Genomic DNA, 72,089 nt, shown 5'->3' with positions numbered 1-72,089 from the left:
TATCTAAAGCCAGGTGTGCTAGCCTCCACAGGGACTTCCTCACAAGACTCTTAAGGCAGTTACTAAAAATAATAGGTCACCCTTTACATTTTCCTTCCCTCATCTCCCATGTCCAGCTGGCTGCCACCCATCATTCTCACAAGTCCATCCCTTCTGCTCAACCTCACTGCTGCTTCTTGGGTCCTAGTCCTTCCCTGGGGCTTCCCTGGGAGCCTCCTAATGATCCTACTGCCTCCAGCCTTTCCTTCCTACCACTCATCTTCCATGTGGAGCATAAAGCATCTTTCCATTGGCAAATCCAGCCTTTTCTTTCACTGTACTGAAGATAAAAGAGGATGGTTTTTCTGAAACTTTCACTGGTGATATGGCCCCCTAATACTGATGGCAGTGGTTTTCAAACTTTAGTATAAATCAGAATCAGCTGGAGGGCTTGTTAAACTACAGATTGATAGGTTCCACCCCCTAGATTTCGGAGTTAGTCGGCCTGTGATGGGGTCCAACAATGTGCACTTCCAGCAGATTCCCAGGTGATGCTGGTGATGCCGGTTCAGATAACCACTGGCCGACAAGGTAATATCCAAGCTGCGTAACAAGAAACCCAAGGCCCTTTCACAGTTACATCCTTGGACTTACCTCCCACCTTACCCTTTCCTTAAACACGCCATTCCTTTTCACATCTTTGCATGGCCCCTGAAGATCCGAATCCCCCTGCCTGGTCTGCCCATGCTTCCTTGTCTTCCATAATTCTCCACATTTTGCCACAACTATCCTGGCTTCCCTTTCTGCAGTTGTCCTTATTCCTCCAGCCTCAGAAGGACTGTCTCTCTTCTGCAGTCTGATGATACTTGATAATATTTACTGTGAGAATTACAACTTAGTGTTGGATTTGGTTGTTTACTCATTTTTTTTTTTTTTTTTTTTTTGCGGTACGCGGGCCTCTCACTGTTGTGGCCTCTCCCGTTGCGGAGCACAGGCTCCAGACGGGCAGGCTCAGCGGCCATGGCTCATGGGCCCAGCCACTGCATGGCATGTGGGATCTTCCTGGACCGGGGCACGAACCCGCGTCCCCTGCATCGGCAAGCGGACTCTCACACTGCGCCACCAGGGAAGCCCTGTTTACTCATTTGATTCTCCCAGTAGTTTATGAGTTCTCTAAAGGCAGGACAGTGCCAAAGTCAGCTCTTACTCTCTAGCACTCAGCTCTCACAGCATTAGCATAGACTAGGCATTGAATAAATGTTGTTGAATGAAACACAACCTTTTCAAGGATGGTATTATGCTGTTTACAATAAAGAAGGTGATAAAGAGTTTATAAGAACACTTCAAGATTTATTACTGCTACATTACAGGTGAAAAGGGTATTGTAAATAAGAGAGTACCCTAAGATACAGAATTAGCTAAATGACTTAGGCTCTGATCAGTTCTTTACAACAGGTAATGAGAATCAGTCTAGGCTGGGCTACATGGCACGGAGTGAAACAGAGATTTGGCAGTTCTTCTGTGATCAGGACGGGTAATTTAGCCTTCATATCTGACCAGGCTGTTAATTAGCTAAGAAATTGCCAATCCCGCTTTGCGTCCTGTTTTTGCTTAGTCCTCTTAACTGCAGCATAACCCATCTACTTAACTATAGAAACAGAGTTCTTAACCAACCTTTGGTGGTCGTTAAATAGATTTGGTGGTCTAAAAACATGGATGGAAAACAATCACGTATTAATTTTCACTAAGTTCTAGCTGAAATTAAGCATTTCCCTCAGTTGTTAATGTAGGCAACAAACACAGTTGTGTTTGCACTACCTGAGGCTTTATCATTGATAGAAATCACCCATATTTTTATATTACATGATAGCAGTTATTTCTATTCATCAGTGCTTTAATATTACATTAGTTTTTAGATGAATCACCAGATTTTGCTATTAGATGTCCTAATAAAGAAGCACATGTACTACATCCTATTTAAAATGACTTTGTTATCTGTATTTCAGTGTAGTTGATTTCCTTTGTAATCCTACATATCCAAATAGTATTTACATATTTAAAACAAAAACCTTATGTATTTTATTTTATATATTTAAAATGTTATTCTGAGAAGGAATCCATAGCTTTCAAGAGACTGTGAAAGGTGTCCATGACACCAGAAAGGTTAATGCCCCCGTTGTAGAAGGTAAGGTTAGGATTGAATTCTGTTGACATTTACTTTGCAGCATCAATTTGGTAGGAGAATTTTTAAAAAGCAGCAAAAATATATTCAAGTACACTCTGGATGCTCACGTTTCCATTCAAGGACTTCATAAAAGAATAGAACGGTTAATGAGTTGTAGCGGAACGTTTTCTTCTATTAGTGTGTACAAACTGCAAGTGAAACATTCTTTGATTTCTTGGGCCACATGCTCACAGTGCAGTAACAGATTAATTTCTAATATGTCTCATCTCATTATAGACCTGTGTAATCGTCTCTTTCAATTTAAATTGAGCTTCAGGGAACATTAAATGCTTAGGTATTTATTCCAGTTTGTATAAATTTTCTGGACCCATACAAATTAAACTTCCTCTGTCTAAATGACCCTAATCATTCTAATTTAACTAGATAGAGCTTATTTCCTTTTGACAGAGCTTGTCATGTTGAATCTTATCCATGGAGATGAACGGCATGTCAAATAGGTAATAAGTATTCCAGATGTTGCCTTGTCACTTTCCAGCATTATTAACAAGAGTCAGTTGCTTCCTGCCTTTCTTTATCCTCTAATATTGCTGAGAATATAAACTTCCTTTCTCCCCATTAAGATATGGTAATTTAAAAGTATAGTAACTGGGCTGCTGCAGAGGAAGTTGATTTTTATAAAATTACCTATCTGTTGTGCATGGTACATCAGGGACTCTTAGGGCAATTTGAGGCTTGGTGGAACTGTGGGTGGGAGAGAGTAAAGGGGGTTATGAAGAAAATCGTGACAGAGCTCTGAGTTTGACTGTGTGTGTGTGTGTGTGTGTGTGTGTGTGTGTGTATGCGTATTGGAGGGGACTGAGCATCAAGAAATCCATTTCATTTACTTTTGGCTGAGAATAAGCCAATAAAATAGGAATAGCTACCATAACATCCAGTGGATTAGAATGGACCTGTCCTAGTTAAAGTGAGGCAGGATGCCTGAAGGACTCTTACTCCACCTTGTACCTAATACCTCTGCCCTGTCCCTGTGGCAGCCCTGACAGACATCTAAGTAATGACCACCAAAGAAGTCCTTCCGTAGGATTTCATGTATCTGCCCTCAAGGCACTGAAAGGAAGGTGTGGTTAGAGTGTGGAGAGAAGAACACTGGAGGCTGGAAGGGGATAGGAGCCTGGAAAGAGAGTCAGAGGCCAAAAGATAGAAGGCCTGATTCCCAGCCACAATGCTAGATAGAGATAGGCCTTCTAAGGCTCACTAGAAAGGTCTGACTTTCTTAGGTATAAGCAAATTAGACATTCAGAGCTAAGAAAAGCCTAGTAATACAAATGATAATTATAATAATTTTTTCGTGTCATGGCTTCATCAGTCTCTTTTGGGTTTGATGAATTTTAAGTGAATTTTCCTTCAATTAAAAAAAATACAATACTTCTGGCTCCCTTTTCCCTTGCCCTCTCTCCTTTTAAGTTAAATCACGGAAGGACCTTTGTATTTCTTAAAGTATAAGAGTATGGCTTAATATTACTCTCAAGAAAGAAGAGTGATCCAGGTAACTAGTGAAGTGAAATAAAGTCTGATCTTCAGAGTCTCAACCGGCATCATAACCCACATTTATATAATCTTAAATATACAGGCTTGCACTCTCTTCATGTCTCACGATTTTGGCTCTGGTTAACAATAACTTAATATCCAATTTAAACTGCTTTGAACTTTGAAGTGCAAGAAATTTACCATTAAGGCCATGTTGGTTTTAAAGTTAATACTTGCAGCATTTCCAAGATGCCTGAAATACTGTGTAGATTTTTTGACGTAGACACCATTTCCTCAAATGTCAAGGAAAAATTCTGGCTGCAAGTATTTTCTCCCACCCATCATCTCCATTAATTTTTTAAGTTCATTAACAGTTGAAATTATTAAACTGAGCTCTACTGACATCTGCTGGACAAAATCTTGTTTCTCATTATATTATCAACTCATTAATACTCAGGTTTTACTAACTAGACTGTTACTATTAAATCAGTCTAGCAAAGCTGTACTAAACAAAACAGAAAATGGAACTAAGTTAAACATAAGATCATTAATCAGAATGTAATAAATCTAAGAAAAGGCTTCTAAGTCCATTTCTTTCGCTGGTCGAGCCATATTCAGTTTGGTAAACACGTACTTTCTGAGTGCCCTCTATGTGTCACCCTCTTTATATGCACAGTGGGTTCAGTACTTGGACAGGGCCCTTTGCAAGGAGTGGAGGGTCTGGTGGGGGAAGACATGTATCTAAACAGGTTATTTCAGAAAGTGTTCTATCCAGAGTGCTTCCTCTTTCAGCAGCAAGACAATCATGGGGTTTGTTTGTTCCAAGAACATCTTTGTGGAGGGGATCAACCAGAGCAGTATCATTTTGCCCATTAGGTAATAACACAGTACCTTGGGCCTAGGTATTTTTCATGGGCCTACAGATAGGTGTGTGTGTTCTAAAATACAAGAAAACAGAAAACTGAAACCACTAAATTTTAAATTAAATGTCTACAGTATAATGTTAACCTCATTATTTTTAAATTTAATTTTTCTCAAACTTGACTGTGATCAGAATCACCTGGGGTTGTTAAAGCAGATTGCTTTCTATATCAGCATATCTGACTTAAGTTGGTCTTTGTTGGGTCCTAGAATTTGCATTTCTAACAAGTTCCAGGTTATGCTAATTAACATTGCTGGGCCAGAGACTGCACTTTGGAAACCAACAGTCTGAGAATGTTAATTCACACTTTTTGACTTGAGCACCCTGGTAGTTAGTAACATCATTAGCTGAATTAGGAAACTCAGCAGAAGGTCAACTTGAAGAAATGACAGGTAGAAAGATGATAAATTTGGCTTTTTCAAGGAAACGGAAGAAAAGACCATCAAAGCCAGAACTACAGAGGTTCTTTTAACATATTTCAATAATGTGTGAATGAAACTAATTTTTAACTGGGCAGGTGAGAACTGGTGAAAGGTAAAACATGCTGTCCATTCACTGAAATAAGTGGTAGAAAATGCACTGGTTATGGGAGTCATCTAATCTTGGATCAATTCCTGGTATAGAACATGCAGGGAATACGATTATGTGAACAAGAGTATCTGACCAGACTCACCTGTATAAGCCTTTCAGTTTAGGAGTTGAGAACTAATGGGTTTTTCCTGTTTCTAATGATGTTTCTAAGCTTCCTGGTTGAGCCCTGTTCTTATGCACGGGAGTATCCCTGTATAGATGACCTCTGTGGCACTACAGACCCACATCACTTCATGAAATTCTCATTTAGGAAACATGGCAAATGACAGATGATGGCAAGTAAGGGTAGATGACGCCTCTGGTGTACACTTACTACTCAGAACACGCTAAGAAAAAAAAATGGAGAAAGGAGTGTGATTGATCTGCTTTTCTATTCAAACACCTTTAACAGTTGGCTGGCTAATCATGGCTCCTTCTAAATTCTAAACAAGGGCAGAAGGGTCTAATTTTCCTCATACAAGCATTGATTCCAGATGACTCAAATTAATTATTTAGTCTAGATTATCTTCCACATGATTCTCATATTACCAGAAGGTTATGACTCTTTGGATTGAAAGATTCCAAATCCTTGGCAATTTTTCCATTAAAATTATAAACACATATTTGTTCCAAGTCCATTTCCTTCACTTGCTACAGTCACTATCACAGAAAACTGATCACCTCAAGACTGTACTCCTTGCCTTGACATTATTTGGAATCGTGTCACATCAGAAATCAGACTCCAATCATTCCAGCTCTTTCATGCTCTTGCTATTAGTGCATGTGCTCTTTGATCACAAATGTCAATTCTCTCAACTCGTCAGCCAACTCCTGAATTTCCTTCCTTCTTCTGTACTGAGTCGGGATTCCATGGTGCATTGTCTAGTCCCGTGGTACTCAGAGGCTCTGTGGCCAGCAGCATGGGCATCGTCTGGGAGCTTGTTAGAAATGCAGACTCCTAGGTCCCATCACACTGGCATTTTAGAATCATTTTAACAAGATTCCCAATGATCTGTATGCATAGATGGTGGTGAAGCCCTGACCGCAATGTTTCTTTATACAAGTTTACGTGACTCTCACACACTATCTTCCCCCTTTGATTACTCACTAAAAGCCAGTCCTGATGAGGTTCCGAATCGCATTGCAATCACTTGTTTATATCTATCGCCTGATTTCAACAGTCTTTTGTTTGAGTCTTTGGCTGAAAGCATGCATCACCTTATCTTCCTAATCCTAGCTAAATGAGGTACCTATCATACTCTAGCAGTACAATTAACATTGTTTGGATTAAAGTTCTTCAAGTTAATTGCTACGTCATGAACGATTTACGAAGATGCGATATATCACAGATGGATGAACTATCTCTTCAAAAATATTTGCATTTTTACAGGATTCCTAAAGGAAATGGATTTAACCTAAATCATTAACTAACCTAATGCTGGGAGTTTTAGAGAAGTCGTTCAACTAAGCGCAAGCAATTTTGGGGGCAAGTGACTTTTCGTTCTCAGATTTCCCTCCGCCTTGCTCGTCACCAAGGTGGTCCACATGAAAGAACTCTTGAGTGCTTCTGCACTGCCTGAGTGGCTTTTAAGTGCCTTCTCTCTGAAGGAGTACTGAACTCCAGTATCTACAAATACAGCCAGAAAACATGGGTCACAGGAGAGACTTGGATGTACTTGAAATTTGTGGAACAAGGGAAAGACTAGCTGGAGAGTTAACTGGGGAGTTAACAGGAATATTAGAAAACATTTCCTTGTAATTGCTTGTCTCTTTACCTGTCTCCTTCACCAGACTCTGAGCTGTCAGAGTGGGGATGTATATCTTATGCACACAGAATCCCCTGCCAGGCGTCTCGCATGCAACATACACATTCATTGAATTTGGGGGATAAAATGGTTCTAAAGCATTGCTCATGGCATTATTAAATAAAATGACATGTCTGCAGCATATAAACAGTGCCAGCACTTCGGATTATAATACCAGCAAGGGGGTGATGTTAATTCCTGAATGCCATATCCTCAGAGAACAATCAATATTAACCATCAACTTTCACCGTGAGCCATATCAGGGTTTTTCCGGTTACAAATACCTTTCTCAATATCCCAGCTCCATTAGAGAAGAGAAATTAGGTAACTGTGACACTACTTTATAAACTGATTTATCAAGAGTCCTGCCTTTCCCTGCACAATGACTAAGTGCCTTACAGAACGTTAGCTGCAGATGTAACGTCACCATGGTTGTAATTTGCATGTGGATGAAGAGTTAACATAATGTAGAAATGTGAAATTAAACTGGTTGGCTATCAGCGGCAGTCCTGCTACCATCCATTCATCTGTCCTCGTTATTTCACCTCTTGGCTGACTGTGTTTGCCGCTTGCTTTCATTACTCACAGAACTGTCAAGTCAGTCCCAGAGGATGCGCTAGCACACGGCTTCTAGAAAATAGTGTTTGGAAAGCTTACATAATAGGACCAATGAAGCCAACATGCTCTCCACTGTAAAAAAAAAGCCCAGTGTTCTCTTGCCTTGTTAATTGACCCTCAGCTTCAGAAGTAAGAGGGCGAATTTGAATGGGAAACACAATGCGAAAGCAAATTATCAGGGGACTGACTTGTAGATTTTTCTCACTTTAAATGATGCTTATAAGAGTAGAGAATACATGAGGCTTTATAATGACACTGAATCCACAGTGGGAACTGTCTTGGGAAAGAAGAAATGACACAACAATTATTATTCTATTCAGAGAGTATGAGAAGCAGGGAGGCAAAGGCCTTTTCTAATGCAAAGTTTAGGAAAAAATAAACTACTATAGGTAAGTCGCAGGAGATGAACTACTTCTTCAAGTTTTGTTTGCTCATGAGGTTACAACTGTGGTGCAACTTAAAGTGCTTGTCATTATTTTTCTTCTGGTAGAAGATGAGCCGGGGAATGGTAAACCTGAGAACAGAGCTAGCTGTCCTTACCAATTGAAATGTCATCTTGTGGAGAGTTAGGGAGAATGCTCCAAGCATCACTTTGGAGTTTCTGGGTGGCCTCTACAAAGCACTGTCCTCTCCACACCCCCTTGCCCACATCTAAAGATGTGATGCCATCATCTATACCTTTACTCAAAGGCGCAAAATAAAATTAACTGTGCATTTATCCTTAGTGTTGTGAGTCATTCAAACCATTGACAAGGGGAATGAAAAGGATTTTAATCATATGTACCAGGGGACAAAATGTAATATGGGGATGGAAACAAGTATTTTATAATTTGGCAAATTTTGGTGTGCTAAGTGACACTGAATAGCTGTGTCATGAAAAGAAGTAGTACAGTCATGCCAGGGGATTCAGCAGAACTCCTTTCCAACATCTGCACATACACTTTATAATTATGCCCCATTTAATCTCCCCCTTTAGTCAAAGTTCTTTCAGAACTGGTCAGCAGGGAAATCGATTTCTAGAATGAGACCTTTAGTTACTAACCTCAGAGTGGATTCTCATATGTATGAGCTGGTTGATATACTGCTTTGCTTGAAGCCTAGTAGATTTTTCCTAATTCTATAATGATCAGATTTTTAAATATTTTCCTCTAATAAATTTTTACCTTCATGAAGTACTTCAAATCTTGTTTGACCCAACAAAGAAGAAAAAGTCAGGGACAAACCCTAGGGAATGAGCGCATAAAGAAAAAGCCATTGAAGAAATATATTTCTTAAGTTTAAACCAAAGCAAACAAGAAGCACATGACAATATATGGTCCTAATAAAATTTTATTGAGAAGCAGTTAAGTCAAATCCTTTACGGAACACAGAAATACATACAATTCCAGCCCTTTCCAATAAATGGCAATATAACATTGGCGTAGGATCCCTGAATATCCTACTTTGTTTTGTACCTGTAGGAGAGAAACAGTTCTTCTACAGCTTAACAATACAGAAGTGGGGTGCTCTGACCTATTTAGGGGGAGCAGCAGTGAAGTCAGAATTGAGTATGGATAACAAAGGATTATAGATGAGTTCAAGTAGCCAAAGGAGTAGATGAATTAATGTTTACTCTTCACGTTTTGTATTTCAAACTCAGCCAAGAGAAGGCAGGGCATTATAAGATTAGACACCAATTAACCTGAGGACTTATGAGCAAAGTATACCTCTCAAGTTATGCGGGGAAGTTGTAATAAGAGAGAAAACGGCCGCTTTTACCTAAAACTCTACCTACCGTGAAGGCTTTTGATGCCAAATAATTGGAAGTGACATCAAAGATGAAAGAGGGTCAAACGACTCTAAGGATTAAAGACTGACTTCTTGATGGGACCAATAGGATTGATGTAAATAACTGATCGTGACGTTCATAGAAACACACGACAGGATAAATGAATACTGCTTGACAAGGTTTTAAGGTTTCACTACCTAGTCTTTACATGGAGATAAAAGATATTTCTGAGTTTTCTGGGAAGCAATTTTGCACAGTTTTTCATCTTGTTCTGTTTTCTAACAAAAAGAAAAATATCTGAGGGAAAAATGATGTAACAGAAATAGAACTGAAATGATGCCTCTTCCTTTCAAAACTAAGAAACTAGTGTAAAAATTTCAGTTTCTACCATGGTGTTAGGGTATTAGTCTGAGTTTTATAGCCTTTGCCTGAGTTTAAAATCCTATCAAACGTTCTGAGCTCTTAAACATAAATAAAACAAACAATGGCACAAATATAAAATCCTGCCAGTTTAATAACTTACAAAGCTAAAGTAAACAATGAAAACTGAATTGTGTTTGCATTGATAAATTTGTTAAGGGATGGCAGTAGCTAAACAGCGATCCAAATAGGAATAAGAATCTTATTCAAAATGTTCTTCTCCCTGCCTTGATGTCTTCCTGGGGTTAAATTAAGATGTTTGCTGAAGCACTGTGATCAGTCTCCTCTGGTTAAGAGAAAGTGTTTTGTTCTTTTTCCCTTGGTTAGTAACTATAGTAGCTAAAAGTGCAGGTACAGTACAGTAAGACATTTAAACCAAACGGGGTCTATTCTTTCAAGCTGGACACCCATCCAAAGGCAGGTTAGCTTTCCTGTGGATGCTGACACTGTTCATGTGACACGTTCACGAGAAAGGCACAGCTTGCACACAGCTTGCCAGCAACACTTCAAAATCTGAGAGGCACAAGGTTGTCCCTGACTAGCATGAGTCACAGAGGAATAAGCTAATCCTGGGAACTGAGCAGTGGGCTGTGTTTTAGATCCTACTGTCAGTAGCCTTTAAAGGGTCAGGCAATTGCCAATAATATTAGCTATTTTGGTGCTAAATGGAAAAGAATAGGGGATTGCTATCCACAGGAACCAACATATACTCAGTGGGGATTTGGTTCAAAGTTCCAATAAAAAGAGCATGTTTTTGTGACCGAGAAAGCTGTGAAATAGGCACATTAAAAATTCTTAGAGCCTGTTTTCTTAAAAGCGGCAAAATGTTTCAAAATCAGTCAAAATACATAGAAAAGACAAAACAAGCCTGGGAAAGTCAGCAATGGAAGGAGGAGGAATGGGAGCTGATGAGTCAAAACACTTGTACAGAATTTGAAGCACCAGGGATTCCTCACCTACCTTAATCAGTACCCGATCCTGAGGGCTCAGAAATGGATGAGTGTTAAAGCCTAGGCTATGCAAAGGGACAAAGCCATTTGTTCTAAGAATAATCACTGGATAATACCTTCTCAGGAACCAGCATTTCTATGGAAAGCTTAGCGATTTTGCAATATAGCAGCCCTCCCCCCCCTTTTTAAACAAGTAGAATGCTCTACTATTTAGTGAAAAGATCAACATCTAGATAGATAGGAAGGAAAACATCTTATGGCTTGTACCAAGCAGCCAACGCTTTATAAAGCATAGTCATTGCAAAGTAAGTAAAACACAAATCAGAATTTAGAAGGTCAGTCAGAAAGGGTGGACTCAAATCCTAGGTCATAATATATTTACACACAGAAATCTCATTTCCCGATCTTACACTAATCCCAAAGAAGAAACAAATATACATAAGTAGTTCCAAAACATACTAGCTTATTTGGAGAAAACAAACTTTTTGTTAGCTTATCTTGAAATAACTTTCAAATCAGAATTTTCATACAATGACCATCACATTTCAGAAGTTTTCGATAAAGATGTTGGATTATAGAGCCTGGATGCTCTACTAACAAAAAGAGGCAAATTTGAAAGTATGTTTATCTCTAGTTTAAATAAGCATTGTGAATTTGCAAAAGGGTGTTTAGGTCCCTAGCCCAGTTGGCAACTCTTGCAATTTTTGCCCTGGAAGCATATAGTTATATTTTTGTCCCCTTTCATTATCAACCACTTAGAGAAAAGCAAAGTCATAAAACTGTCATAAAAAAAAATACTAAAGGGAAGAGGTGGAGGTCAATATCCAGCGATAAGCATGTATTTATCTACATTTAGTTGTTTTAAACATTTTTAGAACTGTAACAGACGGTTATATTCATAAGCTTTAGTAAGAATACGACTGCCTCCAAGTTCTGAAATATATGCGTATATGCCCTCAAAATACTGTACATATATCACCTGTCCTCCCTTTAGGATAAACTGAAGTTAATTTAGATTTCCCTGGATATTTTAAAATAAAAGTAAATAATAAAAAAGGAACTGAATTAAAGACATATTCTGAAAAAAAAAAATCAACTAAATCAAGTACACAGTTTGACTCTATTGTTGCTTTAGCCCAGGTATGATATACAGAAAGGCTCATGCAGTGAGTTGCACTGGGGGGACTTTCCTCTTACAGTTCAAATGCAGGAAACCTGGCTTTCTTGGGCACTAGGAGGTCAGCCAAGAAATAAATTGTTCCAGCCATTCCTGAAGGAAAAGAAAGAGGCACAAGTTATTACACCAAATGATGAATGTATTATAGACTGGCTTCATTTTGCAGCATAAATGACATTATGATATTAACTTAAATGATTTAAATGAAGTGGGCACCTGTTTATATATGTTGCAGCTTGTTAGACAAGATCACGAGTGAGAGGCTCAGCCTCTTTACCCAGGTGGAAGACAGGAGGGAAAGCGGAGCCAGACAAGTTCAAGGCATGGCCCTGCCAGTTACCATATGTGAGCTCCTTCACCGTGGCCCCATTTACCTGTCTGAGCCTCAGGAACCTCATCTGTGACATGAGGAATAATGTATATTTTTGCTGCGATGATTTATGATAAAACATCTGCAAAATGCCCAGCATGTGCCTGGCTCCATAAACAGTAGTCACCATAATAACTACTACTATTGGGTCCATGGTGGTCCATAAAAAAACTGATTTTTAATACTGAGTTATTGTATTAGGAAATAAAGAAGCAGTTTAAGAAATAACTATGAAATTAATTTGTTGACAAAACTCAAATTAAGATACATTAATTACTAAGCAGAGAAGCAGATGCTGATATTATAAGGCAAGTAAGTAACGTGTGAAAAATACCTTCAAAGAGGGAGAAGGGGGTGTCTGGTGTTCTGCATCCGTGTTCTCCATAATCTAAGCACCATTCAGCGAACTGAAAATGAGACCAAGTTAAATTACTGAAGTGATTTCTTCTAGAGACCCCTAAAAGTTGACAGAGATTGTCTCTAACATTTACTCTGAAAAGTCAAAAACTATCTTCAAGGCAGAGAAAGGGGCTGATGCAGAGAAATGGACGGTCTAAAAGAGTACGAATGAAGCATGGGAGGAATTTAATGAGCTGTCTGAGCCATCTCCAAGGTTATCAGAGAAGAAAGAGAGGAACAAAACCACCTTACATCTCCCAGCACTCTTCCAACCCCACCACAAATGCTGCTGAGTAGATTTATGTCCTTAAAAAAAAAAAAAAAAAAAGCTAATTCAACTGAATAGCTTTTTAAATTTTTATTTTTTGATTAAAAATTTTTTTCTTCCACAGCAAAACATTTAATGACACATGGGTAGTCCAAAGTTCTAAATAACTAACTAAGGCAGTCCTGTTCATAGAACTGCCCCACCAATGCCCTCTTCTCTCATTTTCTTTTCTTTTCCTTTTTAAAAAATTTTTATTGGAGTATGGTTGCTTTACAATGTCGTGTTAGCCTCCACTGCACAACAAAATGAATCAGCCACACACATACAGATATCCCCTCCCTTTTGGACTTCCCTCCCATTTAGGTTACCACAGTGCATTAGGTAGAGTTCCCTGTGCTACACAGCATGTTCCCATCAGTTGTCTATTTTATACATAGTATCAATAATGTATATGTGTCAATTCCAGTCTCCCAATTCCTCCCACCCCCCCCTTCCCCCCTTGGTACCCATACATTTGTTCTCTACGTCTGTGTCTCTATTTCTGCCTTGCAAATACAATCGTCTGTACCATTTTTCTAGATTCCACATATATGCGTTATTATATGATATTTGCTTTTCTCTTTCTGACTTACTTCACTCTGTATGACACTCTCTAGGTCCATCCACATCTCTACAAATGACCAACTGAATAGCTTTTGAAGGTTTTTCTTAAACTGTGTTTGTTCTATAGACTTATGGTGTAAAAAAATAAATGAATTAAATCAGATTAACTAGAGACACTTCTACAGCCTCCTGTGCAAAGGTGCGTTCTGTTCAGCGGTTCTGACTCCTACCTTACAGGCCCTGTACAGGTACTTCGCGTCCTGCGTGAGGTTGTACAGCGACAGGAAGGCGTAGGCATTCCCTGCAGCGCCGTGGCACAGCCCGTACCCCTTCTTCAGCAAGCCATACTGCCAGATCACATCAGCACACTGATAGGCATCACTGAGATACCGTTCCTCTTTGAACACCTGCAGAGTCAAGGGACATAGTTTTATTACAAGGGATAGAAAAGAAACCTCCACTGACCTTCCTTCCTGATAGGAGAGAAAGGGAGACAGGGTAAGGGAGGAGACAGGGAGGTGCCTCGGCAAGGAAGGGTAGGAATACAGAGACAGAGAGATGTGTTTTATCAGTGGGGACAAATTACAAGAATTCACTAGGTTTTTTTTTTGTTTTTAAATACATAACTGGGCATGACCTTGTCTGCATGGTGTAAGTTTTATATGTATGTATGTTTGCGTATGCGGGTGTTATTGGTGAAGTAGCCTTATTTACTTGCAACTTGCTGTTATCGTTAGTCAATTTCCAAAGAATAAACACTGTCTTTTCTCTAACAATGATACCCTTCACTACTAGAAAGTTTCTTTATACACTGGAGAAGAAACTGTTTATCAAATTGATTACAAAAACTGATTTGATTATAAAACACTATACTTTTCAGAAAAATAGATACGTCTTAACAATCTATTGTGGCCTCCTATATCTTGATCAAAGGTTTAAAAATATTATTATTTTTGGCCACACTGCATGGCTTGTGGCATCTTAGTTCCCTGACCAGGGATGGAACCTGTGCCCCCTAGAGTGGAAGGATGGAGTCCCAACCACTGGACCGCTTGGGAATTCCTGACATTTTTAATATCTCATTGCAGTAGAGAAGTAGAATAAGACAGTTTAAAAGTTTGTGCATTATATTTAGCTTCCTGAAGGCAAAATCTGATATACTAAACGCTTACTTAGGCCATGAGATGCCAGTCCCTACTTAGAGTCTACAGGTTTGTAATTTGTAGAACGGGCACCAATGAACATAGATATCTTGGTTTACTTCCATTTTTCCCCCTCAAAGAAAAACCTTTTCTTCTTCGATTATGGCTCTGTCATAGCATGCTTTTTAGAAGTGATATTTGAATTTTTAAAATTATGGTAAAATACAGATATAAAAGTTACCATCTTAATCATTTAACGTGGACCATTCAGTGGTATTAATTACATTCCCAATGTTGTATAACCATCACCATTATCTATTGCCAACATTTTTTCAACATTCCAAACAGAAACTTCGTACCCATTAAGCAATAATTCTCACCCTCCCAGCCCCTAGTAACTTTTATTCTACTCTCTATGAATTTGCCTGTTCTAGATACCTCATGTTAACCATCACATCATATAAGTGGAATCCTACAGTATTTGTCCTTTTGGATATGGCTTACTTCGCTTGGCATAATGTTTACAAGGTTCATGCATGTTGTAGTATGGATCAGAAGTTAATTCTTTTTTATGGCTAAATAATAGTCCATTGTATGTATCCACCATATTTTGTCCATCCATTCATCTGTTGATGGACACTTGGATTGTTTCTACTTTCTGGCTACTGTGAATAATGCTGCTGTGGAACACTGCTGTACAAGTATCTGTTTGAAACCTTGTTTCTACTTCTTTTGGGTATATATACCTAGGAGTGGAATTGCTGGATCATATGTTAATTGTGTTTCATTTTTTGAGGAACCGCCAAACTGCTTTCTACAGTAGCTTTACCATTTACATCCCACCAGCAATGCCCAAGGAGATTCTTTCTATTTTTAATTGAGCTCCTGGGATATTTATCTTGGCTCTGCCACTGATGCTAATCTTGGCTCCTCTACCTGTCCGTGAAGCAGTCCCCTGTTCTATGAAATAATGTGTGCTGTGGTACAGATGGATACTGTGAAAATGAATTCTAATGCATACAGCAAAGTGATTTTAGGTCCAACAAATGGTTTGTCTATATATTGTTCAAGAATTATACAGAAAACTAATTTAAATTATAGAATTTTATATTATGTTTTCCAATTTATTTCTAAAAATGAGAAAATTCACGGTACCTTATAGGCCTGAATGAGCATGTAGATTACCCCAGGAGAACCGTGGCACCAGTGGACTAGCAGATCCCGAGTATCGTCCACACAAGGAGGGTAATTGCCGGAAGGGAATTTCAGCTGGCAGACATAGTCTACACTGGGCTTGACCAAACTATGTAACTTCCCATGGCTCACTTGAAGGCTGGGCTAAAAACAAGAAAGGGAATTATCAGTTCTGCGGAAACAAACAGACCTTCCTAAGGCTCAGGGATGAGTTTTAAATAAGAAGGAAAATATGACCAAAATGAACTGAAAGTCATTAAGAGGTTCTGGATTCCATCCAATTTTTTTACCTATTGGTCCAAACTAAAATTAGGCTATCCGTTAATACTTGGAGCCTTATGTACGTATTATTTTTCGATATTTATTGTTATCTATATACATATGAATAATTTTCCAAAGCCAATGCTTAAGAATGTGAGTGTATGAGAAGTTTCCTAAGGTTCTGATACCTTAAATACACTTTAAAGACCACAAAGAGATGCATTAGACAAACCAGGCACAACTTGCATTTAGAGAAGTGATAGGTGATATTTCCAATAGGAGAGGATGCTAACAAGTTGGGAGACCTGGGATCTAGATCCCGGCATTGGTGTGACTCTAGATTAAGCCTTTCTGCAAAAGATCTGGGACTGATACTTATGAAGGATTATTTTGATACAACAATGTATGGATTTATAGGACTCGTTGCCATATGGCATATGAGCCTTCATTTTTGATACAATTTTTAGTTTCTCCTTTTGGTCCTGGTCTTAATTCAATGCACCTCACACTTCTTTAAACAACAAACTCAGTCTTGTCTTTGCCAGGCAGGGGGCGAGCACCTGGGATGAGAGGGAGGCAGTGCTGTGAAGCACAGGCAGAGGCGGCAGGGAACGAGGAGATACCGACCATAAGGCGCTCACAGATACCGAACACGCAACGAAGTTCTTTAGGGCACATTTAGATTTCACTTTACCCAAAGAATATTGTTCAAGCTCAGTTTAAAACTCTAGAGGTGAATGACTGGATTCTCCTCAAACTTGCAGAAGTTATCCAAAATGGCCTAAAAATAATGTTTTATGTTGATACATAGGCACCTACCAGAATGTACTTTTAGGATTAAAAATTAAATCATTTCAAATGGATAATTATGTGCAAATGGAAAATTCAATACTTGGGTTTCCAGGTTTCTTACTACAACCGACACATGGAGGCAGAGGGTAAGACACCTGATGATCTGCTTCAAAGAAAGGTCATGAGGCCATCCAGTCATTAACATGTATGATTCTAATTCACCTTGAAACTTCAAGGTTTTTCTTCTTTCCTGAAAACTTTCAAGAATCTATATTTACTTCTGGAAATAGAGAGCCAACAAGGGAGTGTGCCAGCAAGGTAAAGGAATTTAAGTCTGAATTGTCAAAACCCCTAATTATAAAACTCTGAATTGAGAAGTGCAGAATAAATACAAGAGCTGGTCTCCTACTGCCACTAACATTCAGTGACTCTGCATTGAAAAGCAATAATAACCCTGTTTTTCAGCTTTGTTGTCCTTGTTTAGTTATAGGGAGAGGATAGGTCTGATGTTGATTTTGCATTATTATAGCCAGCTACTCAACCAGCTATTGGTATTTATATCCAACCACTCTTGTAGAACATATCAATGAAACACTTTTCTTTATGCCACATTGTACTCTGGGAAGTTGAGGGGGGCACCTTTACCATCATTAAAAATTCAATATTCTTTTACCATGAATTCTTATTCTTACACAAAGTGCCGATTTCTCCTTAAGGAGAGTTAAACAAGCCCCTGGAAATGATGCTCTCATGAGAAGCCCTCTTCTGACCTCCCCTTCCGGGTTATGCCTGATGCAGTAAACTCTATTTGCCCTTAGTCTATTTGGCTTTGGCTGATGTCCCCCAATAGTTTTAGATCCGAAGAACCGTTGAGCATGGCATATTCAGCTATTTTTCAGGTAAGTTACACAAAATCCACCAAAAAGGCTCCTTAGTTTTGCTCTCTAACTGAGCTTTAGGCAGCATATTCTCCTTTGTTTTCTACTGATTTTGTTCTTACTCCTGAAATTTGTCTCAATGGGTTGTGCCTTATCGTGTGGAATAATACTAATTCAAGGCATCTGCTGAGAGAGAGCAGAGCAGAAGGCACTTCATCTAAAAGAATAGGTCAAAACACTTTAGTCTGCACAAGCGGCGTGAGGTGGGCAAGTGTGCTCACCTACAAATCAATCATCTCAAAGCACACTGGCTTTTATTTTTACACACTTTAAATGCACTTTCACAAGCACTGTCCCTGTTTACCTAGGCCAGGTGATTACCAGGAGAGTGATGCAGTGGTTGGCAAAATGAAAAAATAGGGCTGGAGCACCTGTCTTCTCACCCTAGAGAGTACAGTCAGGAATCACATTCTAGCTGCATCATCATCCCCTCTTACCTGCATCAGGTAGTAATAAATTCCTGCCAGGCCATGAGCGGCCCCCACGTAATATTCTTGGTACCATTCATACAACAGTGGAGTCCTTCCTGTGAAGTTTCTCTTTCTAGCTAGGTCTTCTCCAGAGGTTAAGACTGTTTCACAAATCTGCAGGGAGAAATTGACCGAAATAAGGAAAGAATGAGAATGGCGCCAAGGAACTTTTTGAGGTACTGGAGAACATGGCAAATTCGACACCACCTGATGGCCATGGACGGGCACAGTTTGCTTCTGTACTCAGAGAAGCACATGGGATTATTCTGCCTAAAAGAGGGAGAGTCTGGAAGATTTTGAACTCTTTCTACTACAGCTCACAAGAATTCACCTGTCAAAGGAAAGCAAAGCTCCTTCAGATACAAGAGGAACACCTGCACCTCGGAGGTGAAATCTGGCCCGTATTTTCCTCTGAATGGCCTCTAAACTCTCAAATGGAGCAGCTGGACTTCTTAGTCCAAGTCACTCTCTATACAGTTTCCAACAGCACTCCAAGTGAAGCTGCTGGTTCTCTGATCATGCCTGACCTTCAGAGGTTAAGATACACCTTACCTTCCAGCTACCTGGGATGTGCCAACCAGGGAAACAAAACCAATAGTTTAGGCAGATAGTAGGTGGGATCCTAAAAAGACTCCAAAAAGCACAAAAACGCAGTACCTGCTGAATATGGCTTTGAGGAATCTTTTCCACTCCGAAGTTCTTATTCACAAAGAGAAGAGCACAGATGTAGCCCATTCGTCCATAGAGCATTTCATTTGGAGCATGGGGATCAATCTTATTTAGGTGAATTAGCCTGGGAATAAAAATACATGCTTAAGGTAATGTAAAAGGGACCAGGCAGAGATATATACTTAAAAAATGATATGTTTAAAACAACACACACAAATATATATATAGTTATATATATACACATATATGGAATTATTATATTATTTTAAATATATAATAATAAAATATATAAAATATAAATATTTAAATATACTTACATATTATGACCTATATATTGTTATACTTTAAATACTAAGAGGGCTGGGCCAGACCACAAAGGGTAATAATCAGGGTTCAAAGATGAACCATCAACTACATTTCTTTTCTTCAGCCCACAATGGAACTGACAAATAAGAAGTCCAAAGAATGAAGGAATACATGAGTGTGGCTGGGACCACCTGCAGCCTCCCTAGCCCCTCATGGAGGCATGCTCTGAGACCAGCAGTTGGGGTCAGAGAAGCCAAGACCTACTGGCTATTATAACATTCAGTCTGAGGAAAGGACTAAGGCAACACTCAAAGGGCCTATTTCCATAAAATGAAATGCGTGCTGCACCCCAGTTATCTCCTTGCTTGATTTATTTCTTAAATACGTCAACTGGCCTAGCTGAAGTGTTTGTATAGCAGCCTGAGTTACCACAAACGGTAGCACATACCGACAGCACAAAGGGATCAGTCGGTCTCCCAGCTATTACTCCTTCTCTTTGGAAAGAACCATGATTACCAGTATCTTGTATATTCCTAGAACTATTGTATGCACATATACGAATACATATACTTATTTATAAACATATTTCCCCAAGTGTTTTGTGGCTTTGTTATTTAACAATACATCTCGACAACCCTTCCTTAGCATTACATACAGAGTGATCTCATTCTTTATCACAGTTGTACAGTATTCCACTGAATGAATGTATTATAATTTATTAGCTCCCTATTGATAGACTCAGTTAAACTTCTCAAAAAAAAAAAGTTGTTTTCGGTTCTGGTTCCAGGTCAGGTGGAGTAACTAAGCACATGCCAACCTGCCTCTCCCAGTCAGTATGTGTAGCTCCAAAACCTAGAGAGAATGTGTGAAGCTGCTACTGAGAACCCTGAAAACTAACCAGTAGCTGGCAGAATGGGGATGACCAGAATCCGAAGTACTGCCAAATCAGTGGAGAGTTTACCACATTTTCCCCTCTGGTATTTCCCTGGCCTGAACTCAGTGCCGCCTGAAACCTGGAAGTGGGCATCAAAGTGCTGACAGAGACAGTCCCGGCAAGAGCCCTTTAGGTTTTTTTTTTTTGCGGTACACGGGCCTCTCACTGCTGTGGCCTCTCCTGTTGCGGAGCACAGGCTCCGGGCGCGCAGGCTCAGTGGCCATGGCTCACGGGCCCAGCCGCTCCGTGGCATGTGGGATCTTCCCGGACCGGGGCACGAACCCGTGTCCCCTGCATCGGCAGGCGGACTCTCAACCACTGCGCCACCAGGGAAGCCCCAGCCCTTTAGTTTTATCTCAAGAAAGACCAGGAAGGGGAACTCTTAGTATCAGAGAGAGTGGGTAAAACACCTCATTTTTCTTTATTTGCATTTTTCTGTTCTTTCACTCCTTAGGCCACAAGCAATCTCATGGTGGCAGCAGAAGCCACGGCAACAGGAGCCAAAACTCTGAGGGAGGGACCTGTCCTCATTGACTGGAGGGGCTGTGGTCCCAGGGGTGAGGGGGTGAGGGAAGGCCCATTGCCTCACTTCTCCTTCTAGCCTCCCCATCACTTGACTCCCAAGATGCAGGCACATTCGTGGGAAGTGTGTGCCTGAGTAGGATAACCAAAGCCTCAGATTTCTATCCAGAGAACCAACAAGGGAAGTACCAGGGAACCAGAAAGTAGGTGGAGCTCACAGAGGGATAAGAGCTCAGGGACGCAACTGTACTTGCAGTCTGAACTCTGAGAATGAACCTTTTTTTTTTTTTTGGTCGGGGGGGGGCAGGAAATATGATAGGTAGGGAAAATGTCCTTGCTATTCTACATTTTTCATCACATTTTTCATCACATACATTTTTCATGAAATTTTGAAAGCACATCCCAATTATCCTTCAATTATTCTATAAATTCAATGTGAGACCATTTAAATTATTAAAACAATTTAATTTTTTGTGAAACTGGACAAAATGATATTGGTATACTATAAAAGTATGGGGGGTAGAGTCAGGGAATTTCTGGAAAAGAGTAGTAATGAGAAGACATTAGCCTTACCAAAAAAATGACCTTGTCACCAGGTAGTTTATGACACTAAACATGCTATTTAATCTCTATACTTTAAATTTCTCATCTATAAAATGAATGGTCCCTTCTGATTTAAAAATGTATTTTTAAAGTAGTTACGTATAAACGATGCCTGTGTATGTATATTATTTAACTTTATATACTAAGAATGGTTAATAAGCATTTGAAGTATCAAAAATCATATCCCTGGAGTGATTGGTTATATCTGAAGTATTCTAGTAAGGAATCAACGTTCAGAGAGACTTGGCACTTCAAATAACTTTATCAAAATTTACACCAGAGGATTTGATAATAAGTGTAGTAAGGAATGTTAGAAAATGGATTTCATTGGTGGAATGAGTGGTGAAGATGGGTGGGACATCTGGGAGATGGTACGGGCTCTAGCACCGTTTGATGAGTAAGATCTAAGAAGGGTCAAAGGATGATGTGGCTTTCTCTGAGCCACAAGAACAGGGCAGAGGACCAATCGTGTGTGTGTGTGTGTGTGTGTGTGTGTGTGTGTGTGTGTGTGTGTGTGTGTGTGTGTGTGTGTGTGTGTGTGTCTTCTTCCTAATGTTTGTACATTTGGTAGAGTTTGGTTAACTGCTTGTGCCTTCATTTACTCAGTGGTAAGGTGATAGCTGAGAGGGTATATAGCCCCTACCTCTAATCTCTGGAGGCAACCAATATCTACAAACAAGAAAACAAAAACCTAACAATTGCTACCACCAGGCTATACATCAGTAGGTAGAGAGTCCTAACTCTGAAAGGAAGGTACTTGTGAAAGAGAAAACAATCCTCCTCTCCCAACCCCTCCCTCCCCACTTCCACAAGCCTGTGGTGGGAGGGGAACACTTAGGCTTAAAAATGAAGACGACATATTTAAATAAGCAGAATGAGATGATTTTAGTGAGTAAAAAGGGCTTACAGTTATGAAACAATGACTGAGAAAAAGTTATGAAAGCATCCTTAAGGGAACTTACTCCCCAACAGGAAAGAGGGGTTTGAAAAAGCTTGGCTGGTTGCAGTTACTGACAAAGTTAAATTTGTCTATATTATATCTCAACAAATGGAGGCATCTCAATCAAATTGGTTAAATATGCAAATGTTGGCTCATGCATTTTTCTCTATTACAAACGCAGGCATTTAACTCACAGTGGAACAGTGGTTATGTTAGGAATAGGGCCACAGTGGTCAGAGGTTGCTTTCAATTTGCTTGTAATACCTTGATTGACTTTTTTCCCCCCAGTGCCAACAGAGTTATCTGGGTGGTTATGGACCAGTTTTTTCTACTTCAATACTACACACACACATACACACACACACACACAAACAATACCCCTAATATTTTTAAATAACTTAATAACATTTATTAAGAAAAATTCTATTTTTTTCTCACACCAGAACTGGCAGCTCAGTAATGTTGAGAACTTAATAAAATCTGTTACTAGATACAAACTTAACTGTTGTAGTAAACAGAATGAACATCTCAGAGTTTTCATAGGAATTTATTATCGAGTTTTAATATAAATGTATCAAACCGTATAGAATTTAGAGATAGAAAAGCACTCTTGATTTTTGTAAAGGGTATTGAAAGAACTATTCAAAGAGGGAAATGACTATCAATTTTTTAAACAAACACTGCTCTGTGGGAGTTACTAAAAACAATTATTGCATATTGCATTAACTCCAATGATGTTCTCACCTAAATAAAATGTGTTTGAACCACTGAATTAGAAAACACCATTCCTTTATTTGCCAATGCTATGACCTGCATTACCACTAGGTGGCGATATATAACTAGCATACCAATTATTTTGCAACCAAACACATTTGCATCCGGGAAGTTGATAGCAGGTACCTTTCAAATACTCGAAAATAAAGTATTGTTCAGTGCATCTCATTATAATAATACTTAAGAAGGAAGTATTCCATTTTTTCTGTATTTAAATTCATTAAAACTCATTAGTTGCATGTATCTAACCCAGTGTTCATAGTGCACTATTTACAATAGCCAAGACATGGAAGCAACCAAGCAACCTAAGAGCCCAGTGACAGATGAATGGATAAAGAAGATGTGGCATATATACACAATGGAATACTACTCAGCCATAAAAAAGAATGAAATAATGCCATTTGCGGCAACATGGCTGGACCTAGAGATTATTATTATAAATGAAGTAAGTCAGACAGAAGGACAAATATATGATATCACTTATATATGGAATTTAAAAAAATGATAAAATGAACTTGTTTACAAAACAGAAACAGTCTCACAGACAGAGAAAACAAACTTATGGTTACCAAAGGGGAAAGGGTGGGGGGAGGGATTAATTAGGAGTTTGGGATTAAAATATACACCCTACTACATATAAAATAGATAATCAACAAGGACCTACTAGGTAGCACAGGGAACTGTACTCAATATCTTATAATAACCTATAATAGAAAAGATTCTAAAAAAGAATATATATATATTATATATATATAACTGAATCACTTTATTGTACACCTGAAACACAATATTGTAAATCAACCGTATTTCAATAAACGTTAAAAACAAAGTCAGAAAGAGAAAGACAAAGGAAAAAAACTGTTGGTACGTTCCCTAAAAAAATGAAAAATAAAACTTATTAGTTGGATCTGACAATTACTAAAAGCAGGACTTTAAATCCATGTTTTACATGCTATATTCTTAAGATAAAATGAAGAAATGACAGCATTTATCAATCAAATGGTTATTTTATATGTTTTCAGAAACTCTCAAACCCGTATCATTGCAGCTCCATTTATTTGTTTTGCTATGTTGATATTAATAGCAACTGATCTTTAGAAGAGGCAAGTCACTGAAGGAAGAAAAAAGACATATAAAAACAGGATAATTCTGTTCCACTCCTAGCAATATTTCCCCAGGGTGTTACTGGGAGAGTTTTTGCCTTTTGTCATCAAAAGTTTGTAACTTTTTAAAAAGAAGTCCTTTTCCTACTCATCACACTACAAAAGAAACAGGGTATAACATTTTCTGACCAGAAAGCCAAAGTGCTTCATCACTCTAAGTGCTGGCCCCAAAGCACGCTATATGCTATAGTCACTTAACTGGGCACAAAACAGGCAATGCTCTTTATTTGTGTAGTGACACCAGCTATCTCTATATAGAAGGAAGGGAGAAAACAGACAGTATAAATCAAGCAGTAGGAAGAACTAGTGCTATTTATTATCTTCCCCAACACTTGCTTCAGACAACTGCAGGACAATTTGAACATGATCGCACACACATGCACACACACTCCTTCTGGGGAGTCACAGACCCCTCCAAGAAAAGTGTAATAAATGTTCTCTCCATGTTGAATGCAGTTTGGGGGTTTTCTATATACCTCTGGAAGCCCTAAGATTCTCAAAATTCCAAAGCGAAGAACCCCTACCTTAGGGAAACTGGTTTCTTTGGATTTCAGTTTGTCTAAGGATTAGACTTTCATTAATCCCAAAGGTCCTTTTGGTTTCTAAAACTCAAGATTATGATTCTGAAAGACCACTATATTAAGCAAATACAGGAATGGTAAGATGAAATACTATGCTGGCAGTAGAGCACAACACAGACACCACACGGAGAATATGAGTGTCTGTGATATAAAAGGGCTGTGTGATGTGAGGAAAAAGGTGAGGTAGAAAGTAAAACAAGTAAGTAGGTTTATTAAATAATTGATGACATCAAGTAATGTTGGATTTCCTGAAGTTGAACTGAAAAGACTTAGAAATTTTTCCCTTAAAAGGGAGGAGATGTGGAAGTAATTTACAAATAATTCTTTTTTTCTTTCTGGTCTGCCATGAACTCTCGAAATCTAAAAAATTAAATCTGCATCCACAAACAGGCTATTTCCTATCATATATCCACATTTTATATTTTTAACCTTAGCAAGTCTATAAATAAAATACTGTTGAAATGTAATAAAAAAAGATATAAATAAGAAAAACACCTTCAATACCAAGGTATCAAAAAAAAAAAAGAAATTTTAGTTTACTCTCTTAAGAGTGTTTTATAATAAACCAGTATTAATATATGGTATTATTCCCCAAAAAGTGTTAGAACCACAGGCCTGAAGATGTCCTGAGGAAAAAGGGCTGCCTACATGACAAGCGTGGCAAATTCTGTTCCCTAGAGTCCCCTGGGTTTCCCCCAAGTATAAAAGCTACTGAACACTCTGAGCAGTCAGTAAAGGCACATACGTAACTTTGTTTAATTAGTGTTTCCCCACTGTGTCTGAATACACAACTCTTGTTTTCATTTAATACCTATTAACATTCTTCACATACCAAACTATTACTATTTGGCTGTACATATTTTGAGAGAGGCTGGCATTATAATAATAGACTATAAAGGCCACTACAATTTATTTTTATGAAAGTTAAGAGTGATTCACTGAATGAGACTAGCTTGTGAACCTCTAAAGCAGAGGGATCCTCAACAAATAAAATCAGAAATGATAATGCTATTCTAACAGTGATTTATAAGAATGAACAGTGGGAATCAAAAACCATGGTCAACTCAGAGATGATCACTAATTAAAATGTTGCCAGACCCACTTAAAAAATGGGCTAAACTTTAACAGACACTTCACCAAAGAAGATATACAAATGGCAAAAAAGTATATGAAAAGATGCCCCGAGACATATGTCATCAGAGAAATGCAAATTAAGCTAACAATGAGATACGAGTACACATCTATTAAAATGGCCAAAATCTGGAACACTGACAACACCAAATGCTGCCAAAGATGTGGAGCAACAGGAACTCTCATTCACTGCTGCTGGGAATGCAAAATAGCACAGCCACTTTTGAAGACAGTTTGTAAGTTTCTCCTAAAACTAAACATAGTCTTACCATACAATCCAGCAATCATGCTCCTTGGTATTTACCAGAAACAGCTGGATTATGTCCACACAAAAACCTGCAAATGGATGTTTTTAACAGCTTTGTTTATAATTGCCGAAACTTGGAAGAAACTAAGGTGTCCTTCAGTAGGTGAATGAACACATAAACTGTGGTACATCCAGACAATGGAATATTGTTCAGCTCTAAAAAAAAAAATGAGCTATCAAGCCATGAAAAGACATGGAGAAATCTAAATGCATATTACTAAGTGAAAGAAGCCAATCTGAAAAGGCTACATACTATACGATTCCAACACTGTGACATTCTGCAAAAGGCAAAACTGTGGAGACAGTAAAAAGACCAATAGTTGCTAGGGGTTAGGAAGAAGAGAGAAGGGATTAATAGGCAGAGCGCAGAAGATTTTTAGGGCAGTGAAACTACTCTGTATGATACTATAATGCTGGATACATGTCATTACACATTTATCCAAACCCATGAAATGTACAATGCCAAGAGTGAACTACAGACTTTGGGTGATTATGAGGTGTCAATGCAGGTTTATCAATTGCAGCAAGTGTACTCTGGTGGAGGATGTTGATAACAGGGGAGGCTATGCACGTGTGGGTCAGTGGGTGTATGGGAAATCTCTGTACCTTCCTCTCAATTTTGCTGTGAATTGAAAACTGCTCTAAAAAGTCAAGTCTATTAAAACAAAGTCAACAAAACAAGTCAACAAAACAAAGAAATCTCTGCTGTAATTGCAACTATCTACATGTTAGCATACTTATGGGGAGCCTAACAGCACGGCATGAAGAGTTGCATGGCAGCCAGATTTCTTAGTAGAATTCTGAAAGAGTGTTCAATAAACTCTACTACAGCAAAAACTGTAGTTTATTTGTACAAAAGTTTCATAATTCTTCATGATTCACAAAATTCTAGTGGGCTGCCCTGATTTACATTAAAAATGAAAATCTGGATTTGCATGTCATTTGCCTGTAAGCAAAGCAGTTTTGACTCTGTGTTCCCTTCGGAGGCCTCTCTCAGCCCACTGCAGCACGTGCACCATGTTTCTTCAAATTATTGATCCTGGATAGCACCTTGGATTAGTAATCACATGATTAGGCTTTTGATCTCATTTATGCTAAGGAACTGATGTTTGATCTGGAACATTTCAGTGTCATTATATCTTCTTTTTTTAAATTTTTTTAATTAATTTATTTTTTGGCTGCGTTGGGTATTCCTTGCTGCATGTGGGTTTTCTCTAGTTGTGGCGAGTGGGGACTACTCTTGGTTGCAGTGTGCGGGCTTCTCATTGCGGTGGCTTCTTCTGTTGCGGAGCACGGGCTCTAGGGCGTGCGGGCTTCAGTAGTTGTGGCTTGTGGGCTCTAGAGCGCAGGCTCAGTAGTTGTGGCACATGGGCTTAGTTGCTCCTCAGCATGTGGGATCTTCCCGGACCAGGGCTCAAACCCGTGTCCCCGGCCTTGGCAGGTGAATTCTTAACCACTGCGCCACCAGGGAAGCCCAGTGTCATTATACCTTGCAATAAAACAAGGATTATAATGGTTGTTCCTTAACCACAGCTCAGGAATAATGTGATTGATCAAATGACAGCAGTAAGATTTACTGCTCAGAGAAAAGTAAATTCAATGAAGTGTTCTTTTGCTAACACACACAGAATTAAGGCATAATGTTTAGATAACAATTCTCAGAAAGAAACATGATTACCGGGTGATGCAGTCTTCTGCCCGCTTCTCATTGTTCATCTTGTGATGCACCACAGCAGCCACTGCCAGGGGACCCCCATCCCCACAAAGGAAGGTGATGGAATGCTTGGTCAAACAGTTCAGACTTTGCTTTACATAGTCATGTGCCTTCTGTAGGTAGGTAGGGTCCCCAAACACATCATAGAGGTGTAAGTAAAGCACAGCAATACCTGAAAAGCAAAAAGAAAATCATGTACAGATGAGGAAAGAGCAGTTGACTATATTATTTTGGTGTACTGTCTACTCAGCAGTGTTGATTTTTGATAAGCTATAACAAATACGTAAATTATCTGGAAGTTCAGATGACCTCAGTCTAGACTCAGCTTTATTACTAAGCAGCTCTAAGAACAGTAGGCAGACACTTCCTTGTTCTCAGTTTCCTCATCATTACAACTCTAAATTAAAATAGGAACCCTAAGAACTCTAAACCCAAGTTTAATATTAATCCTTGTTGCACTCTTGGCTATTGTGCTGATGTATTCTTTTTGATGGTTAAAATGATAGGTAATCAACCTTTGGTAAATAATCACCTATTTATTTTACAAATAATAATTTATGTAATTAATAATAAACAAGAAATGTTTGTTCTTATGAGCTAAAGAAATTCAAAGACTAGGGAATGAAAAACTAGATTTTTCTTTATATAGAAGATCATTTTTTGCATGAGAAGACAGGTTGAGTAACCAAATCCTCTATCCCAGTATTGTTCCAGGCAGGGGATTATAAGAAAACTATTAAGTTATTTGAGATCTAAGAAAATATATTCAGTTTCCCAGTTTTTTTCACTGTCAAGGACCCAGCCACTTGAGGAACTATAACCAGAAAAGCTGCCAATGCCTTTTGCTTTGGGCTTTACTTGATTTGCTTATCCTACTCTTGAAGCCTGCTATATGTAATTGAGGCCTTGTCTGCATGTCCTCATTCCAAATTCCTGCCACAGTAGATAGAGCCTTTCCTCTGAAGCTGACTAGTCTCAGGGCAGACTCAAGGATGTGGGGTAGGGAGCCTGTCTTCCTGCAGCATTTCCAGAAACTCATTTCTCCCCTTAAAGTACGTTTTCCATCTCATTTACCAGTTTTAGAAGACACTGAACCTCTGTCTAAATCTAAATTCACAGAGCCAATCTCTTTATGGATTTCAATGCAGTAAAAATGCAGTTTGCAAAATTACTTTTCACTGTACTGAGGACAATTTTAAATTTAGATAGTTTTCTTATCTTGCATGGGTAATTTCCAAAGCTTTGTGCTACAGACAATTCAATTTCACATGTATATTAAGGCCAAATTTTCATTTTCTGCCAAAGTTAATAACCTTGTCTATTCTTTCAGAGTGACTTGGTGTTAGTAATTCTACAAGCTGCTGATCAGATGTACCAATACTTAAGCTTTGTAGACATAAGTGTACAAAACCTGTACGTGGGTAAGAAAAAAATTCTGCTTTTCACAAATGATCAATGTCAAGAGCTTCTTCTAGAATTAGGTCCTTAATAGGCTTCATCTCCACCCATACCAGGCATCTGCAGGCAGTCCGTTCAAATTGTTACCCTTTCATTTTGCCCTCCTGTTCCCATCACTGCCTGTACTCCCCTAATTAAGTTATGTAGGCACCGAGGCCAGATAATGACATGACTGAGATCTGAGAAAATAAAAAGTGATTAAATACAAGCCCAATGAAGGTTTTCCTTTTCAGACCTTTGTCTCTTATTATCAACAATTCCTCTTGGCCTAAACATTTAACAAACAAAACCCATTAAGGTGTGCAATTTTAAGGTTTGATGCATTTCTCATGAAAAGCAGGTAATCATTTCCCAAGTCTCACAATATTTCATTTAGATGAAATTTTTTTTTTCTTTTTGATCAGCAGAGAATTAGCTTTCCATCACCTCAGGTTCTATTTCTCTCTGTCTCTTCATTCTGGGCCTCCGTGTCTGCATATTTTGATGAAGCAGTCTTCTGTAGGTTGTAGTTTACAGTGCCTACCTTCTTCCCTGCTACAAGACACTAAAGGATGAAAAGGGTTTCAAGTGAGGAGTGCTGCTGCCAATCAGAAAAATCCTCCTGGACAACCTATTACAAATCAGCCTAGGTCAGGAAAATAAGACAAAACGCCTAAGTCAAAGACATTTAATGCCTCATCAATATTTTATATCCCAGGTGGCCTAATTTAGTAATAGAAAAAATGGGGGAATCGCCTGTGACCAAATATCTTGAACTTGATTCTTATGATCTTCTAACCTTTGACAATATTCACGCATATAACAACACCTTTGCATAAATACTGAAGGCTGAGCGATAATTGGCAAGGTGGGAAATAAAAACACAACTTCAAGGGCTCTGCAGGGTAAACTCATCCAGTCCTTATGTGTACTCACAACCGTGGCCTCAGTCCATGCTTTTAAAAACTCTTTTCAAAATGTAATTTTTCTCAAAATAAATTTGTTCTTCATGGAAGAAGTCAAACAGTACTATAAGGCTTAATATGCATTTGCAGTCTCCTGCCCCAGTCTATTCCTGTCTCCCAGAAGCAACCACTTTCAATCATTTTATCTATTTCCTCTAATATCTGCCTCCATATTTCTAATAATATGCTATGTACTTTCTCTTGATTTTTCTTTATCAGTTATTTTTGATTCACATCTCACTCTGGAAGATAAGGATTTAGCGCTTATAATAGACACTGCTAAGTGGTCCCCCCAAATCTATCTTCCTCTTCTCTAAACAATACTGCCCTGGCTTTTAGCTAGGCACATGGCGGCCCAGAACAGTCTCCTTTGCAGATGGGTATGGCCATGTGCATGGGTAGGTTCTGACCAATAAGACACAGTGGGAATAATGGGGGTAAATTCAGAAAATGTTCTTGAAGGGAGGGGACCTGCCATTTCTTCCTTCCTGGCTGGAATGCAGATGTGATGGTGTAGCTGGGGCAGCCATTTTAGACCATGACGTGGCAGCTCTGTGATGAGGATGGTAAAGCATCAAGATCAAAGAAGCTTAGAACCCGAAGGACTGTGAAGCTGCCACACACCGATTGCCTTACGCAAGACAGAAATTCTGTTGTGTTAAAGCCACTGTTATTTTAGGTGCATTCCCCTTATGCTAGTAAGCCTACTCCTAAAGAATACAGCTCTCTTCAAAGCTGGGGAGGTAGGCTGAAGGGAGACCACATAGGGTCTTGTAAACCAGCTCAGGATTATGGGTTTTATTTGAAAAGCACCTTTCAAGAGCATAACTAAATTTGTGTTTTTAAAAGTTCACCGTAATTGAACTGTAGGGTTTGGAAAAGAGTATATGGCACAGTGGATGCAGGAGGAGCAATTTCAGGAGGATAGTTCAGGAGCACAAGCGAGAGACAAGAGTAGCTGCAGGAGATGATGTGAGACTGAACTGGAAAGATACTTGTCTTGGAAGGTAAAAGTCAACAGAACCTGGTAGGGAACGACTGAGAGGGAAATATCAAGATGACTCCCAGATGCCTAACTTCAACAGCTAGATGGGCAATGGTGCCGTCCTCTGAGATGGCAAACACCTCTAGGGGAGGGCCAGGTTTGGGAGGGAAGATTACAGTTGTATCCATTCATAAACTCATCTCCAAATACGATTCCAGTCCCTAAAGGACATTTAATATAATGAGAAAGAATGTTTCTTACTGGCTTCTAGGATAACAACCATCAAAACTGGTCACGAGGCTCAATACAGGATGATGAACGGAGTTTAAACTTTTTAATGTTTTTTTCTTTAATCACAGAATATGTTACTTAATCAAGAATATTCTTGGGCTTAAATCTGAGCAGCAGATAAAATGTCCTTCTATACTGTTTGCTAAGCAAAAGGTAGACTAATCAAGATGTGCTTCCTTCTTCTACCCCTTTCACCTCTTCTTCTAGACCAGAAAAGATTGAAATGAGATTTAAAATTGATTGAATTTAATTGTAAAAATATGCTCCAAATTGTTTTAGACTTCAGAATTATTTTGTTAAAAAAATGGAAGACCACCCTACCTTTTATGAATCTGGATGAAGTTTGACATTTTCATTGATATAAAATTTAAGTTAAATATTCTTCTATTTTTCAGCTGGTCCACTCCATGATAATGACTGTCACAAAGCCATGAAAACTCATGCTTTTGGTCTTAATTTTACTATCTTGTTAGATTTGCTCATATAAATGACTTAAACATTCTGATATATTTAAAAAATAATCCACCTGAAGAGATATGCTGAGAAATCAATAAAGCAAAATCGAATCCATTATTTTCCCATTAATTCTCAAGTCATTAAAGGTGACTTTACAATAAATATTTGGATAATATCCTAATTCTGTTAAGTAATGAGTACCTTCCTTCAGGAACAAGAGATTATTCCTACTCTGGATGATGTCTTACTTTATTTCCCAGAGGGTATAGGAAAGTTGTTAGAGGGATATCATCTCTATTTTACATGCAAAACCAGACAAATTTAAGTAATATCAGTAAAGTACCATTTAGAATTAAGCACGTGAAGTCAGTAATTGTTTTAGAAATGGTATGTTAATTCCGTAGTTATTCACAGCCTTGGAAGCTGACTTGGTGGAGAAGGAACAGACAGGTAGGCAGAGTATCCGCTCTATCCCAGGGGAAAAAAAACACCATCAGGAAGTAGTTACGGGTGGGGTGTGGACTGAAAGCGGAGCTTCATTTGTGGGAAGCCCGAAATGGAGCAAATGCAGAGAGTACTCCCAGCACGTGGAATTATCTGAGCAAATCCTCGTGGACAAGAAGACTAGAGGATGACCTGGTTAGGCTGGACTCCTTGGGGGTTCAAATTATTAAAAACTAGACATAGAAATTTAGATCTGATGTTAATTGACTGTCAGTTTATGTAGAGGAGGAGTATTCAAAAACAGCAACTTTCAAAGATAAATTTGGCTACATGTGTTAGTCCAGGTCCTCTAGGATGGGACTGAATATATAGGACTTTATTAGGGACATATATAACATGAAGAGTACTGCAGGGCACCATACCAGCAATTGCATGCTTTGGCTTGGAAGTGACCTCTTCTGGTCCAGGGGTTCCACCCGAGCCCCTGGACCAGAAGAGGTGGCCTCATCTAACTACAATGAAGTTGAGAGGTCTTGTCCTCCCGGGACCCCAGAAGGAGAGGGACAACCCGATATGGACGAGCACTAGAAGTGTCTAACACGGGGCCTGGCAGGGAGGTGGCAGAAAGAGGGAGCCAGACCTTGGACAGGTCAGGTTTGAGATGTTCATTAGACATCCAAGTGAAGATGTCAAGTAGGCAGCTGGATATATGAGTCTGAGTTCGGGGAAGAGAGGCTGGACAAATGTCCTCCAAAAAATGAGAAAAGAACCTACTTATCTCCTGTGATCTCAGAGGCCGGTAGAAACCCAGATATCTATTACTTTGACCTTATAACTCCTGGAGCCTGTTTGGTTGCTCAGAACTGCAGTGTCCAATGTGACAGACTCTAACCATAAGTATCTATAGAAACTTAAGTTGGTAAAGGTAAACAGATTTAAAATTCAGTTTCTCAGTCATACTAGCCACATTTCAAATGCTTGATAGCCACATGTGGCTAGTGGCTGCTGTATGGACAGCAAAGAAACTATCCATCACAGCAGAATGGCCTAAGGACAGCCCTGTTTTGAACACCAGGGACAGATGTCATTCTTTATAAGAAGTTCAGGATGTCTGGCACTGCCTCACAGCTCATCCCACGAATCTCTTGGTTTTGAAATGTTGAAAACTAATTTACTTGAAAGACAAAAACAAAACTCCGCTGTAACAGGAATATGTCCTGGCTTTCAGCATGGAAGCTCTGAACCACATTTTTTCTATTCTGTTTCCTTCTGTAGCTACAACTCTGGGAAGGGAGGGTAAATTGTTTAGGGACACTTCTAAATCTGCGGCTTCCTTACTCAGCTGCTTATCCCCAGTAGTACTATAAATATAGCCAGCTGTTGAGAAGTAATTAATACGAAGCCTTTGGATTTCTGAGGGATCATTAGTCCTATTCATCTTGACCAATCAAGACCTCGATGCATCTCAAACGTCTATGGAGATGATACAAATCTCCGCAGATGTAAGAAGCTCTCAAAGCACTTCTCTGTAATTCTGCATTTTAGAGATTATTCCTTAACATTATTCACTTATTTTACCACCAGCCTACACTGATGTAAAAACCGTTGGTACTTCAGATCTGCAAGTTATTTCCTTGTAGGTTAGGTGCTTTTGAAGACTCTCTTCATGTACTCTGGTGGGAAAAATCATGTTCAGATTACGGGTACTGCTGGAGCCACTAGAGATGTTCAGCTAATGCCCAAGAATGGGTCTTAATAGTTTTGAGTGATACGGAGACAAGAACTTCCTAAAGGCGGGGGCATGGGTTGTTCCAACCTAAGTTTCAAATAAACTGTTCCCTAGTTGAAACTTTAAAGGCTCATTAATTTTTTTTCCTTTCAGATTAATGGAAATATAAAAAATGAAAGTTTTCTCTGATTAACCCCATACAGCATGATCACCTGCTTTTTAAGCAGGTTGGTACTTTCTAATGTGCTGTTCTGTAACTGTCTAAATTTTGTTTGTGTTTTGAGTGTGTGTGTTGAGTGTGTGTTTCCATTTCTTTAACTAAATGACAGGGTCTTCAGGGAAGGATTCCCATTCCTAGTCACTGTAGTTACTCTCCACAAAGCCTGGATGTAAACACTACACCGACTAGTGCATCCAGTCAGTCTTCAGATTAAAGCCAGGCACAGTGCTGGCTTTCCAAATACTCCAGTACTTTTAATACAGGTAACGTGGGGAGGAAACTAGTTGTGACTCCACACCCTTAATTTAATAATATTGGCCCAAAGAAGCGGAAATGTAAATTAAGAAAGGCAATGAGCACTCTGAAGATGTGTCTTCTTTTCTCTGTTATCTATTTCCAGAGCTAAATAGGAAAAGAGATGAAAATTTAAAAAAAGGAGATATATACTTTCCTCCTTTCTTCCCTCAGTGCCCTACAGTGTACTGCTTTGTAACTGTCAAATTAGGAAGAGCTTCTAGTCTTTTATTCAGACTACCATAATAGGTGATAACTCCTTCGGCATAGTAGTCATTAAGAAGCACGGGTTCAGGAATCACTGCCTGGGATTGAAGCCTAGCTCTGCCACTTCCCAGCTGTGAGATCTTACCCCACTTACTAAACCTTTCTGTGCCTGAGCATCTTTATCTATAAAATGAAAATAGCAGTAGCTACTCCACAGTTACTGTAAATCATTCTGATCAGTACAATAGTCCCTAGCACATAGTAACTACTCAATAAATGTCCAAACCCCGTTAGACTGTGAATCTCCATGAGTGTTGAATGAGTCACTTTGTCTCATCACTGATGCCTGATCTAAAGGGACAGAAAGTACAGAGGGAACCATATTCTTCCTCTTCCCATTTCCTGCCTCTCTCCTCCCTCACTGGCTCCTCAGACTGGGGAGAATTAGCACAGTGTTCCCTATATATGTACCATGTTGAGCTTTCTGGGAGTCTTCCCACATCACACGCTCTCTCTTCTCAATCATGTTTCTCATGTCATAATCCATTCTTTGGCTGTCCAGACGTTCTTTGAGTCTAGGGAGGTAAATTCAAATCGGGTGCAAGAAGAAGGAAGCCCACTTTATGTCCAGGTCTAAACAGTATGCTCTTTATTCAGCTTTACCAGGTGTAAAGTGACTATTACGAGCCCTGTCTCATTTCTGAGTTCATGCTCGATTGCATCAGAGGTTGAAGGGAAAGAGATGTGACTGACTCTTTTACATCCTAAAAGACATGAAATGAGTTGGATTCCCACCCTTTCCCCATTCCACCTAGTTATGTCTGTTATTGTTTTTAGTTTGCTTAGATGGTAGCTAGAGTAGTAACAGGAGGCTACTCTCCATTCATTCATTCATTTGTTCATTCAACAAATATTTATTAAGCACCAACTATGGACCTGGCATTGTATTAACTGCTGAAGTTAATGGAATGAAAATGACAAGACAGGCCTCAGCCTCCTGGTGCTGTCCGTAAAAATCAAATGCTTAGATGTCTTCTTTCTTTACCTCTTCCTACTTCTTCTGATCTGTCTACAAACATTCTCATCCTGCTCTGTGCTTCACCCAAGCACACTGGTGATATCGAAACCCTCCAGCTGTTTCAAGCTTGTGTCTCAGCCATTTAAGATTACTGACAGCACAGTGATATCAGCACCATAGAAAGTGCAGGCACGAAGAAAGCAGGCGACATTCTTGGTGCACTCATCTGTCTAGCAGTCATTGTGAAGAGCTCTAATAGACCCGGTGTAGGTCCACGCCACTGATGCCTTCTGTTGGTCCTAACAGTTTAGTGCTTCTCATAAAGGTGAAGGACACTTGGTCAGGGCTCAAATTAGACAATGAAATGCTGGCTCTGATGAAGAGCTACTGATAAGAATTATCAAATTGCAAAGAAAAGACACCTGGCCAGTGCAATTCCTTTCAAACAAGTCTGGTATCTGCAGAAACTAAGACCCACATGCTAAAGCTGTAGCTCAGAGTATACCTTTGGCAGATCAGAGGAACAGCATCTTGAAACACTTTAATAACTTGCATTTAGAGCGTGAGTTAATATTACTCTAGGGATTATGCTGCATATCCTCTTATTTAAAATGTTATCTAATACTTGAAAAGAGGAAATGTATGCCAATCTTAGCCTCATTAACTCTGTGAGTTGGTTACAGAAGACTGGGTCATGTCTTCTGGAACTAAAGCCCCTAGAGTCCTGTGTATATTTTCTAAGTGTGAGCTGATCATCATTTCTCTTGGGAATTATCATAGTTAAGAGTGGGGAAAAGTGCAATTAAATGAGGGCTAGCACTTTCCCTCATTCTCTCTTAAAGATACTAGTGAGATCAGCCATCCCTTGGGTTTACTTAACTTTCCTACTTTGTTATCTGTGAGGGAAGCGATCTTTCCTACTAAATGCTTACTTCAAACACGAGAATACTTCATCTGCTCGTTTAATCCTTTATAACAGCAATTCCTCAACAGTGTTTCATGTTTTCCATTTTATAAAGCACTTTAAAATCTTCTCCACCCTAGAACAGATATACTTCAAACAAAACCCAGGTGGCAGGGGGCGTCATGCTCTCTGGTGAGTCCCCGGAGATCCCTGGACACCACCTACCATCACTTAATAGCTGGCCTTTAGATTTGATCTTAAGGGGCTTCCATGCCTGCTATTTTTCTACACTGTCTGCTATATGCACAGGCATAAAGAACCAAATGGCTTCCCTTAGCCCCCAAACTGGGATCACGCAGCAAAGAATTCTTGAAAATCTACGAGGATAGGATTAAGGCTAAAAAAGAACAACTCAATGCTTACTGCTGGTGTATGTCATACATCAATATCATGATGCGCTGCACTTCAGTGTATTAAGTTTTATAAAGGAGGACTTCGGTGAAAAGAACTGAGGCTGTTTATTTCAAATATCGCTTATAAACAGTTGCAAGAGCTACTGATTGCTTTCAGACTAGGGGTAATATTTTACTCAAGAGGATCCTCAACATGCCTTTTCAAATACAAGCAATTATGAGGAAAAGCTTCTGTTTTGGCCGAGTTAATTTTCTATCCTGAAACCACACTGAATATATTAAATCAGGATTAGGAAGGGGAAAAACACATTCTATGGAACAATGCTGGAGATTACACTTTTCTAGCTGCCAATGCCCATAAATCTTTCTAGGGTTTCCTCTGTGTCCAGTTCCAAACAACTTTTTCCTGTAGACATTTTAATAGTAATTACTGTTGCCTGTCTAACAAGCTATGTTTCCCTCTAGCTTTCCAAATCCCTGTCATGTTTGAGCAGGGCTTATTCTAATTTTTTTTCCTAAAACACTTAAAATTGACTAGTCATTAGCCATTTCTAAAAAGTTTGTATATCATGAGCATCATCATGTAGGTATCACTCAAATTATTCCATCTTACAGCTTCTGTGTAGATCTTCTTCACTTACAAAATGCATGGAGTAAACCAGAATGTAGGAGTGGAAAGTAACACACATACACACACACACTCACACTCTCATGGGGTAAAGAGCAGGGTTCTAAAGCCAGGCTTGCTGCCTTGAATCTTATCTTTGGCACTTACTAGCTGTGTAACCTTGAGCAAGGTACTCAGCTTCACTTTGCTTCAGACATCTCATCTGTGAAATGAGGATGTGAACAGTATCCACACCACAGAGTTGTTCTGAGATTTAGATGTGTTATTTAATGCAAAGCACTTACATCAGTGCCTGGCATTAACATTAATTACTGGCATACATGCACACACCCCCTGGCTTCCGTCATTCAAATGTCAATCCTATTAACATTTTATTAACAAGAATCATGTTTTAATCTTTACTCCTGTCTTTCCACAGTCAAATGATGACAACACTGCATAATGATGATCCCCATTCCTTGAGGAACCAAAATTCATTCAATCAATGTATTTTATTATTAAAGTATTGAATTCTTGTTTTTTGAACATTAATGTATAGTAATAATTTGTTAACTCTCAGTTACTAACTGAAAAATTGATTATTCATGACACTTCATTCCTGAAAAAGTAACAGAGAGGATTTACGGTAATAACTGCTTCATTTGCCAATACGAGACAGCTGTGGGGTTTTAAAAATTCTTCCCTCCTTTCCTTCCTAAGGGTCTCAAGGCATTTTACCTCTCTGCTGTGAATAAAAATAAAGGTAAAAGCCAAGAATACAGCTTATAAAACTGCACTATGACAACCCACATGTATAAATAAATATGCAGGCTTTGGAGAAGATGATGTCTGAATCCTATTAAAAGCTTATGTGAACCACTCTCATCACTCTATTATATCCTCTGGTTCATTTAAAAATAAAAGCCAACATTATTTCAGCTGTAAAATAGTTTGTGAAATGAATGTTTATTTTCTAAAGCAATGATTTGCTTCTTTTAAATTTCAACTTAAACTTGTATGTATCACCCTTACCTATAAAGCATTATATTGTTTTCTAAAGCACATACAACACACAAAGGTGCTCTAGCACACATTCCAATAAGGACCCTGTCACTAATTATCTCAATTTTTTATGGAAAACAAACAAACAGAAAATGGGAAAAAATGACATGAGTCCAGTTATTCAGTTTGAAGTACATATGTAACATTAAAAACATCTGGGTGCTTCCTCTCTTCAATAAAACTCTTTCAAGATCAAGTGAGTAACTGAGACAAATCTAGGCATAGCATGAATGAGGTATGATGAAGTTGGGCAGCCTAGCTGTGTAGTTTCCTTTAGAGTCATAAACCGGAAACACAGATGCATTATTATGGGGTGCACTATGGATTGATAAATGTTTCAAACACATTAAGGACTTTGAACTACAATCCTGCAGCCTGTGGAACAAAAAATACATTCACAGAAACATAGACAAGATGACAAGGCAGAGGGCTATGTACCAGATGAAGGAACAAGATAAAACCCCAGAAAAACAACTAAATGAAGTGGAGATAGGCAACCTTCCAGAAAAAGAATTCAGAATAATGATAGTGAAGATGATCTAGGACCTCAGAAAAAGAGTGGAGGCAAAGATTGAGAAGATGCAAGAAATGTGTAACAACGACGGAGAAGAATTAAAGAACAAACAAACAGAGATGAACAATACAATAACTGAAATGAAAAATACACTAGAAGGGGGCTTCCCTGGTGGCTCAGTGGTTGAGAGTCCGCCTGCCGATGCAGGGGACACGGGTTCGTGCCCTGGCCCGGGAAGATCCCACATGCCGTGGAGCAGCTGGGCCCGTGAGCCATGGCTGTTGAGCCTGCGTGTCCGGAGCCTGTGCTCCGCAATGGGAGAGGCCACAACAGTGAGAGGCCCGCGTACTGAAAAAAAAAAAAAATACACAAGAAGGAATCAATAGCAGAATAACTGAGGCAGAAGAACGGAAAACTGACCTGGAAGACAAAATAGTGGAATTCACTGCTGCAGAAGAGAATAAAGAAAAAAGAATGAAAAGAAATGAAGAGAGCCTAAGAGACCTCTGGGACAACATTAAACACAACATTCACATTATAGGGGTCCCAAAAGGAGAAGAGAGAGAGAAAGGACCAGAGAAAATATGTGAAGAGATTATAGTCGAAAACTTCCCCAACATGGGAAAGGAAATAGCCACCCAAGTCCAGGAAGCACAGCGAGTACCATACAGGATAAACCCAAGGAGAAAAATGTCGAGACACATAGTAATCAAATTGGCAAAAATTAAAGACAAAGAAAGATTATTGAAAGCAGCAAGGGAAAAATGAAAAATAACATACAAGGGAACTCCCATGAGGTTAACAGCTGCTTTCTCAGCAGAAACTCTACAAGCCAGAAGGGAGTGACATGATATACTTAAAGTGATGAAAGGGAAGACCTTACAACCAAGATTACTCTACCTGGCAAGGATCTCATTCAGATTATATGGAGAAATCAAAAGTTTTACAGACAAGCAAAAGCTAAGAGAATTCAGCACCACCAAACCAGCTCTACAACAAATGCTAAAGGAACTTCTCTAAGTGGGAAACACAAGAGAAGAAAAGGATCTACAAAAACAAACCCAAAACAATTAAGAAAATGGCCACAGGAACATACATATCATTACCTTAAACGGGAACGGATTAAATGCTCCAACCAAAAGACACAGGCTTCCTGAATGGATACAAAAACAAGACCCATATATATGCTGTCTCCAAGAGACCCACTTCAGACCTAGCGACACATACAGACTGAAACTGAGGGGATGGAAAAACATATTCCATGCAAATGGAAATCAAGAGAAAGCTGGAGTAGCTATACTCATATCAGAAAAAAATAGACTTTAAAATAAAGAATGTTACAAGAGACAAGGAAGGACACTACATAATGATCAAGGGATCTATCCAAGAAGATGATATAACAATTATAAATATATATGCACAGAACACAGGAGCACCTCAACACATAAGGCAACTGCTAACAGCTCTAAAAGAGGAAATCAACAGTAACACAATAATAGTGGGGGACTTTAACACCTCACTTACACCAATGGACAGATCATCCAAAACGACAGTAAATAAGGAAACAGAAGCTTTAAATGACACAATAGACCAGATAGATTTAATTGATATTTATAGGATATTCCATCCACAAACAGCAGATTACACTCCTTCTCAAGTGCGCAAGGGAACGTTCTCCAGGATAGATCACATCTTGGGTCACAAATCAAGCCTCAGTAAATTTAAGAAAATTGAAATCATATTAAGCATCTTTTCTGACCACAATGCTTTGAGACTAGAAATGAATTACAAGGAAAAACATGTAAAAAATACAAACACATGGAGGCTAAACAATACGTTACTAAACAACCAAGAGATCACTGAAGAAATCAAAGAGGAAGTCAAAAAATACCTAGAGACGAATGACAATGAAAACACAATGATCCAATACCTATGGGATGCAGCAAAAGCAGTTCTAAGAGGGTAGTCTATAGCTATAAGACCCTACGTCAAGAAACAAGAAAAATTTCAAGTAAACAATCTAACCTTACAGCTAAAGGAACTAGAGAAAGAAGAACAAACAAAACACAAAGTTAGCAGAAGGAAAGAAATCATAAAGATCAGAGCAGAAATAAATGAAATAGAAACAAAGAAAACAATAGCAAAGATCAATAAAACTAAAAGCTGGTTGAGAAGATAAACAAAGTTGATAAACCATCAGCCAGACTCATCAAGAAAAAGAGGGAGAGGACTCAAATCAATAAAATTAGAAATGAAAAAGGAGAAGTAACAACTGACCCTGCAGAAATACAAAGGATCATGAGACTACTATAAGCAACTCTCTATGCCAATAAAATGGACAACTTGTAAGAAATGGACAAATTTTTAGAAAGGTATAACCTTCCAAGACTGAACCAGGAAGAAACAGAAAATATGAACAGACCAATCACAAGTAATGAAATTGAAACTGTGATTAAAAATCTTACAACAAACAAAAGCCCAGGACCAGATGGCTTCAGAGGTGAATTCTATCAAACATTTAGAGAAGAGCTAACACCCATCCTTCTCAAACTCTTCCAAAAAATTGCACAGGAAGGAACACTCCCAAACTCATTCTATGAGGCCAACATCACCCTGATACCAAAACCAGACAAAGATACTACACAAAAAGAAAATGACAGACCAATATCACTGATGAATATAGATGCAAAAATCCTCAACAAAATACTAGCAAACAGAATCCAACAACACATTAAAAGGATCATACAGGGCTTCCCTGGTGGCGCAGCGGTTGAGAGTCTGCCTGCCGATGCAGGGGATACGGGTTCGTGCCCCGGTCCAGGAAGATCCCACATGCCGCGGAGCCGCTAGGCACGTGAGCCATGGCCACTGAGCCTACGCGTCCGCGGCCTGTGCTCCGCAACAGGAAGGGCCACAACAGTGAGAGACCCGCATACCCACCCAACCCCCCCCAAAAAAAGGATCATACACCATGATCAAGTGGGATTTGTTCCAGGGATGCAAGGATTCTTCAAAATACACAAATCAATCAATGTGAAACACCATATTAAGAAACTGAAGAATAAAAACCATATGATCATCTCAAAAGATGCAGAAAAAGCTTCTGACAAAATTCAACACCCATTTATGATAAAAACTCTCCAGAAAGTGGGCATACAGGGAACCTACCTCAACACAATAAAGGCCATATACAACAAACCCACAGCAAACATCATTCTCAATGGTGAAAAACTGAAAGCATTTCCTGTAAGATCAGGAACGAGACAAGGATGTCCACTCTCACCACTATTATTCAACATAGTTTTGGAAGTCCTAGCCACAGCAATCAGAGAAGAAAAAGAAATAAAAGGAATGCAAATCGGAAAAGAAGAAGTAAAACTGTCACTGTTTGCAGATGACATGATACTGTACATACAGAATCCTAAAAGTGCCACCAGAAAACTACTAGAGCTAATCAATGAATTTGGTAAAGTTGCAGGATACAAAAGTAATGCACAGAAATCTCTTGCATTCCTATACACTAATGATGAAAATTCTGAAAGAGAAATTAAGGAAACACTCCCATTTACCACTGCAACAAAAAGAATAAAATACCTAGGAAAAACCTACCTGGGGAGACAAAAGACCTGTATGCAGAAAACTATAAGACACTGATGAAAGAAATTAAAGATGATACAAACAGATGGAGAGATATACCATGTTCTTGGATTGGAAAGATCAATATTGTGAAAATGACTATACTACCCAAAGCAATCTACAGATTCAATGCAATCCCTATCAAATTACCAATGGCATTTTTTACGGAACTAGAACAAATCATCTTAAAATCTGCATGGAGACACAAAAGACTGCGAATAGCCAAAGCAGTCTTGAGGGAAAAAAACGGAGCTGTAGGAATCAGACTCCCTGACTTCAGACGATACTACAAAGCTACAGTAATCAAGACAATATGGTAGTGGCACAAAAACAGAAACATAGATCAATGGAACAGGATAGAAAGCCCAGAGATAAACCCATGCACCTATGGTCAACTAATCTATGACAAAGGAGGCAAAGATATACAATGGAGAAAAGACAGTCTCTTTCATAAGTGGTGCTGGGAAAACTGGACAGCTACATGTAAAAGAATGAAATTAGAACACTCCCTAACACCATACACAAAAATAAACTCAAAATGGATTCAAGACCTAAATGTAAGGCCAGACACTGTAAAACTCTTAGAGGAAAACATAGGAAGAACACTCTTTGACATAAATCACTGCAAGATCTTTTTTGATCCACCTCCTAGAGTAATGGAAATAAAACCAAAAATAAACAAATGGGACCTAATGAAACTTCAAAGCTTTTGCACAGCAAAGGAAACCATAAACAAGATGAAAAGACAACACTCAGAATGGGAGCAAGTATTTGCAAATGAATCAACAGACAAAGGATTAATCTCCAAAATATATAAACAGCTCATGCAGCTCAATATTAAAGTAACAAAAAACCCAATCCAAAAATGGGCAGAAGATCTAAATAGACATTTCTCCAAAGAAGACATACAGATGGCCAAGAAGCACATGAAAAGCTGCTCAACATCACTAATTATTAGAGAAATGCAAATCAAAACTACAGTGAGGTATCACCTCACTCCAATTAGAATGGGCATCATCAGAAAATCTAAAAACAACAAATGCTGGAGTGGGTGTGGAGAAAAGGGAACCTTCTTGCCCTGTTGGTGGGAATGTAAATTGATACAGCCACTATGGAGAACAGTATGGAGGTTTCTTAAAAAACTAAAAATAGAATTACCATATGATCCAGCAATCCCACTACTGGGCATATACCCAGAGAAAACCAAAATTCAAAAAGACACATGCACCCCAATGTTCATTGCAGCACTATTTACAATAGCCATGGAAGCAACCTAAATGCCCATCGACAGACGAATGGATAAAGAAGTTGTTGTACATATATACAATGGAATATTATTCAGCCATAAAAAGGAACAAAACTGAGTCATTTTTTGAGTCGTGGATGGACCTAGAGACTGTCATACAGAGTGAAGTAAGTCAGAAGGGGAAAGACAAATATCGTATATTAACGCATGTATGTGGAACCTAGAAAAGTGGTACAGATGAGCCCCTTTGCAGGGCAGAAGTTGAGACACAGATGTAGAGAACAAACGTATGGACACCAAGGGGGGGAAACCACGGTGGGGTGGGGATGGGTGTGCTGAATTGGGCGATTGGGATTGACATGTATACACTGATGTGTATAAAATTGATGACTAATAAGAACCTGCAGTATAAAAAAGCAAACAAAAAAAACAACTAATACTGAACTTTCTTTGGGTTATTTGTATGGAAATATGTTAATATAAATGTTTCAGATCTTATATGAAATTTCTAAAAGTCTTATATGTTCTGGTGTAATGTTATAAGTCATAATTCTAGTTATTACTTAAAATGTATATCTCAGAAAAAACTAAAAACAAAAAACAAATTAAGGACTTTATACCCTGAAAGAAGCAAACAAGACTTGAGAGGAAGCAGAAAGGGGAGGCAGAGAGCTGTTAATCAAGCTGAGAAAACAATAATATTTCCCAGTATCAAATTTAGAACCTGTTGTAGCCCCTTTCTAAATTGAAATTACACTTGGCTCTTCAAGAATTATTTATGATTTGGCATTTCTATAACACTTCCTTTCTATGGCAGGCTTTATGAAAAGACTATTACTTACTGCAATAAGCAAATGAACTTAAAAATGAATAAGAAATTTTCAGTCAAAATCAAATATCAATTTCCCTAGAAATATAGAGCAGGCATAATATTGCTTAGCAAATTTCAAATATTTATAGACATTGGTAAATTTATCCTTATAAAAATTTCCCCGAAGTGGGCAGAAGCTAGAGATCCTTTGGCAGACGAAAAAATTGTGTGTTGCTGACTAAATACTCTGTGCAAACAGAGGAACAAAAAAGGGTCATTTTTCTTGTTATACAGGACTTATAGCAGAGATTGCTAGGTCTTACCCCCAAATCCATGTTCCTCTTTCCTTTAGTAACAGAACCTCAGGTAACAGACTACATTCACCAACCTTTCTTGCTAAAGGGTATGAATATGTGACTATGCTCCAGCCAATGCAAAGAAAGTAGAATTGAAATGCTGGGTGGGACTTCCAGGAAGTCTTTTTAAAGGGAAGAAATGCATTCATCTTTGCCTCTTTTTACTCCCTGCAGCCTTGAAAGGCCGATGTAATGGCTGTATATAGTCGCTATTTGGCCGAGGGTTAGAAGCTAGTGGCTGAGGGATGATGTAGCAGAAAGAAAGGAGCCTGGGTTCCTTTTGACATCCTGAGGCCATCATAGCAGCCCTGGAGCCCCTCCCTCTGGCTTTCTTTTACATTAGAGGGAAAAAAAAAAAAAAAAAACTTCTATCTTATTTAAGTCACTGCAATTTTGATTATTTTGGGTATATGCAGCTGAACCCAATCCTATTCCAAAACCAAGCCTATCTGAATCAGCACAAATATCAGACCGTACTTCCACTGGGGAATGAAACTTAACAAAATAAGATGGTAATTTAAGGTTCTAGTTTTAACAATCATGTAGTTTCTCAAATAAACTATGTGTTGTATGCAAAAGCTTTCATTGCACACTGACAACAAATGCTTAATAAACATGAATGCTGAAGAAGAAAATAAAGTTTTAAAGGATTTCTACAATTAGTATTTCCCAAAGTAATATTATTTTGGACAAGTTAATAACAAGAGCAAATAATAAGTTAATATTTATAGAAATATGACCCTAAATTTGGTGAACAAAGTTAAAAATATATAATCCCCTTTTCCTCAAAACTATTACTTTTTGAAAGATAATGAAGGGACTTCCCCGGTGGTGCAGAGGTTAAGGATTCGCCTGCCAATGCAGGGGACACGGGTTTGAGCCCTAGTCCGGGAAGATCCCACATGCCACGGAGAAACTAAGCCCGTGTGCCACAACTACTGAGACTGTGTGCCACAACTGCTGAAGCCTGTGGGCCTGAAGCCCGTGCTCCGCAACAAGAGAAGCCACTGCAATGAGAAGCCTACACACTACAACAAAGAGTAGCCCCTGCTCGCCGCAAACAGAGAAAGCCCAGGCGCAGCAATGAAGACCCAACGCAGCCAAAAATAAATAATTAATTAATTTTAAAAAAAAGATAATGAGGCACAAAAAGTAACATACAAAGTCACACATAATTATGTAAACACTGCTTTGAGACATAACACCAAGTATTTTTATTGTGTTAAGATGTTTGTGAATGTATTTTTGGTAATAGCAGTTATGAATAGATGATTCTTGATAAGATATAATATAATGGGAGGAAAAGGTATTATGATTTTCTGCGGTTGAATCAGCTTTAGTTTCTCATGCAACTCAGAGTTTTATGCTATTCAGATGGAACACTGCACAGGAAAGCATTTTACTTATAAAAACACTGGAGGAGACTCCATTTTACATAGGAACAATGGCTTTTTAACAGTGCTTGATGGGGAGACATTAGGAACCTTGCCTTGAAAGCCATTAGCAAATTTATCTAGAAAATTTTATGCTACGTCATGAACTAACCAGCAACTGAAGACATCCTAAACTGCTTAGTGTGCCAATTGCCCCTGTGAGCTGCTTTCAGGAGACAGCAATGAGTATCATAGATACTGAAGCATAAAAAGTAGAAGGACATGGGCAATTCAAAGAAAATGATGCCAAAAACTCCATAGTGCCAAAAAAATTTAAACAAACTTGCATTTTACTTTGGAGTAACATTTTTTCTTTCTATTTCCAAGTAAATTTTAACTTTGTTTCTCAACTAGCCCTGCCAATAGAGGAGCTTTTCCTTACACTGCCAAACTATCAATTCAAACTTGAAATCGATCACCACTTCTTTTTCTCCTAAAGCAAGGTACCTTATAATATATAATAAATAATATAAGCTCACCTGAAGCAGGTGAGTTAGAGATTTAAGTCATTCTTTTTTTTTTTTTTTTGCGGTACGCGGGCCTCTCACTGTTGTGGCCTCTCCCGTTGCGGAGCACAGGCTCTGGACGCGCAGGCTCAGCGGCCATGGCTCACGGGCCCAGTCACTCCGCGGCATGTGGGATCCTCCCGGACCGGGGCACGAACCCGTGTCCCCTGCATCGGCAGGCGGACTCTCAACCACTGCGCCACCAGGGAAGCTCAAGTCATTCTTTTAACAATCAGTTATGGAATTAAATCTAACCATCTGTCTCAGTTGTCCTGTTTTGTTCAAATCCTCATAATTTAAAATAAAGAACAGTAATGCTCATTAATGAGATTCATCTACCAATTACTGAGCAATTGGAAACAGCAGCTACTCAATAAATGACAGCTGTTGCTATAATGTCTCTTGAAGCAAAATACTTTCATTTTATTCTCACCTTAACATTTCTTGTGTTAAGCTTCTAAAATCTACAAAAATCATAAAACTAAACTATAAAAGGGAGGGTCCAACACTATTGCTTTTATTTTATAAAATACTGACCGTAAACGTCCCTGAGAGATTATCATTTTACTGATTTTATCTGCCTTCCCCATCCTCGTAAGAAATCACTTGCCATAACTGAGAAGATTGCTAAGAGACTGCTATTAGTAAATTCCTCTCAGAAAAGCTCTCAAAGTATGCTCTAAAGATGACCATCTACATCAAGACCACCGAGGCTTGCAAACTGCAGATTCCTGGCCTGTTCAAGACTACCGAAGCAGAATCTTGCTGTGAAGCCCAGGAACCTGCATGTTTATGATAAGCATCATTGCCTCAAAATCAAATCCAAACTCCTTAAGCTGAAAACCTATTCCTCCTTGTCTGCTTTTCAGAGTAACTGGGAAACACTAAGTCTCTAAATTGTGCTTTCTTCAAGATTAGAAAGCTGTCTATCTCTCTGTATTAGTAAGCTAGCTGCAGTTATTCAACTTTCCTTCTTTGGTTTCTCTCGCTCTCACTTTTTTGGCATTTATGTACTGTTTCCTCCCAAACTTTCTCAACCTCTCAATGACCAGTAAAACAGTGAATGTACACCAGCCAGCAACAACTATACTGGAGGATTAGTTCACGGAATCTATCCTCTACCCTGAGTTCCTGTATGGATCCCTGCTATGTGGTAACGTTAAAAAAAAAAAAAGACAATTCTGGACATGTTTTATTTTCCATGGGCAAATTCCTCTGTTTCATGCACTGCATTTTGGGAATCTTCCCAACTCTTCCCACTGAAATTCCATCTCTGAATTAACTATGTAATGCTGAACATCAATTTTTCTCCCAAGTATGGCAGCCATCCAAATTTGTGTCAGGCGTGAACTACAGGAATATGCTTACCCTGCCCTAAATTCTGAGCACTGTTAAAGATCCAGAAGATGCCCAGGTTAGGCTGAGAGCACAGCATTCTCCCCAGAAGCAATTACTCCTGTGCAGATGCAGGAAGCATTTAAGGGTGCAGCATTCAGCCAGACTCCTGTGCAGATGCAGGAAGCATTTAAGGGTGCAGCATTCAGCCAGACAGCTCTCCTCTACCACGCTTATGCCAGTTCACAGTCAACACTTCATACCTGCCCAGCCAGTGTAAACAGTGCTATCCCGAGGGTCTGCCGACTTTAGGCCTCTCTCCATTTGCTGAAGAAGCTCTCGAATCTTATTGTTCAGGCGTTGTGAGAACTCAGTAGTCAGCTGTAGGTATTAAAGGGAAAACAAATATCAAAAAATATGGGGCACTGGGTGTCCTGGACTATAGGCTATTAAAAATAGGAGGGTACTTCATTTCCACTTAAGCTACATTTTTTTTGCCTAAGAGAACTGGACAATTACTTTATTCTTAAACAAGAACAAATTAACAAAACTTAAAAGTACTACTGTGTTTTCTTACTCAAGTTGGGAAATATTTTTGATGTAACTTAAATGTTTTACATAAAATTTTTAGTTAAATACTAAAAAAGGCTGCCAATGATAAACTGGATCATAGTAATTTCCACCTACTAAGAATCATCTATTATTTAAACCAATATTTTTTATTATAATAAAAGTCATTTTATTAAACTAAGCACAAATCAGAAAATGTTTGCTGTTTTCAAGCCACTGGAGTTTTAGTATTCAAGCAGCAGCAATGTTAATCCCCTAAAGAAACATTCTAATTGCTTCTGTTATTTGAAAAATGAAGATAAACATTTATAAAAAATCCATTTATTAAAAATGTATAAACATTTTAAAAAAATTGTAGAAGTAGCATAAGAAAAGCAAAAAAACCTCACAGATATCAGGAGCCTTCAGCAGAGTGGAAAGAACATCAGACTAAGTATCAAAAACCCATGCCCAGCACAGTGCCCAGAAGGCTTGGGGCCTCATAAATACTGCTCAATGAATGAGCCCGGCTACATCCTTATCCACTATTAGCTGAGTGACCATGCTCAACCCATAACTCCTTTATGCTTCAGTTGCCTCTGTAAAGTCAGGATAATAATACCTGTCCCACCAATTTCAAAAGGTGCATTGAGGATCAAATGAGATTGTGTCTCTCATGTCGTTTGCATTCAGGGATGTAAATGTTGATAGTTTTACTATTTTAAGCAGTCCAATGGTCTATAAAGTGTAATAATTTGGATATAGGTTGAAAGCACACTGAGGCTGGGGTGTGGGGTTAGTGACATCCATATAAAGGCCCACATATGTGGCACAAACGGTGAGGCATACCGAATAATTATGTTATTTGTTCTAAAAGTAACTGAAAAGTATTTTGAAAGTTCTGTAGACACTGAATCATGAAGTGTCTTAAAAGAACATTTTAATGTATCCTTCAATATTTTTAGGAATCTGCTGTGATTCCCAGACTTGGATTTCACAAAGCAGTAAAACTGTGAAACAATGTTGGGGAACATTACAAGGATACAAGACATTTCATCACACAAGGACTGTAAAAACAAACCTAACTTACTCCCTGTTAGCATCATAACCTCATTTTTTTAAAAAGGGCATTTAAAAACTGAAAAAAGTAGAAAAAGTGGTATCAGAATTATTAATAATAATAAAAGATATTAAGGTTTACTGATACTCTGAAGAGTATCTCTGATAAGGCAAATCAGACGATTAACCATATCTGGGTTATTTATTCTAAGCACCACTATGATCCATTATTTCACTATCTGAAGAAGAAACCAGTGTTTGATGGACACACTCCCTTTATTTAACAATGCCTGCCAAGGGGTTAAGATTTCAACAAGCCTTAAAAATACATTTTGTAAGGTAAAATATACTTCAGTATTGATATAAAAGGTCTATAAATCTCAACTAGATAGAAGAGTGCATCTACATAAGAACATGTCATATTCTGTTCATAGATCATGGATAATTCATCATCTTGCCTGGCCTTACTGTAAGCAACCAAGAATGATGAGAATGCCTCAGCCTCAAGAAGGGAAGTCACTTTCTATTTGGCACATAATTGCATTTAAGAGAAGTGAGCTGCCTAAGAATACTGATTGCTTGTAGCAGACCACAAAATTATTCAAACCTAGGAATAATTTGAAGAGTGTATAAAAACGCTTTTTTCTGATAGATGCCAGGAAATAGAGCAGTTCCTTATTGAAATCTTTGCATTAACAAATTAAGGAGGACAGATCTTCAGGGTCCAATCCTTGATGTTCAACATTAAACAATTTTAAAACTGGTAGGTTAATTTCTTTCTGTGATGGGTCCAAAAACCATGTGTTGGGCAATAAATTACACTATTATTTGGGGGTCAGAATTCAAATTTATGAACATTTTTTTTCTCCCTTAGAAACAGAGTTAAATTTATAAAAAGCATTTACTTTATAAACAGCCTAAATAGTGAGATACATTTTATTGAAGGCTGCTTTCATTAGGATCCATCCTCAAGTGTTCTCTTTGCCAAGTAAGCATGAAGCAGCAGGTCTTCCTCCAACAAGACAAGACAAATGCTTCAGCTTCAGGATCTGCAGAGCTGGGCAGAATGCAAGTCCAAATAGCCAAAAGGAAGCCATCTGACTTCAAGGTAATGATTATAGGCTTTGTTTAGGGAGTTCAATTCTGGTCTTAAAAGAATCAGATTGATTCTAGCTCCATATACACTTCGGCAGCCTTCTATCTTACAGCTCTTCGCCATCTCTTTCATTCCTCCTACCTGCATTACTCACCCAAGTTAATTTATAAATGACAAGTGTTTTAAGGAAAGAACCAACAGAATCACTGAAAGTTCACTTGGCAGATATGAAATCTCTAAGGCCCTTACATCACATGCAAAATGCTTTTCATATGGCTGATAAGCTTAGAAGAAATAAACTGGTAAAATTTTAAAAAAATGTGTGCACATTTAAAGATATCACTCTTCCAACCTAACTCACTCTTAGGATTTCTCAACTAGGTATTCTTAAAAAGAACTGTATTCCCTCTTAACAACTATATGCAGAGGCATGAGAAAACACAGGCTTCTGGTATCTCACATCCAGGTTCTCTTTCTTACACTGACTTGTGAGGTGCTCACCAGTTAAACTGACCAGTTTTATGTATTTATTTATTTTCCAGTTGTGGGGATGTCCTGGGAAGAGTGGAAATGATACAAAGATTTCAGGGACTATGTCCCAAATCTCTCTTAGCACTTTCAGTTTAAAGATGTCTTCACCCCATTCTGGTTTACCCTCGTCCTTACCCTGTCCATACGCCTGTTCAATCATAAAACAGTAACACGGCACCCGTGAAATGCCATCAGGATTTCTCACCTCTCTTTAAAAAACAAACCAAAAGTGATAAAAAAATTCAAGATTACACAGAAAATTGCAGAGCCGCGAATTTTTATAATTTAGATATCAATGTTTGAGACTGTTTCAATTATTAATTATTGTTGATAATATTAACAGTGCCTCCTTACAGAAGTTCAACATTTTAGAGCGCAAATTGTATATTTTCACATATACTTTATATATTTAAAATATATTTTGTATGTTTATAGTGAAACTCTATTATATTTTTTAAAAAAGGATGCTCATCCCTTTCTTTCAGGCAAAACTGAACTTTCCAAACACTCGGGGCTGGAGGTAGGGGTGCAGGCAGATATTTCCCAAACTCACCCTCCCAGCAGAATCAAAGTAGCCTTCAGCCAGGGATTTGTTATAATCGGCATAAGGATTCGGGAAGGCCCTTTGCGCCATGATGCCAGAAACGAGCCTGCAGAACAGGGGAAAAAGAAAATCTACGTTGAGATACGGGCCTCGGCCGAGTTGCAAAGGCGGCGGCCAGCGCCCCGGGAACACCTTCCTTCCAGTTCCCGGACCACTGCTTGGTCCTGGCGGTCCGAGCGGACCCCGGGCCCACCGCGGCCCAGCCGCTAGGGCGTGGCACCTCCGCAAGAAGGCTGCCAGGGCCCCGAACCCACAGCAAAGAATGCGACCCGTTTCGCACCCCACGTTTGCACTCTCGCGATTCAAAGTAACTACCAGCCCAGGGTCCCTAAGCCCTGCACGGTCTCGGGCCACTCACCCCGCAGCCTCCGGACAAAAACAGAAGGGACGCTTTCACGGCCCACTTCCTGCCAGCTGGACCAATCAGAGCCTTCGCCACTCCGGAGGCCCGCCCCCTTCTCATTTTCACTTGTTAAAGAGACAGAAGTGTGGTTTCCAAAGGATGATACAGGGTGATGTAATTCTTAGAGGGCTGGAGTGGGGACATATCTTAGAATAATGTGCAGCTGTACCCAATATTTCCTACCTTTCTTCTCTTTAAAATTTTTTTTAAAACAGTTAAGTAAACTAATATTAGTCCAGATGATTCATAAGAATTCAATTCAATTTTTTTTTTTAATCTGGAGGAGAAAAAATGACTGCTTTGAGATCTGAATATATTCATAGTCCTACCGCTAGAACTGAATAAAATTGGGGAGGATTATGTTTCTCCAGAGACTTGTCAAACTTTTTCTTTCATTTCTTAAAAAACAAACAAACGAAACAAAACACCACCACTACCATCAGCAACAACAGTGACAAAAATCTTTGAAAATAATTCATGATAATTTAACCTCAAAGGCTCTCGGTGGATGTGAGTGGCCAAGGGCAAGGTATCAAATAGCAATTGCCAAAACTTTAAGGAAAATAACATGAAAACACAAATCACAGCTCTTAAGAACTTTAAGCTCCTCCTTAGTCTAAATTAGGCGGTAATACTGTATACCCAAGCCCTTTAAAAAGATAAGAATGTCCAATAGAGCAGGATAACCAGAGCAATCAATTTCAATGTTTAACAGTCTCTAGTATTTGAAAAATTTTGCTTTCATTTAAATTTAAATCCCACCTGGTACACATTAGGCCCATTCTGTTGCTCAGAGAATTTTGAAGTTCTGTTAAATGGTCAGAAAGAGTCACGTTCTCATTTCTTTCCTTCTCTCTTGTTTCAAGGAAGGACTTTAGCCCCAAACCTCTTGTTGAAGCTCAATCCCTACCCCACCCCCACCTTGGCCCAAGCTTGTCCCTCTGTGGCTGCCATCCCAAAGTCTACTTCTGACCCTGCTCTGGCTCAGTTTGTTCTTTTGAACTGCTGCCCTCTTAGGATACTTTTTAGCTCCTTCACCAAATTCATGAAGGTTTAGTAGAAGCCCTCAGTGCATCTTAAGTTGGACACCCTTCCTATTTTAATAGATGGGTATGTGGAGGAGAAACTCATAAGAGAGAAAAGGATAAGGAGTGAGAGGCATTTTTAATTATTTTTCTTTAATTATTAAAGGCTTACTATCAGTTTATCCTATTCACAATCTTTGAGCAATTAAAATCAGAGTGATACTGGAAGGGATGCTTTTTTGTTGTGGAAGCTGTCCTGTGTGTGTTTAGCAGCATCCCTGGCTCCTGCCCACTAGATGCCAGTAGCACCTTGCCCCCCTAAGTGGTGACAACTAAAAATGTTTCCATACATTGCCAAATACCAAATATCCCTGGGAGGACAGAGGGACAAAATTGACTCTGGTTGTGAACCACTGAGATACGTGGAAGACCATATTCTATCTCAATTTTTCCCTTAATTCCCATTTCCCACCCATTCCTCTCCTCCAGGAGGCAAACACCACAGTATGTATGATTTACATAATCTTTGGAAAATATGTCATGGGTTGTGTAGGTATGCTTTTTTTTTTTTTGCGGTACGCGGGCCTCTCACTGCTGTGGCCTCTCCGGCCGCAGAGCACAGGCTCCGGACGCGCAGGCCCAGCGGCCACGGCTCACGGGCCCAGCCGCTCGGCGGCATGCGGGATCCTCCCGGACCGGGGCACGAACCCATGTCCCCTGCATCGGCAGGCAGACTCTCAACCACTGTGCCACCAGGGAAGCCCGGGTATGCATTTTTAATAAGTGGAGTAGTGCTATAAATAACGTGTGTTTTATATCTATTTGTGTTGCTCTATGTACACTTGGTTGTTTTAGATAATTGCATACTTAATATTTTCGTAGTATGTCTCCACCTCATTTTACTTATCCTTTCCCCCAAGGATGGGCATTGTTTCTAACTTCCACATCACAGATAATACAGTCAGGAATATCCAAGTACATGTTCTAAGAGGATCTGGATGTGACTGTATCTGAGATATATACCAGAAGTAGATTGCTGGATCACAGAACATCCTCATACTTAATTTCCCCAGTACTGTTAGATTGCTTTCCAGAACTACTAGACAAGTTTATATTCTCTCCAATAGTACCTAATAGTTTCTGTCATTCCCGTGTCCTCTCCAATACTTGATATTATCTAGTGTTCTATTTTTTGCAATTCTAATGGACAACATGGAATCTCATTGATTGTTAAACTTTAAGTATTTTTGTAGCTAATAGTGTTGAGTTTTTCCTCATATACTCATTAGACATCTGACCTTTCCCTAAGATTTACCTACTGTTATCTTTTACCCATTTTTCTTTTGGGATTGTATTATTTTCTTGTTGATATGTAGCAGTTTTTTGTTTTGTTTTTGTTTTTTTGGAGGGAGAGGATATTCTAGCTATCAATCTCCTTTGGCTTTAGATGTTGTACATATCTTCTCATCTGTTAACTTTTTCTAAGGTAACCCTCGTTGAACCACAATTCTTCATTTTGATGAAGGAAAACCCATCCAATTTTAACATTGTAATTTATGGATTTAGCTTCATGTTCAAAAAGTCTTTATCCATTCCTAGGCTGGAAAGATGACTTACATTTTGTTTTATTAGCTTTTTACTTTTTATGTTTAGGTCTTTGTCTGGAGTTTGCTTATGAATATAGTGTAAGGCGTGGATCCACACTTATTTTGGAAGGGTATAGAGTTGTTTTGAAAGTTCAGATACAGTCAAAGCATGACAAGTCCTCTGTTTGTTAATCAGAAAAACCCAAAGATTTGAAAGACTGGAAATCATATAAAATTCATTTCTGTCGTTCATTTTGCTTTGTTTTGTTTTAGAAGCAACCCAAAGAATTTCTCCTTGGTTCTGACTCAGAAGAAAAGTGATTGACACTGACATACTTGTATTAGCCTTCTAGGGCAGCCATAACAAAGTACCACCAGATTGGGTGGCTTAAACAACAGAAATTATTGTCTCACAATTCTGAGGTTGGAAATCCAAGATAAGGTGCCGGCAGTCTTGATCTCTTCTGAAGCCTCTCTCCTTTGCTTGCACGTGGTTGTCTTCTTCTGTATCCTAACACGGTCTTCTCTTTTTATGTGTCTGCTACCTAATCTCTTCTTATGAGGACACCAGTCATATTGGATTCGGGCCTACCCTACTGACCTCATTTCACTGTAATTAGCTCCTTGAAAAACCTACATCTTCAAATTTAGCCATGTGCTGAGGTACTGGGAGTTGGGTTTCAACCAATGAATTTTCGGGGACACAGTGCAGCCCATAATAGTGCTTATGTTTTCACGTATGGCTGTGGTGTCTGCACACATTTGTGGCTAACATAGGTTTGATTGTTGATTATTTTTCAAGGACCATTCCACTTTTGATAAATTTAGAATTTTTTTGAAAAGCATTCTAATGTTCTTTCTCTTAATTTGTGAATCTGTTTTGTGTGACTTCTTAGGAAACAGTCATTGTATTATTGCCTTTAAAAAAGAATACCTCTAGAAATCTGGGAAGGTTTATATTAAACTGAGAAAACATGTACCATCTGTGAGCTCCTTAGTTCTCTTCTAAGACCTTAATTTCAAAATGCTATAATGTGTATTAGGATGAAGGCTAAGTTACAGTTATAAAGAGGCTCAAAAACACAATCACTGACATAAATAGAAATTTATTTTTCTCTTACTCAAACATAGCTTTGCTCCATGCAGCCATTTATGATCGCAGGTTACTTCCATCTTGTTGTTTTTCCCTCCAGAGTGCACTATCCTCGTCTGCAAGATCCATGCTGGTCCTAGGCATGTTTCTTCCAGCTTGTGGGAAGGTCAGGAAAATACAGAGAAGTACACATCTGATGCCTTCAACCTCAGAGCAGGAAGTGGAATCCATCGCTTCCCACATTATTCCATTGGTAAGAATCCAGCACGTGGCCACCTCCAGCTGCCTGGGAGGCTGTGGAATGAAGTACCCAGCTATAATGAAAGAAAGGGAAGACTCACTGTGGTGGACAGTTACTGGTCTCTAATGCAGAGTGGAAGCTCTAGTAACTGATACTGTGTCTCCCATCAAAGGGGCAACATGCTTAAATTTCTGTGGTGTTCCCTTTTCCTCTGACCTCCTAGCAACCACATCATCTCTGTTTCCTCCTGCATATTCCCTTGAACTTTCTGGGTCATTGACTTATGGTAGAAGATAGATTGTAAGACTCCATATTCTTTCTTTTTTCTAGAAAATTCTCCTCTCTCAAAACAAAAGAAAATGAAATGCATGTGCAAAATCAGGCATATGGCTATGACTTTTTTTCACTTTTCTCTTAAGTATTACATCTTTGTGGAGAGTACCCTATTTCCGTTTCAGCTCGAAGTATAAAGCAAGCATTATCTAAGTTTGAGTTTAATATCGCCACGCTATTGTTTTAACATCCATCTGGGGCAGTGTAATATTGAAGCAATTTTCTATTTCATTTACAGTACAGAATTCATGGATTGACAGGAGCTATTGCCAGTGGAGGAAACAAGAACCTAAACAGATGTACACCGCATGCACTATGGTACGGTTTTAATTTCCCAGAGAGAGTATTTCCTAAGGTACTGATAACATTTCCTCCCTCCCTTGTCAGGACTCTTATTAGTATGCTGACAGATTCCTTTCTCTAAATGTACCTGCTGGGTGAGAGCCTCTATTATGTGAGACAGGTGCACTGGGGTTTTCTTGGGATTTTAAGGACTGTGAGTACAGAAAGTTGGTAAAAAGTGTACAAACATTTAAACTGTCTTTTCCTCTCTACACTTAACATTTGAGAAGGGATCTTGATCAACAGTGTTAGTCTATGTCTTTACCAGCAAAATAAAACAGAGGCTTCGCCCTTTATTGCTGAACATATGTACCTGTACTAGTTGTTAAAATTATGCAGCTCCCCATTTCTCTATATGCTTTAGATGCATAATGAAGGTTGCAATGGAAAGTGTCCCTAAGCAGAGCAACCTTCTCACGACAATGAATCATTAATCAGGCGGATTGCATTTGCTTCCTTCGCCACTCAACCATATAGAACCCACCCATGGAATGAGATGATTTATTATCAAAGCCTTGCAAAATGTTTTCCCATTTCAAGGTGTTCTTTTGGCGTATCTGGCAGTCCTATTTCCTGGTAGGGGGAAGTAACCAACAGAGAGACATTCTGGCCCATATAGTCCTTCTTTTAAGCTTCAGAATTGCCTCACAGCAGGTATTTTTCAATCATTTAAAAGAGAAGCTTTAAAATTTCCTGACTTGCCTGGTAGCCACGTTATTTGTACCTCGTTTTTCCTTTCTATTTGCCATAAGAGGAGAGAGTTCAAATGGATCGGGGAGTAACTACGTGAGTAGATTCGTTTATAACCTAGAGTCTGCCGTACAGAGGGAAATAAGTCAGAAAGAGAAAGATATCGTATATTAATGCATATATGTAGAATCTAGAAAAATGGTACAGATGCACCTATTTGCAGGGCAGGAATAGAAACACAGACATAGAGAACGGACCGTGTGGACACAGGCAGGGGAAGGGGAGGGCGGGATGAATTGGGAGATTAGGTTTGACATAAATACACTACCATGTGTAAAATGGATAGCTAGTGGGAACCTGCTGGATAGCACAGGGAGCTCAGCTCGGTGCTCTGTGATGACCTAGATGGGGGCGGGGAGGAGGGAGGTCCAAGAGGGAGGGGATATTTGTATACCTATAGCTGATTCACTTCATTGTACAGCAGAAACTAACACACCATTGTAAAGCAATTATACTCTAATAAAGATGTTTAAAAAAAAAAGAAAAAAAACAAACACAAAATGTGGGAGGAACTGCTACTTCAGGGCAATATGAACTTTGCCATGCAACTTACAGACTTAGAAGGAAACTTCAAGAATTCAGCTGGTTCACTCTGCTACTGCCACATGAGATTATCTGGAACTGACCACATTACTGGTCAGCCAGTGGCTTTGGTACAGAGGAGAGGGCCTGCAGACCCAGGGAGGAGCTGGCTCCTTTGCCATCGTCATCCTCTGGGTTGAACCTCAAAGCCTGGATCCAGAGCTGCTCTTGGAGGCGGCTGAGAGAGCCAGGAGCAAATTCTCAGGCTGATTTCCTTAACCCTGAGAGACAGGACTTGGAGTCTAAGGAGTTATACAGAACTTTCCCCCCAGGTAATTGCAAGTTCTAGACCAATCAATGTATTGTGTCACCTTGGAACTTATTAAAAATACAGATTTTCTAACTTCACTGCCAGAGATCTTGATTCAGGAGTTTGGGGTTGATTCTGCGTTTTTAAAAAAAGTTCTCTGTAGGATTCTCTTGCAGACTAAAATTTGAAAAATGCTGGAGAGAGAGAGAGAGAGAGGGAGAGACTATAAAAACTATGGTGCTAAATGGTAACAAGTAGACTGAACTTTTGTGAATTACCATACTCTCCAATTTATATCTGATGCGTCATAGCCCTTAAATATTTCCTGGGACTACTGTTAAAAACCAGAAAACAACCCCCACCCCCCAGAAAAAAAGAAGAGAAAGGAAAAAGAAATGTCTGTTCGCTCTAAGCTAATACAGCCTGCACTTACAGGCAGCTGTTTCACCCTAGATCCTTCCAGAAAAGGAGCATTCATAACTTCTTTTGACAGCCAATTAGGGTTTTTAACATCCTTATATTTCCAGGAGTTCTGTCTTAGATCTAACCTACATGTCTCTCAAACAGAAGTTTAAACATCTTTTGAGCAAGGTGGTGAACAACTGGTCAGGACAAGTCTTTTTGAAACTTGAGCTTGAGTTTCTTCAGGCAGGATAATTGCATTTTACACCTTTTCATCATGGGGCTATCCTAGAGCTCTTTTTTTTTTTCATTGTTTTAAATTTTTTATCAAACCCATCGATTTAATAATTGTGTTTTATGTCTTCCATAATCACATCAAAACATTAGATCATAAGTTACCTGTGTGGATTTTTACTGAATTGTTATGTATTATTGTTTTCCCCTCAGGGCAAAAGCTTCAAGATTAGATATGATGGCTAGTAGGTGTGGGGCAACACTGGCTCCACTCTCGATGACCCTAGTGGTATATCTACCCACCTTGCCCTGGATCATCTATGGAGATTTTCCCATCGTTGCCGGTCCTGTTCTCCTTTTGCTACCCGAAACCAGAAATCTGCCTTTGCCTGACACGATCCACGATGTGGAAAATAAGTGAGTAAACCCTCTCACCATCCCCTGGGAGGGACTGTGTGCTTTGGATCTTTGGGTAAGAAAGACAAAACCCCTAGTGCGTCCCTCAGATCACTGGGAAGGCTGAGCCTTGCCTGGGATACTTCCATCTTGGGCCGTTGCCTCCATGAGTGGCAAGGTCATTTCTATCCATTGTGAGTTCCAGTCTAGACTGCAGAAATCCCCTCTGCCCTGTTCTCATTGATAGTTTAGTGATGAAGAGATGATAATTAGCTCTGTTGTGACAGCACATCCTACCTGCTCTCGTGGTGGTATTTCATGATCCTCAAATCCATAGGAGCCTGGGATATAAAAGGGAAACAAATGAAATGGCCAGTGAAGGAATAATGTTAGGAAGATCCCATAGAGTTAAAGATTCTCTTTGAAAATATAATAAAGAAATAAATCTTATATATGTGCCTGTAAGATTCAGGCAATTTTGCTGCCATAAGTAATGGAAAGGTTGAGGATAGGGGAAATAAGAAACTGATATTTTAAAAGAAGAAAAATGGAATATGCGTGATCTAGGGATCCCATAATAAAGTTCCACAAACTGAATGACTTAAACAACAGAAATGTATTGTCTCACAGTTATACAGGCTGGCAGTCTGAGCTTAAGTTGCTTGCAGGACCGTGCTCCCTCTGAAGGCTCTAGGGAAGGGTCTGTTCCAGGTTTCTCCTGGCTTCTGGTAGTTCCTTGGCTTGTGGAAGCATAATTCCAGTCTTCACATGGCATCTCCCTGGCATGCCTCTGTGTCCAAATTTTCCCTTTGTTAAATGACACCAGTCATATTGGATTAGGGGCCCACCCTATTCCAGTATGACCTGATCGTAATTAATTATATCCACAACAACAAATGTTTCCAAATACAACAATCTCATATTCTGAGGTACTGAGAGTTAAGACTTCTACGTATGAGTTTTGTGAACGACACCAGTCAACGTGTAACAAGTGGAGAGTTCCCTTAAGATTTTCAGTCCACCTCTTGACTTTCCAAAGGTGTCATTCGCAAGAGGTCTAAAGAGACCAACTGACAATTGGCAACTTCCAAACTGCTTTCTGGGGTCTGCAGAGTCAGCAGAACCTTTTCCAGCCTAAGTGTCAATCCCATGGATTTTATTGGATTGTAAGAAGCTGATGGTTAGAGGATCAGTTTGTACCTGTGCATGGAGGGCACCCAAATTTATTTTTATTTTTTCTGTTTTTTAATGTTTGTTTTTATTTGCTAATTGGCTGGTTGAATAGTTGTTTCTGTTTTGTTTTTCCAGCAAAAATTCTCAAGAAAAGTAAGTGAAAAAGATTCCTACATAAAAGTGACAAAATTTTAATGAGATTTTATGATCTGACTGGTGAGGAAAAGAAAAATATGAAGAAAAAAATGGGAGTTTTCCTTTATATCTACAAACTAGCAAGGAAATATACAAAATATACAAACTAGCAAGAAAATTTACTGGAAAATGGAATCTCATTTATAATTAGTGATTATTTATAGTCATTTGTAATTAGTGATGTTGAGAATCTTTTCATGCATCGGTTGTCCATCTTGATGACTTCTTTGAAAAAATGTCTGTTTTGCACCTCTGCCCATTTTTTTTTACCTTTAGTTTCCTTTTATTTATTTATTTTACTGTTTTTCTTTAATAAAGCCCCAAACCATCAAGCTGGGAACCAGGCAGATAGTGCTGAGGGGACCAGGAGGTTGCTGTCACTCATAAACCTGCCAGAGCATTCGGTGTTGTTGACGGGGCTACAAAAAGGCCAAGAAGGACAGATTGGTCCACAGCCCCTTCCTAATAACAACATCTACTGTATACAGGGCCTTTAGCGTGTGCTGGGAAGTTTACCTGAGATATTTGCTTTGATACTCGGAACAGTCTTGCGAGTAGTCACTACTATTAACATCCTGCTTTTGCAGGTAAGGAAACCAAGACTTCCAAAGTTAAGACACTTTTCCAAGGTGGCCCTAGACCTTCCAACTGGAGAGCCAGCATGCTCACACATTATCCTTCTCCTTCAACCCAGCTCCAGCCCTCAGTGCTTCCGTCCCTGCCCCCTGCTGACATTAGGGCCCCAGTGCTGCCTGTCAGTTACTCAGACCCTCTCATAACTCCCACCATTCCTTGGAAATTCCTATTTATTCTTCCTGCTCCAAATCTGTGTTTCTCTCACTCTGAATATTTAGAGTTCAAATAACCTGATGCAGATGTATGTGGTGGGAGGTAAAATTTTACACTTGCCTGCAAAAATCACCTATTATCTGTTTCCATATATTTGGTTTATACACAAGTTTGGCCCTGCCTGGATGTATAAGGGTTGGGCCTCGAACATGCCTCCAAATTATACTCTCTGATTCATTTGTTGGTTTTTTTGTTCATTATTCATCCTTTTACTTTTCACATAGGTATTTCAAGTAGATGTTTGTGGAACGTCTATTGTGTTCTAGGTTTTGGGAATACAAAGCTAAAAGGTGTGGTCTTTGATCTAAAGAATCTCAGTCTAGTAAGAAGAGGAACAAGTAAATAGATGAGTACAACCTACATAAAAGTTATTCTATAAGATGTGCAGGAAACTGGGAAATCATAGCAGGAGCACCTAACCCAACCTGGGGGAGCCTGGAAGGTTTCCTCGCAGGTGACACCTGAGACGAGTCTAGAAGGAAGTGTAGCAGTGAGCTAAATAAAAGTGAGCAGGGGTGATCATTTTGTACTAGAATGATTTCATTTTCTAGATTATATATATATATATGAAATTATATGGTATGTACTCTGCCTCCTTTTTACCTGGCATAATTATTTTGAGATTTATCCATATTGAATATATCAATATCCTTTTTATTGTTCAGTTTTATTCTATTCTGTGGATATACCACAATTTGCTTCTTCATTCACCTCTTCATGAACATTTGGGTTATCTCCAATTATTGTCTATTTACGAATAAAAGTGCTAGAAGCATGTACAAGCCTTTGTAAGGGTATACGCTTTTGCTTCTCTTGGGTAAAAACCTAAGAATGGAATGGCTGGGTAGTACGTAGAGTGTATGTGTGACGTTAAGAAATGAGTGAACTGTTCACCGAAGTGGCTGTACCATTTCTCATTCCCACCATCAGTGTATGAGAGTTCCAGTTCCTCCATATATTCGTTGACACACGGTGTGTTCAGTCCTTTAATTTTAGCCGTCCTAGTGGATTTGCAGTAGTATGTCATTATACTTTTAGTTTTCATTCTTCCAGTTACTAACACTGTTAAACATCATTTCATATGCTTACTTGCAAACCATATGTCTATTTTGGTGATGTGTCTGTTCAGTTCCTTTGCCCCTCTTTTTATTAGGGTGTTTATTTTCTTAGTAGTTTTGAGAGTTCTTTATATATTCTGTACACAAGTCCTTTATCAGATGTGTGATTTGCAAATGTTTTATCTCAGGCTGTGTCTTGTCTTCTCATTTTCTTAACACTGTCTTTGAAGAGCATCTAATGACTGGTTATTTGGGGGAGTATAAGTGCCCAGAACCCTTGCTTCAATCTGGGATGACTCTGAAGGGACGTCTTAGATCCAGAGCTCCCCATGGGATGGGTGAGGGCTTCTATTCTGACTACATTATGGGTCAGCTTCTCCGTCTGCAATCTGCCTTCTCTCTTCTTCACAAGCTCTTATTCCAAAGGATACTCTACAATAACCTCTTACATGCAGGTTTCTCTCTGAGTCAGTTTCCAGGAACCACGCCTAAAGCAGGGCCTGTGACTGTTTTTGCTTGCTTTAAATCCTTACTCTCTAACTGAATCCTACCCTATACACACACAAAAATGTACACTGAAGCACATCTTTGTTTGTCCCTAGTTAAAATTTCTGGAAATCAAGTCTAACTCAAGAATATACATATCCTTCTTCTACCCTCTTTTTTCCTTAAAGAAGCTGTATGTTACTTTCTCAGAAGGATCTACTGAACCACATGCCACTCCGCTTGTCTTTCATGTGGCTCTAGGTGTAGTGCCTCCACCTCCAGACCTCCTGCCTGCTAGCCTGTTGTCACCTTTCTGACCTTAGCCATTTAGATATTCAGCAGAGGGATATGCATTCTTGTGTCTTAAAACTAGCTGTACAAATCATGCATGGACCTTAATATACAACAGATTCAATCTGAGTCATTAGAATTTTGTGGCAGCTCCATAATTTGTACGTGGGAGTGGCTCAGGTAGCTGTCTCATGGGGTGGAACACAGAATGGGGTTGTCTGAACCTGCATTTGCAAAAAACTTTACCTAAGAAAGAAAAAGCGTCTGTTGTGTGTATGAAGGAATGAACGATGAGGAAGTTGATGGAAATTATATTAATGTTCCTCCAAGCCACCTCTTGGCACTGGCATTCTTTGAATGACTTGCTGTCTTTGTGTTTATCTTAGGTGTTGTTTAGGACATTGAGATGCACCACCCCACCTTCCCACCCCCTTTTTAAAAGCAAAGTCTGATTTCTCTTTTTTTGTTTTCTCTTCCCCACAGTTTGTATTTCCTCATTCAAGTGTTTGGTGAGTAAATTTACCTTTACACATGTCTGTGTTCCCAACCATACATATCAATTTGTAAAAAGCCAAATAGAGAACAGTTTAGCACCAGTGAAATGTCAGGAAAATGCCCAGAAGGCACCAATGCAATACTGGAGTTTCAAATTTTGAGAATGGAATTAGGCCATTAAATCAGTTTTCGTGCCTGTGTCAGGGACCATAGGGATATGTCCTAGTTCTTTAAAAAAGAAAAGGAGCAACTGAAACTTACTCAGTATAACTCATGGGTCCATACAGGGGACCTGTGGGAAACCTTTGGACTTGAAACTAAGTGAATCTACATTGAAATGGCCTTTTTCTTTCTTTATTAGATATCTGCTTTGCTCGACAACCTTTTACTTTGGCTTGCTTGCATTATTCTTTTTTGGCTGCACAAGTTGGCTATTCCCCAAGGTTGAAAGAGAAGAAAGAAAAAGAAAAGAAAAAATTGGGGCTAAATCATACTGTTTGTTAGATCACAGGTAGAACCTTTCCTTTCGTGTTGGAGGAAAAGACACACCTCCTCTGGTTTAGATGGGAGACGAACTAGTTTTTAATACAAAGAGTTATTATAATGTCTCCAGTGCCATAGTGGAAGCAAAAACATCCTTTCTATTTGAAAAGTGAGGAAGGATGACAACATATATCTGGGCCCATCATCCTCATTCAGAAAAACCCTGCCTCTGATTGCAGGCTGAATTGCTCATGACCACATTTCTTTTCCAGGGCTTGACAAACTGTGCTTTTTCTAAGTCTCATTATTAGCGTGCTGCCTGTTCCTTCTGTCCACTCGTGCTGCCCTGCTGTGGTAGTGATTGTTTTGTGTGTATAGGTACTATTGCCCTCAGAGATTAAGGGTGCATTTTGAGCAGAAATAAACCAACGGATCTATTAGTGACTGTACAAATTCTACCCAGCTTTTGGACAATAACTGGAAGATCTCTTCTTGGGAAAGTAAAGTTTCCTTTGGGAATTGGGAGTTAAAACTTGTGTTTACAACTGTGCCTACATCCCCTTTCCCACTCCCTCATCCCTTTTACTTTTTATTTATAATTGCAATTAATAGCCAGAAAAATCATGGAACGTTTAATTTTTTTTTTTATGTTCTATAGAAAAAAAAAAAGGTGAAAAAATTTGCCCAAGTACGTTTACTGAGATTTTCCTAGCAAATCTAGAAGAAATCTTAGTGGACTGCAGGTTCACACTTTTCACATATATCCCTCTCATCCTTACTTTCATACAAATCTAGGAAATTAAAGATGCAGCAGATTATTAAGAAATATTGCTATTTGTTCATTAGAGAGCTTGGTAAGAAACTTATTATTTTAACATTTGACAAATTGTGTGGTCTAGACTGCAAATTTATAGAATGATGGGGAAGTTTGGAGGAGGCCTGGATCCGTGCAAGCAGCCCTAGAAGAAAATCTTTAGTTTGATTTACCTTTTAGGACTGAAGAATATTTATTCCAGGATTTAAAGGGAAAGGGGTCCTCCTTTCCCTCTTTGCACCCAGGGTTGGTTTGACTTGAGGGGTGAAGTATTCAACTGCTGTTGACTTTGCTTTGAATTTCTGGCTACAGAACTTCCAGAAGACAGAGTACATCTCTTGTTGGGTGCAGTATAGGTGGGTGTGTGTTGGCACTGGTTCACTCCCGGCATATCTCAGGAAGGAACACTTTCCTCCCTGCACATGGACTCCACACCAGTGGAGCGACCCAGAAAGAAGGCTGCTCCACTTCACATGTGAGCAGGAGAGAAACTTCCCTTCCCTGGCATACTTATCTGCTAGCACTTTGATATTTCCAATGTGGAGGTCATAGGAGCAAGTAAATAAATATTAGATAAGGAACAATCAAAGATATGGAAATCTAGCTTAAGTCACACATCATAAAATGGCGAGACAGAGCCATAAACCAATCACAGAACCTTGGTCGTACTTTCTTTTCCTTATACTATCCTAAGAGTGAAAGAGAGGAAGGAAGGAAAGAGGGAAGGGAGGAAGGAAGATAGCAAGAAAGGAAGAAGAAAGAGAAAGAGAGAAAGAAAGTTTAACTTTATATATAGCCTTGCTTCAGTTAGTGGTTCAGCTGTTATCAGCATTCTCTGGGTTGTGTTATCAGCACATAACTGTGTTATCAGCACATAACAGTGTTATCAGCATTGTTCTGCTCCTCTGAATAGCATTTAGGAAATCTCTTAGAACTGGAGCCTTGTTGCTAGCAGTAATATTCTCAGAGATATATATAGACTTACCTCTGACCCACAAACTGTCCCCAGTATAGATTATAATTGTGCATAAACCCTTCTTTCCTTTCCTGCGCAGCCATGATGGGTTTCTCTATATGGGTTTATGTGACTTTGGTAGATCAGTCTTAGCATTGGTTGTAAAAAATAATCTTGCACCTAATATATGCATACGACTTTAATAAGTAAATGGAGAATTATGTCCTAAGTGATTGTACAATAGCATTTTTATTGCAGAATTGAAAAATTTTAAATGATGCATGTTAACATCTGAATTTGCCACTGCAGCTTGAACTCCTCTTCTGCTTGTGGAGTTAGGCGCACTGTGTCTGCAGAGATAGGATTTCAGAGTACTTGTGGAAGGTAGTGGGGATTAGGGCATTTATTGGCCTAATTAATGGTGACAGGGTATATCAAAAGTGAGAAGAAAGGCTCTCTTCTTTCAGTGGTGAGCCATGGCTATAATCAACAAAAGCTGGATTTCTTGGAAAATTAAAAGTGGGTTAGTCCAATTCTTGTACCATCAAACTGTCATCTAAAATGCGGACCACACAATACATGTGTACACAGTGAACTTCTTGGTCTGTTAATGTAATTCTTAAAAAGCTCAGTTTATATTTTTTCCTGTGTGTCTGAAATAGCAATATAATCCACAGAGCCCAACTTGAGATTCCAGTTATGTTTCTACCTCAAGAGTCTGTGGTCTCAGAGGAGTCCCTTAAAACTCCTTGGTTCCTGGATTGCTCATCTATAAGATGCAGAATATTGTGGGGCAAAGTTGGAAACCCCTCTTGAGCGCTGTGATGCTCTGGACTGGTACATCTTACAGTGCTTCCAAAGAGCTATTTCTAGAGGCGATTAGTTGGTTTATAAACAAATTCTTTTGATGTGAAGGTTTAAACTGTGTATTGCCAGCAATTGTTTGAATAGTTGACTTGAATGAGTTTAATTGGTTATAAGAGAGTGTTTTGTTTCTTCGGATGATATAATTACTGCCTGTGTTGAGTTCCTGCAGGAATGATTTAAATGTTGGATGTATTTGAATTGCATCGGTTGTACAAGTGTGCATTTGATATCTGTGGGTTTATTTAGTTCCCCTTGATGTTCTGAGTGTCCTGTGACAGTAGGCAGTTACCATCTCGCCACCACCATTAAGGCACCAGGTATCCACCAATTCCCTCATAAAAAGAGATGTGGGATCACCTCTAGCAGATCTAACAGCCCTGGGGAGTTGTGGATGGCTCCCTCCTAAGAGGAATCTTCTGCAGGGGGGGCCTTTTCCTCTTGGAGGACCAGGCCTTCCCTCAAGCCTATTAACCTGAGGAATAGTCATGTCATTCCACTCAGTTCTTCCTCCTTAACTTAGCAGGGCTTCAGTGGAGATTTAGCGGTGGTAGTAGCAGAGCTGGTGACAGTGCAACGGAGCCATTGGCAGCAACCAACGCTGTGGTATCAGGAGTTGCTGGTAATGAAGAACCTTGTGGTAGGACTGAAGCCAACAAAGTTGACTGCTACAAATTTAGGTTGAAGCCAACCCAACATGCCAATTGACGAGAGTTAGGCTTCACTATCCTTCCAGAATTCTTTTTCTGTGCTATAGCGTGTTATGATTGTATAACATTCATCATCTGGAATTCTCAAAATATGTTATAAGCAATAGCAGCATTTGATGGCTAGAGAATGATTTAGACATAGTTATATAGTTTAATGACCTACAGCTTTTTGCTTTTTACACATAGAGAAGTAGAAGTTCCAGAAGGTTAAATTAATTGATGTAGTCCTCTAGCAAGTCACTACAGAATTCAGAAATAGGATAACTACCATGAATGGGTAGTGGACAATTTCTTTTCTTTTATAAGAAATGCAAGGAAGAACACTTCCTATCGTCGAAGTTTGGTCATCTGCAAAAGATAACTTTAATGTGATATTTGGAATGGAGCATAGAGGTTATCTGCCTTCCTTACCCCACCATGAAGCCAAGAGGGCTAGCCCAGAGGGTAGCAAAGAATCTAGTAGAGAATATTTTGTTTCTTGTCTGCCTTGCTGATAGGAATTTTAGGCTTACACACTTGGGATACATGGTAAGAGTATATAAAAGTCTAATTACAATGAAAGGAGAGGTTTATTTCAGGGGTTCTTAAATTTTTTTGTGTTGTGACTGCTTTGGCAGTCTGGTGAAGCTCGTCACTCCTCCTCAGAATAATTTTGAAATGCACAATATAAAGTACAAAGGCTTCAAGGAAAACACATCACACTGAAATAGTTATCAAAATAATTTTTAAATTGTCATAGAGTAATATGTGTGCTTCTTATGCATTAAGTAACAGAATTTAATGGCTGGCCTAGTAATCATTATAAATCCAAGGTGGTGACATATACAGGATTTCAGTATGTCTGTAAAGACTGTAACAAGAAATAGAAATATCAGTATATTCTATCTACAACAAAGTAACATGTACTGCTGATACTACGGGGGTTTGGTACCTGCATTTATATTTGAATGAAACAGTAAATTTCAGTTAGATGTTAGTGAAAATAAGTGATGTCATTTAATTTAAGAAATTCAAGTTCACGGATCCTTTGAATTCCATCCCTGGGCCCTTCTCTGGGGGTCAAAATGAAGAACCTCTGGGTGTCTAAGTTATCTTTTTTCACCTGCTTCTCTGGGATGGTGTTCAAATAGGGATTCCCAATAAGTTTTCAAATAAGGGGCATACTGGTGGCTTCATTGGAGGAGAACTGAGTGGAGTTAGCAGAGGATTGCAGTAAGAGCACAGGCTAGATGAATCCTAGATCGAATTATAAAGTAATAAGGTTTTTTTTTCTGCCCATTCACTGTTCTTTCTACATAATCTTCCTCCAAGTCAGGTGCTCCGTGCTTCTGAGTGATATGAACCATTCAGTTAGACGTAATTGTTAGTGGCAATGCTTTAGCTTTTACACGGACATATTAAGTGCGTATGTTTACATATGGTCTACAGGGAGAAGGCACTATTTATTCCAAAGGAATCCAGTGCCGGTGATGGATTCTTGGATTCTTCGGCACCTGGGGAGGTGGGTAAAGGGATACTTTTGGCCGTTACTGATACCTTTCAGCCGCTTCCTGCTTGACTATTTCTCTTGCCTACTCGTAAGGCAGGTGCACTTTGGCAAACAGAAGGAAGTAGTTCTTTTGCAGTTTGCTCTTGGTTTTACTTATCCTGGCAGTAACATTTCCCTAGGGGCAGGCAAATACTTCTAGTTGAACATCTCATTTGCAGTGCTGTCATTTGAGGTGATAGTCATTTGTAGTTTGTAGAGGAATGATTCCATTCCTGTGAGTGAACAGATGGGTTAATAAAGCTGTCTGAGGTTGTAACCTGGTTTACAAGCTATTTTCAGGGCATCATGGTGTCGTGATCCTGAATTTTGAACCACCAATAGTCTGTTAGATTATAAGCACCTTGAAAACCAGGGTTAAACCTCACGTAAACCAGGGCCATATCAACGCGGTAGAGAGGTGTGCTTCACCTCTAGGCTTTAAGAGGTAAAGGTGGTGTGGTGTATGTTGCTGTCATGTAACACAGAGAAAATATTTACGCTCTGACAATACATTAACTTCATAAAAAAGAACTAAAATGAGTCGTGTGCTATTTTATTCTAAATGTGTTTTCTTCATTGCCTAACTTGTCTAACTATAAAATGACTTTGGCATCTTGAAAGAAATGATCACATAAGTGCAAGCACGTTTTTTAAAGAATTGACGCTTTATGAGCCTTAGATGAAGGCATTCTTTTAAATTTGTTGTTTTAATTATGTTCTCAAGCTCTCCTACTTTTTGTAGTGAGCTTGGTTTTGTTTTATGGTTCACAGCAGTATGCACTGAGACTTGTTTTGAAGCCAGGTAAGAGGGAAGATGGGGAAGACAGTGGGGGCAAGCCACCGTTCTGCTGGACCTCTGCTAGGCTCAACTGTCAAGAGTGTACACTGCAGGCACCATTGATGCTTAATAGCATAAGGCAGAGGTTTTCAGTCCTGGCCGCACGTTAGAATAATGTGAGGAGCTTTTAAAACATACCAGTTAAGTCAGAACCCCTGGTGGTGGGCCTCTGTCTTTGGTATGTATTAAAACACGCCAGGCGATTCTAATGTGCAGCCATAGTTGAGAATTATTGGTATAATGGATGTGAATATCAGTCTACGAACGCAAATGGGCAAGAAACTGAACTCAAACTATTTTTTATTCCTAACCTCAAGTTCGCTATTAACCTCAATCTTTCTTATGGTTTACTTAACCTCCCCCAATAGTTCAAAGTTGTTACATAATGCAAAATTTGGGGGATCAGAGGTGCCTCTTTATTTGTAGGTCATCTGCCCTCTGAGGTTACCATTGTGTGTCCACCCTCCCATTAGGATGGCACTTGGGGTCTAGTGGTGTAGGATGCTTGGAGCACTTGTGTCTTTCTGTGTTGTGCTTCACCAAGTCACCAGGACTAGGGCTAAGGGGGTGCCACAAAATTCAGTTACCACCCAAGTCATATTTTCATGCAAAATTCACAAATTCTAAATTAATGCAAAAAATTCACGATGAACAATATCAAAATTTTAAAGAAAGATAGGATCTGTATATCCTTCATCATCAAGCATTTTTTTGTGTGTGGGAAATACAGCCTCTCTAGCAACACAGGATTTTCTTCCTGCCTTCTAGTTGAAGAAATCTCATTTAATCCAAGGAAACTCCTTTTGCCAGCACGACTGCATATTTGGCTTGCATATTTGATCTCTTCAGGAGTATTTCCTCTTAGCGCTTTCCCCAAAATGGTCTTAGACTTACGGAAGCAAAATATATGAAGAAAGGTATTTAGTGGACAACTTTGAATTTTCTTCCATTTGCCACACCTCTCTCTGTCACTGAGCAGTGAATTTACTACCTGAGGTATGTG

General features: G+C 39.1%; 1 protein-coding gene across 2 annotated transcripts; it reads right to left on the bottom strand.

Annotated features, from left to right (window-relative positions):
* Positions 1 to 11,820: 11,820 nt before the first annotated feature.
* LANCL1 (LanC like glutathione S-transferase 1) lies at positions 11,821 to 53,130 on the bottom strand. 2 transcript variants are annotated; one of them, XM_030853026.2, is made up of 10 exons: positions 53,069 to 53,130; positions 52,660 to 52,756; positions 49,135 to 49,252; positions 27,967 to 28,174; positions 19,016 to 19,151; positions 18,326 to 18,472; positions 15,859 to 16,041; positions 13,792 to 13,968; positions 12,626 to 12,698; positions 11,821 to 12,014 (listed from the first exon to the last, which is right to left on the bottom strand). In XM_030853026.2, the coding sequence occupies exons 2-10, from the start codon at positions 52,738 to 52,740 to the stop codon at positions 11,938 to 11,940; spliced, it is 1,200 nt and encodes a 399-aa protein (XP_030708886.1). In that variant the 5' UTR covers positions 52,741 to 52,756; positions 53,069 to 53,130; the 3' UTR covers positions 11,821 to 11,937. The 2 variants fall into 2 exon arrangements, with proteins under 2 accessions (XP_030708886.1, XP_030708880.1); XM_030853020.2 differs by lacking the exon at positions 53,069 to 53,130 and adding an exon at positions 52,991 to 53,064.
* Positions 53,131 to 72,089: the final 18,959 nt, after the last annotated feature.

The sequence above is a fragment of the Globicephala melas genome, chromosome 7 (genome assembly GCF_963455315.2).
Source record: "Globicephala melas chromosome 7, mGloMel1.2, whole genome shotgun sequence".
Classification (NCBI taxonomy): Eukaryota; Metazoa; Chordata; class Mammalia; order Artiodactyla; family Delphinidae; genus Globicephala; species Globicephala melas.
This window is presented reverse-complemented; position numbering and strand designations above follow the sequence as displayed.

Excerpts from the sequence above, each read along its gene's own strand:
- LANCL1 (XM_030853026.2), bottom strand. The coding sequence starts at position 52,740 with ATGGCGCAAAGGGCCTTCCCGAATCCTTATGCCGATTATAACAAATCC. Across the intron at positions 49,253-52,659 it reads ACTTTGATTCTGCTGGGAGG|CTGACTACTGAGTTCTCACA; the intron begins GTGAGTTTGGGA and ends TAATACCTACAG. Across the intron at positions 28,175-49,134 it reads TGTTTACACTGGCTGGGCAG|GTATTGCTGTGCTTTACTTA; the intron begins GTATGAAGTGTT and ends TTTGCTTTTCAG.